This window comes from Salvia splendens, chromosome 12 (genome assembly GCF_004379255.2).
Source record: "Salvia splendens isolate huo1 chromosome 12, SspV2, whole genome shotgun sequence".
In the NCBI taxonomy this organism is placed as follows: Eukaryota; Viridiplantae; Streptophyta; class Magnoliopsida; order Lamiales; family Lamiaceae; genus Salvia; species Salvia splendens.
The window spans coordinates 21,640,071-21,708,030 of record NC_056043.1 but is presented as its reverse complement, the minus strand read 5'-3'; the positions used below and the strand labels follow the sequence as shown (position 1 = coordinate 21,708,030).

At 39.9% G+C, this 67,960-nt stretch overlaps 3 protein-coding genes and 1 pseudogene across 11 annotated transcripts; 2 read left to right on the top strand and 2 right to left on the bottom strand.

The window, feature by feature from the left end:
* The first annotated feature begins 18,499 nt into the window (after window positions 1-18,499).
* Window positions 18,500-20,901, top strand: LOC121757055 (ubiquinol oxidase 2, mitochondrial-like). Its single transcript, XM_042152529.1, has 3 exons — window positions 18,500-18,929; window positions 19,482-19,970; window positions 20,638-20,901. Exons 1-3 carry the CDS (start codon window positions 18,549-18,551, stop codon window positions 20,695-20,697), a joined length of 930 nt encoding a protein of 309 aa, XP_042008463.1. The 5' UTR covers window positions 18,500-18,548; the 3' UTR covers window positions 20,698-20,901.
* A 5,668-nt stretch (window positions 20,902-26,569) lies between these two features.
* On the top strand, window positions 26,570-31,176 carry LOC121758947 (protein GET4-like). Of its 9 annotated transcripts, XM_042154399.1 has the most exons (12): window positions 26,573-26,749; window positions 27,171-27,270; window positions 27,468-27,548; window positions 27,731-27,779; window positions 28,415-28,496; window positions 28,734-29,565; window positions 29,773-29,856; window positions 30,101-30,147; window positions 30,366-30,494; window positions 30,581-30,665; window positions 30,765-30,848; window positions 30,947-31,176. In XM_042154399.1, exons 6-12 carry the CDS (start codon window positions 29,527-29,529, stop codon window positions 30,962-30,964), a joined length of 486 nt encoding a protein of 161 aa, XP_042010333.1. In that variant the 5' UTR covers window positions 26,573-26,749; window positions 27,171-27,270; window positions 27,468-27,548; window positions 27,731-27,779; window positions 28,415-28,496; window positions 28,734-29,526; the 3' UTR covers window positions 30,965-31,176. The 9 variants fall into 9 exon arrangements, with proteins under 9 accessions (XP_042010336.1, XP_042010337.1, XP_042010330.1 ...); XM_042154402.1 differs by having other exon boundaries at window positions 26,570-27,548; window positions 28,734-28,859; window positions 29,475-29,565; XM_042154396.1 differs by having other exon boundaries at window positions 26,572-27,548; window positions 28,734-29,027; window positions 29,475-29,565.
* Window positions 31,177-32,174: 998 nt separating this feature from the next.
* LOC121757707 (probable carotenoid cleavage dioxygenase 4, chloroplastic) lies at window positions 32,175-33,237 on the bottom strand. The gene is made up of 3 exons (XM_042153210.1): window positions 32,986-33,237; window positions 32,585-32,700; window positions 32,175-32,385 (listed from the first exon to the last, which is right to left on the bottom strand). Exons 1-3 carry the CDS (start codon window positions 33,235-33,237, stop codon window positions 32,175-32,177), a joined length of 579 nt encoding a protein of 192 aa, XP_042009144.1.
* A 4,856-nt stretch (window positions 33,238-38,093) lies between these two features.
* Window positions 38,094-46,697, bottom strand: LOC121757706 (annotated as a pseudogene).
* Between the last annotated feature and the right edge of the window lie 21,263 nt (window positions 46,698-67,960).

Sequence of the window (67,960 nt, the reverse complement as noted above, 5' to 3'; positions counted from 1 at the left end):
GGATAATTTGGGCATACACAAAACTAGTACAAAAAATGATATTATAATATCTTCTCTCATTCTACTCACTGCTTATAGTATTATTATTATTAATCAATATTAATATTACTCCCTTCGTCCCAGCTCAAGTGATTGATTTCTTTTTTGCCGTTGTTTTGCGAAGATGATAATAAAGTAGTTGAAGTGGAGAGAAAGTAAAGTAAGAAAGAGAATAATATAGAAGAGAGTCGTATCTACATTATTCTCTTACTTACTGTACATTCTCTTCACTCTAACTATTTATTATCATTTTTCCAAAACACGTTCCGAAAAGCAGTCAATCACATGAGATGAGACAGAGGGAGTATTATTTTGATGTTATAATTAATAATTAATTTAATTTTTTAATATCATTCCAATATACTTAATTATAATTATATTTAATTATTATAATATTATTATTGTTATAATACAAAACTAGTAATTAATAAATAATTATAGTATAATTATTTAAATTGTGAATCATATAATATTATATGATAATAATAATATTATTATTCTTATTTTATATTAAATTAATAACTAATCAATATAGTCTTGATAAAAAATTAAAATTGTGAATTGTATTCATAATGATATAAAGAGTTGAATATTTTTAGTTAGGTGTTTCAACCTTAAAATGAGTATAAAATAATTTAATAAAAAATATTCAATTGATTTAATTATTTTAAATAATTAATTTAATTAGGTGTTCTGTTCTTGATTTATATTATGAATGCAATTAGATGTATGTATAAAACATTAAAAAGAAAGAAGAAAACGAAGAGAAAAGAAAAAAGAGGAAACATAAACTAAGGAGAAAAAAGAAAGAAGAAAGGAAGATAAAATACTAAAAAGAAAGAAGAAATGAAGAAAAAAGAAAGAAGAAGAAGAAACTTTGAAATTTACAAAATATCCTCGTAACCAAAAAATTACATGTTAGGTACCTAGAGTTATTTTTGTCACGTTGTACCAAAAACGATATAAAATAAAGATCAGATACCATTTATGTGCGAAAATAAAAGATCAGGTACCATTTATGTAGTTCACTCTAAAAATGAATGCAAGGATAACCTAAGTGCTAAGAGCATTCACAATAGCTGGCTACATGTGGCGGAATTTCTAGCGCTATTGCAAGTCGCCAAAGGAGGGTGCGTTGGGCGGTCGCTCCCAAGCGATACGACAGTTTCGGCCACCTGGAATTATTTTATATTTTAACACATTATTCTATATTTAAACACTTCCATTCTTTTTTCAATCAAATTATTTTTATCTATGTTTCTACTCCCTCCGCCCCGCATAAGATGACACGTTTTCCTTTTTAGTTTGTCTCAACTAAGATGACACATTTCCTTTTTTGGATACTTTCTCTCTCCAATTAATACACCCAACCATTTTTTCTCACACTTATTAAAATATCCATCTTTGCTTCTTTCTCTATTTTAATACTTAGGGTATCCACTATGGGGAGCCCGCGGCTATAGCCGCGGGTTGGGGCGGAGGGCGGGTGGGCTATAGTGGAGAGGTTGTCCACCCGCGGGGCGGATACCGAAATGGGGGCGGTAGGGGGCGGACGGGCTTCAGCCGACTCCGGGGCGAGGACGCGGCGAAATGGGGGCGGACGCGGCTATAGGCGCGGCGCCTATAGTGGCGGCACCGACCGCCGCGGCTATAGCCGATTTTAAATTTTTTTAAAATTTTAATTTTAATTTTAATTCTACTACGTATAGTCGTGTTCTTCTAATTACGTATAGCCCGATAAATTTGTTCATAATTACTTGAAACATTATAAAATGAAAGTTGATTATAAAATTTGGGGGCTATTGGAGGTGTCCACTATAGTGGCGGACACAAAATTTTGGGGCTATGGAAAAAAACTGGGGCGGGGCTATTGGGCGTGTTCGCCTTATAGTGGACACTCTTACACCCACATTTTCTCTCTCCAATTAAACACTTTAACCAACAATTCTTAAAACCCTGTGTCGGCCAAGAAATGTGTCATCTTAGCCGGGACGAATAGAGTATTTGTTTTCTAAATAAAAAATTTTTAAAAATAAAATATACTTACTACTTCTGTTACGTGGTAGTGGAGGCGTTTCTTTTCGGCATGCGACTTTTGAAAAATTATGTTAAGTAAGTTAAATAAAGGAAGAATAAATAGGAAATGAAGCACAATTAGACGTCACCACGGTTCCGGAACCGGCGGTTCACGGTTCGGAACCGCCAGTTCCGGTTCAATAAATTGATGAACCTGAACCGGCCCGGCCAAGGTGTGGCGGTTCCGGTTCGTGAACCGTGGAACCGCCGGTTCAAGTGAACCGTGGAACCGCCGGTGATTGGCCGGTTCCGGGCCGGTTCCGGGCCGGTTCGGCCGGTTCGGCGGTTCGTTTTGATTTTTTTTTTTTTTTTTTTGCATTTTATAAATTGTAATTCAAGTTTAAAATGTAAAAAACTTGCGTAAATAACATTAGAATGAAGCGATGTACAAATGTAATTTTATTGATACAAATTACAACTTCAAAATTACAAATTACAACTTTAAAATTACAAATTACAAGTTAAAATTTACAAATTACAACATAAAAATTAGAAATTACAACTTCAAAATTATAAATTACAAAAGACTTAAAGTCTTCATTACAATTTACAAAATTACATATTCGAAATAAAGGGGAGAAAAAAGAAATAAAGGAAAAGGACTTGAGCTCAACTTAAATTTAAACTTAAATTTAAAATTTAAGTTGAAATATAAGTTAAGATGCCTACGTATCCTCAATGCTCAATTGCATTTTGGAATCAAAGTCCACGTAGTTCTCTTACCTTGCTTACCTATTTGGCTTGATCGGAAGTATTGGCGCCTACTCTTCTTCGTCGGGGAAGTAGTCTTGGTCGGGTTGTACTACTAGTTTGTCCCAATCCGGTTCTTGGTCTCTAATTTCGGCGGAGCACCAATCATCAAGTAACATGGTGGCTTCCATGTTTTGTCCGGTGAGCCTACTTCTTCGGTCGTCCAAGACGTTGCCTCCAACACTAAAGGCGGACTCGACGGCGACAGTGGAAGCCGGAACCGAAAAGATCTCCTTGGCCATTGATGCAAGGATGGGAAAATCTTTCTCGTGTGAAGACCACCAATCTAGGACGTCGATTTGTTGGGGAACGGGACCTCCTTCTTCCTCATTGAATGAAAAGTGTGAGTCTAAATATAAATCTAACTCACTTACCGAATGTGCCGTCCTTCCTCCGCTGCTGAAGGCGTATAGGTCCGCCAATTGGGATTGGGTGTCGGGGTCATCAACTTGGAAGAAGCCAAAGTTCTGTGTTTGACGGGGGGGTCTAGGTCGAACTTGGTGGGTAGTGTTGTACTTGACTTCGTAATCGTGAAAGAGAGACCGCAAGTCGAACTCAAAATTTCTTTGGAGGCTTGGGAGGTGGGGGAGGTTTATTTGGAATGTTTTGGCAAGGTTTATGTAGTTGTCGTCGTCGTCAGTTTGCAAAGCTCGGAGTGGTTCAAGATCAATAGAAGCTAAACTGTTGTAATAAAATTCTAAAATTTTGAAAGTACCAACTAGTTTCCACTTTGGATCCAAAACTTTGGCAAGCAAAAACACTGTTGGGATCTCATTGAAATACTTGAGCCATTTTTCAACCATGTAATATAAAACACACATAAGCTCAAGATTATTTGCGGAATTTTTCATTGCAGTTTTAAAACCAAGTGATATGATCATGCAATGTTCTAAAACACGAACGGATGTGCAATAATACACACCCGATAACTCCATAGTAGCACTTCGAAATTTTTTGAATAATTTAAATAAACTCAGGCTTTGTTCCCAACAAGAAGATGTTAGATATAAATCATCAACAGGGTAAGTTCTATAAAAATCAACTAAATAGTCTATATGCTCCATTGTAGATTGCAACATGTCATATGTAGAGTTCCATCTAGTAGAAACGTCTAAAGTAAACTTTGTGTACCTTATTTTCTTCGAGTGGCAATACTTCTTCCACGCCTTGCCAATTTGAGGCTTCCAGTGGATCAAGGATACAGCTGTAGTAATAGGTTGAATATGTCTTTGCCATAAAGACAAAGCATCTTGTACACATAAGTTTAAAATATGACAAATACATCGTTGATGAAAATACTTACCACTTATCACCGGGGAGCAAGCCGCAATTAAATCGGATATACTTGCGGTGTTGGCGGTTGCGTTATCAAAACCAACCGAAAATATCTTGTTGCATAACTCATACTCATTCAAAACTTGAATAATTAAAGAAGCAATTGCTTGTGCGGTGTGTGGGGAAGGAAATTGTCTAAAACCAATCAAACGTTTATTTAAAGACCAACTATTGTCTATAAAATGACAAGAAATACCCATGTAAGAATTTCGTTGGAAAGAATCCGTCCACACATCGGAGCAAATATTAACTTTGTGCCCCAAGGTGGATAGACTCTTTGCAATTTCCATTTTTTTTTCAAAATACTGCCGGTTGTTAGATCTTTGAGCAGTAGAGGGGGGAATTCTTTTTGCAGCAACATTAAAAGCTTGTTGCATAGTCATTTCATATTTTCTGTCATTAAAAAAATTGAACGGCAAATGTTTCATTGCCGCCCATCTTACCATGGTATCGGTAGTATTTTTGGGATCGTATTTAAATAGTGGCGTACCTGTTTGAGACGATGAGCCGGCGGGGAAGTTGATTTGGGTTTGGGATCTAGAATGCCCAAATTCCACGGGGTGTTTTGCCTTCAAATGGCGTGTGAGAGTACCATATCCCCCACCGATTACAAATGGATAGACTTTATCGCAATAGTTGCAATAAGCTTTGAACTCGCCTGTCTCCACGGTAGTGGTCGAATCATCAGGATTAGAAATTACCACCGGGACCTTCTTGTAATGTTTGGTGAAGATGTCGGATTTCAACTTTGGAGGCATCTTCTTCTTTTGTCTCCCGGAAGGAGGAGGAGCTTCGGCCTCCTCGTCATTTTCGCCAACTTGGCCGGCGCTAGAAGGTGGGAATTGATGCGATCCATCGTCGCCTTCGTCCGATGATAGATTCACATCGTATTCGAAACGCGAATCCGAATGTGGCTCTTCGTCGCCGAGGGTGGCAAGTAACAAGGCCGCATTTCGATCTTCTTCCTCCTACGAGAATTATACACATTAAAACATATCATATAACATATTAAAACATATTAAAACTTACTAAAACATATTAAAACATATAAAACTTACTAAAACATATTAAAACTTACTAAAACATATTAAAACATATTAACATATTAAAACTTACTAAAACATATTAAAACTTATAACATATAAATCAAAGGAAGGACCACGCTGAGGCATTCCACAATAGGCCATCTTGCACAAGGATATAAGAAAAGGCGGTAGTCCGCACATAATCTTTTTCCGAGCAAGTATACCAAATGGTGCTCTCAAATTAAAGACTTATCATATAACATATTAAAACATATTAAAACTTACTAAAACATATTAAAACATATAAAACTTACTAAAACATATTAAAACATATTAAAACATATTAACATATTAAAACTTACTAAAACATATTAAAACTTATAACATATAAATCAAAGGAAGGACGACGCTGAGGCATTCCACAATAGGCCATCTTGCACAAGGATATAAGAAAAGGCGGTAGTCCGCACATAATCTTTTTCCGAGCAAGTATACCAAATGGTGCTCTCAAATTAAAGACGTATCATATAACATATTAAAACATATTAAAACTTACTAACATATTAAAACTTATATCATATAACATAATAAAACATATTAAAAAACTACTAACATATTAAAACTTATTATAACATATTAACATAGTAAAACATTTAATTTAGAAGTTTAGAACTTACTTGTAATCGAAGAGCGGCTCGCCTTCCCACCTCCTCCGCAACTTGTGCTCTAGAAGGGGCACGACGACGACGAGAGTCACTTTGATCTTGGGCAATTCCCTTGCCCCGATCACCACCACGACGAGATGAAGACATGATATTATGGAAATTGGAAGTAGAGAATAGAGAGTAGTGTTTATGTGATATTAACGTAAACAAGAACAACGTGAGTAAATTATGAGCGCAAATAACGTAAACAACTTGAGAGAAAGAGGATGGAGAATAGAGAAATTGAGATTGAGAGAGAAATTCTTATCAACACAAGAATGGGGTAAGTAGAAAATGAAGATGAGGGGGTATTTATAGGGGAAAAATGTGATTAAAAAAAGAAAAAAAAAGAAAAAATTTCAAAATTTTGAAATCCGGCGGAACCGCCGGTTTACCGCCGGAACCGCCGGTTTACTCGTTGAACCGCCGGTTTTTGGTCAGAAACCGCCGGTTTCGTCAACGGTTTTCTGACAAAAACCGGCGGTTTCTGACCCGGTTTCTGAAAAGGCTACGTCTAGGCCGGTGGTAGCCTGAAAAGGTGTCGGAACCGGCGAACCGCCGGTTCGGAACCGCCGGTTCCGGTGAAAACCGGCGGTTCGGAACCGCCGGTTACGGTTCGCAAATTTCATGAACCTGAACCGGCCCGTCGGAACCGCCGGTTCCGGTCACGGTTCGGAACCGCCGCCGACGGTTCCGGTTCCGGTTCGGAACCGCCGGTGACGGTTCCGGGCCGGTTCAGCCGGGCCGGTTCGGTTTGGTGATGTCTAAGCACAATCTTGTTTCTTATTCCCTAGATAACCCACAAGATAACATAGAACATGAAAATCCAAATTTTCTTATCAAATCCTCTAAAGGGAGATGAAGAGAGAGTAAAGTAAATGAGAAAAAATGTGTTGTCTTTTACTAAAAAGGGAATAACAAATTGCATGTAAAGTCATGAACTTTTAAAATAGTTTAATTTTTCCCGTAAACTTTAAATGTTGCATGAAAAGTCATGAACTTAGTTCATGACTTTTCATGCAATATTTAAAGTTCACGGGAAAAAAGTTCACAGTTCTCTAAAGTTCACATGAAAAAAGTTCACAGTTCATGACTTTTCATGCAACATTTAAAGTTCACGGAAAAAACCAAACTATTTTGAAAGTTCATAACCTTACAACAAATTTGCCCAAAAGGGAAATGACTTCACTACTATGGAACGTACCAAAATGACAAAATGACTCTACTACTATTGAACGGAGGAAGTAAAATACAATGAAATAAGTTAGAGCATCCACTACGCGTCCCGCGAGCGGCTCGCGTTCCGTCCCGGAGGGACGGTTCCACCGCGGGACGCGTTGCAACGTTCGTCCCGTCCCGTAGCCCGCCCCCAACCTGTCCCGTAGCCCGTATCCGTGAGACAAGGGACGCGCCGGCCCGTCACGCGCCCGGGAGACGTGTCGCGCCCCCGATGCATGCGTGACGCCCACTCGCTGGCCCGCGAGTGGGCGCCGTCACGGATGACGCAATAATTCATTTTTTAAAAAAATTTGAATTTTTATAAAAAAAAATTATTTTTCAAACGGTAATGTTACCGTTAATTTTTTATTTTCTTTTTATTTATTTATTTTTATTTATTTACTCTATAAATAATCCTATTTCATACTCATTTCACACACAAACACACATCTATTCCTCTCAAATCCTCTCTATAACCACTCCAATTTCATCTTAAATCAACTCAAACAAATGGATCCTTTTGAGCAAATGCGTCAACTAATGGAACAATCACTTGAAGAAGATCGACGCCGAGAGGCGGAGGAAGCCGCGCCGCCTCCACGATGCTCCCGGACATACATCCATCGCCGCAAATGGATCCTTTTTATTTTTTTAGGATTTTAATTATGTCCATTTTCTATTTTTTGAATTTTAATGTTGTTTTAATTTTAATAAAGTGTGTTTGTTTTAATTGAATTGGGTTGGAAAAAAAATAAAAAAATGAAATTGAATGAATAGTAATTTAAGGGACGGTTAAGGGACGGAGCGTTGCAGGTTCCGTCCCTTAGTTAAGGGATGGAGGAATAAAGTACAGTGGGGCCCTCTAATAGTAGTTTAAGAGACGGTGGGGGGACGATGAGGGACAGCGTAGTGGATGCTCTTATGGCAGATTTTGAGGTTGGCATTATTGAAGGTGTTGGAGCTATTTTATAAAATGCTGATATGACAATTGAGAGGGAAAGAATGGGTTGTAGTGGATTTTGAGGGTTTTTAGGGTGTCCACTATAAGGCGGACACGCCCAATAGCCCCGCTCCAGTTTTTGTCCATAGCCCCAATTTTGTTGTCCATAGCCCCAAAATTTTGTGTCCGCCACTATGGTGGACACCTCCAATAGCCCCCAAATTTTATAATAAACTTTCATTTTATGTTTCAAGTAATTATGAACAAATTTATCGGGCTATACGTAATTAGAAGAAGCCGACTATACGAATTTAAAATAAAAATAAAAATAAAAATAAAATACGAGGGGTTATCCATGAAGTAATCATCCATTAGACGTTGGTGAGCACCGACGTGGTCTCGTGGGATTGTCCGCCGATGAGTAATGGTGCGAGGGCGGCCTGGTGTTGCACCTGTTGAATCAGAGCATTCCAGTTGTCTCTCCACAAATTGTTCATTTCCGACCCCAAATTGTAGTGAGAGAAATTTGTATAGATGTTGTGTTGGAATGGTGTGAAAATAATGAATGGAGTGGGGTGTATTTATAGGGGAATTGAAATGTAAAAAAAAAAAATTGAAAATCGGCATAGCCGCGGCGGTTGGCGCCGCCACTATAGGCGGCGCGCCTGTAGCCGCGTCCACCCCCCCCCATAGCCGCGTCCTCGCCCCGGAGTCGGCGAACGCGCGTCCGCCGCATACCGCCCCCGAAATGGTGTCCGCCCGTGGGGCGGACAACTCCGCCACTATAATGCGCCCGCCTACTGCCCCAACCCGCGGCTATAGCCGCGGGCATCCCATAGTGGACACCCTTATATCCAGCACTATGGATGCCCTAAACTCTTGCATGATAAATCTAAATATATTATTCCATCAGTCTTATAAAAGTACTCCCTCCGTCCCATGTTACTTGCACTATTTCATTTCGGCTCGTCCTAAACTACTTACACTATTTATAGTTTAAGTTAGAATTAATATATTTAATTAATATGTTAGATTAAGTTTAGAGCTCCTTTATTAAGTGATGTCTCATTACACTTAAAATTTTAATTTAATTACACAAAAAAATCAATCTCAAATTTACGGTCTAAAATGAAAAGTGCGAGTAACATGAGACAGATGGAGTATTTATTTTTGATTGTGCATAAGTTTTAATAAATAATTGGTAAAGTGTGAAAGAAGTAAAAAGAAAAAGTAATTAAAGTATTGCTAGTGGAGAAGAGTCTCACCTCTTTAGAGTAAAAATAGTTTCCAAAATTGAAAAATAATACTCTTATCTTATGAGACGGATTAAAAAATAAACAGTGCATTATCTTGTGGAAGGAGAATATTAATTGAGTTTGTATTCAAAAGAGAAATAATACTAGTACTGATAATGAATAAAATAGCGGAAAGATGTAAAGAATCATTTCTTGTTTCCAAATGCTTCCAGCAGCCAAATAACAAATAAATACTAATAATTATAAATAAGTCAAGGCTAAGGATATTATTTAATGTTATTAAGGACGTTAATATGTGTGACTAATTATACCACGAAAATTTTATAAAATGTCTTTATTGTTGGTGTCTCAACTAAAATTAAGGGATACAAATAGAAGCGTTTTAAAAAAGCAAAAGATGAAGATAATTTGCCCACAACTTAGGAACACTTTCTTTTACATCCAAAATAATGATTATTTTTAAGAATTTTAAAACGTTATTAATGGTGTCTCAATTTTTGTGTCATTAATAGTGATATATATGTATTTAGTTAGTAAGATTGGATCATTTGTGCAACAGTGCAAGTATGTTGATAGAAAGCTAGAGGTGTATGGTTGATAATTTCATAGAATTTGTGATTTTATAATATTGTATAAATAAATGCTTTAAATATCTAAAATTGGGAGAGAAGCTTACGAGAAAGATTAAGAAATATTAATTGAGTACGGTGGTGTTCGATGCTTCAGAATAGCAAGCTCCATTTTCTGGTCAAACAACAATGTTTGATACTTAAAAATAAATTACCAAGGGAACTCTGTAAAATTAGGGTTGGATAAATGGTTCTTGGTTATTCAATTATTTGAGAATCGAAGTGAGAAAATCGGTTCTTGGGTAACCGATAACCGACCCAATCGGGTTCCGGTTCGGTCCCAGAACCTATTTCAAGGATGAGATTGGTTATAACCGATAACTGATCGGCATACCGATTTAATAATATACTTATTATTTTACTATAATTAATATTGTAATTTTTCCTTTTATTTCTTTTTATAATTCGAGATATACATAATTATTATTCTACACATAACAAAAACAAAGAAAACTGTAGCGCAAATGGTTTGCAAGGAATTTTCCTTGTTAATTGGCATGTGGTCGAATCCTTGCAACAATATGTTCCACTCTTTTTGTGCTATTAAGTTCCTAGCCGGGTAATTGAGAACTAAACTTATTCGGTCGGTTAAGAACCAAATCAAACCTTATTCGGCGTCAGTTCCGGTTCTTGGTTTTGTCAATTTTGGGAGTCGGTTAACCGATCAAATTCCCAGTCTTACATGAAACTGATTGAGGCCTATCTCTAGCCTAAGTATCTATTGTAATATTTCGGTTACTTTTTCAGCCAATTTTCTTGCGATTCTATTTCTGCACTAGAAAAATGAATTGAGAAAATAACTTAATTTCTAAAATTGACGCAACTTTAAATCAATTTTGCTCTCTTTGAAAAATTAATGTGGAGATTTCATAACACAACTTCCATCGACTTGTAGTACTAGTGAGGTCATAGGAACAAGTGAGTAACTAAGATAATGTTGAAATCGTATAGCCAAGCGATCGAAAGAATAAGCAAGCAGGAACAAGAATGGGAACTAGGATTTTAAATTGAAGATGGAAATTGTAAACTAAAACCTTTTTGAGAGAGAATCAAGAAGTGATTATGAGCTCATGTTATCTCACAACCGTAAACAGCAAACTACTTATACTAGCTATGAGTGAGCCTTACTTCACTCTTCAATCAGTTACAACAAAACAAGAAACAACTCAAGAAATCACAACGGCTAGTAGCCGTTACTAACCAACTAACTTTCAAAACCTTATTTCTTGATTTGTTGCGATGGAGTCCAAGATTAACTCCATGCATATGCATGCTTCGTCGTCCACCACTTATAACAATCTCCACCTTGGACTATGAAGCAATGCATCAGAAATCTGTTGTACACAAGCCTGCGAGTCTGCAGCAGTATTGGAACTTCTCCTTGCTCAAGGGCTTTGTGAGCATGTCGGCTGGATTATGAGCTGTGTCGATCTTCACCAGCTTCCCTCTCCCACTCTCCACCTCGTCTCTGATAAAGTGCAATCTCACGTCGATGTGTTTGCTACGCTCGTGAAACGTTTGGTGCTTAGCAAGACACAACGCTCCATTATTATCACAATGCACCGAGACACTGTGTTGCTCCACCCCGAACTCACTCACCAGTCCAAGCAGCCACTTTCCCTCCTTCACAGCCGAAGTTAGTGACATATATTCAGCTTCGGTTGTTGACAAAGCAACCACGCTTTGCAAACTTGATTTCCAACAAATGACTGAACCGAATAATGTGAAAATGTACCCGGTTTGTGACCTCCTTGTGTCAACATTTGCTGCATAGTCTGAGTCACAATAGCCTACTAGAGGCTCCTCCTCAACTCCACCTGCACCAGTGAATATTATGCCTAGCTTGTCTGCTCCCACAATATATCTCAGTGTCCACTTGAGCGCACTCCAATGTTGTCTGCCGAAGTCACCCATATATCGGCTAGTTGTACTTATAGCATGAGCTATATCCGGTCTAGTACATATCATAAGATACATTAAGCTACCCACAACGTTAGAGTAGGGTACTAACTTCATTTCCCCATTTCTCTTCATCTGTGATAGCCATTTGATTCTTAGACAGCTTGAAGTGCATGGCTAAGGGCGTTGTTGTGCTTCTTATGCTCTCTAATCTGAATTTCTTCAAGATCTTATAGATATAGTCTGTCTGAAATAGCCATAGCTTCCCTTCTCTTCTGTCTCTCACTATATCCATGCCTAGAATTCTGCTTGCACAACCAAGGTCCTTCATTTCAAAGTCAGCCTTGAGTTGCTGCTTCACCTTCCTTATCTCTTCCATATCTGGACCTGAGATGAGCATATCATCAACATACAATAGGAGGTAGATAGGTGACTTGTTCTTCTGCCTTTTAACAAACACACATCTATCATAGAGAGACCTCACAAACCCCAGTCTTGCCAAACTCCCTCCAAACTTCAGGTACCACTGCCTGCTGGATTGTTTCAATCCGTAGATGCTCTTCTTGAGCATACACACTTTGTGCTCAGAACCAGGGAACCTCGAACCCTTGTGGCTGATCCATGTATATGGTTTCATCAAGTTCTCCATTAAGAAAGACCGTCTTGACATCAAGCTGCTCTACTTCCCAGCCTTTCTTTGCAGCAACTGCAAGTAGTACTCTGATTGAATGATGTTTCACCACAGGAGAATATACTTCATTGAAGTCCACTCCCTCCACCTGGTTGAAGCCTTTAGCAACCAACCTTGCTTTAAACCTGACCCTCTGTGCATTTGCAACTTCCATTTTCTTCTTGAAAACCCATTTGCACCCAACAACCTTTCTGTGCTCAGCCTTCTCCACCAAGATCCAGGTCTTGATGCTTATGAGGGAATCAATTTCCTCTCTCATGGCTTGAAGCCACTGCTCTCTCTCAGGGCCATTCACTGCCTCAGTATATGTGGCAGGCTCCGAGGCTTCCAACTGCTCAGCAACATGCAAGGCATAATAGAGCATTTCATAGTCATCAAACCTCGCTGGTGGCCTCACATTCCTTCTTGGCCTATCCCTCGCCATCTGATGTTGCTGGGGGCTTTCATACTGATCCATCAAGACTTCATTCTGATCATCTTGATTTCCCTGTACTTCACTAGTACTCTCAGCTTCAACATCAAACCTGCTGCAAGAAGGACTTAGCACATCCTCTGACTGAGAATCAGTTTTGTCAGCAGATTCTTACCAGCCTTACTATCCAACAAAGGCATTGAGTCCTCTATAAAGACAATATCCCTGCTGACTATCACCTTCTTATTTCCAGGTTCTATGCACCATAACCGATACCCCTTAACACCCTTTTGATGACCGAGCATAATACATTGCAATGCTCTAGCTTGTAGTTTTCCTTGCTTTAGGTATGCAAAAGCCTTGCAACCAAACGGCTTGAGCCTTGAGTAGTTAGGTATTGATCCATACCACTTCTCATCCGGTATTGCTCCCTTTATAGCAGAGGATGGACATTTATTTAAGCAATAAGCCGATGTGCTCACTGCCTCTGCCCAGAATTCCCTTCCAGCTCCAGATGATGACAAGAGGCATCTGACTCTCTCTAATAGTGTTCGGTTCATCCTCTCTGTCACCCCATTTTGTTGGGGGTTGGCTGGAACTGTTCTGTGGTGTTTTATCCCTTTGCTCTTGCAGAAATTTTCAAACTCCCTAGACAAGTATTCAAGCCCATTATCTGTTCTCAATGTCTTTGGAGGCCTTCCCTTTTCATTCTCCATCTCAATACACCAATTCTTGAAAGTTATAAAAGCCTCAGACTTCTCTTTGAGAATAAAGACCCAAACCTTTCTTGAGAAATCATCTATAATACTCATGTAGTATCTACCCCCACCAAGACTTCTGACTTGAGATGGCCCCGACAAGTCTGATTGTATGTAATCTAATGGTGGGGTTGAGGAATGAATACCTGTAGGGAATGATTGCTTCTTTGCCTTTCCAAGCAAGCAGTCTTCACACTTGCTCATCTTCTCTACTTTCACTGCATCAATGAGCTTTCTCTGGAGCAATGCTTTAAGAGTGCCTTCTGCCGGATGTGCCAGCCTGAGGTGCCACTGATGTATATCAGATTTGGTGGACACATTAGCTTCACCAATAATGGCAGTAGCCTGCAAGTAGTACAGACTTCCACCTCTTCGAGCCACCATCTTGACATCATGCCCTTTAGAGATTTTCATGATTCCATTTTCAGATATAAAGGAATATCCCTTCTTCTCTAGAGTTCCGAGTGAGATGAGATTCCTCTTCACCTCTGGTATATATCTCACCTCAGTGAGAATCCTTGTCTCTCCATCAGCCAGCTTCAATTTGACATTACCAATTCCTTTGATATTACAAGAGTTGTTGTTGCCTAGCAAGACTGATCCGCGGCATTGGACAAGATCATAGAACCATTCAATATGTGGGCAGATATGAAAAGAACAGCCGGAGTCCATGATCCAAGACCCCTCTTCAATCTTGTCCACCACATTCATCACCTCTGAGTTTTCTTCACCATCACTGCTTATCAAGTTTGAGTGAGGCTTAAATCCAGATGCCAGCTTCTTCTTCCAGCCATGACAATCCTTCTTCAAATGCCCCGGCTTCTTGCACCAGTAGCAACTTCTTGTTTCTTTCACACCAGAGACATTCGGCTTGAACTCATCAACCTTTTTCTTGAATTTTCCCTTGCTCCACTTCTTGATATTAAGAGATTCTGGTTGATGATCTTGGGCTCTGTGACTTCCTTTCTGCAGCTCCTTTGCCATAAGAGCCGAATGGACCTCACTATAGGTAACCGCCTTGTCCCTTCCATACGAATTGCATCCCTCAACTGATCATATGAGTTGGGGAGTGCATTGAGAACCAAGATCGTCTTATCCTCGTCAGAGATCTTTACATCCACAGCCTCAAGATTTTCCACACTCTTGCAAAAATCTTCTAGTTGCTCCATGATGGATTTATCCTCAGAGAAAGCATACGAGTACAACCTTCTGTTCATATAAAGACGGTTGGCGAGCGATTTCGCCAAATAGACACCATCCAACCTCTTCAATATTCCAGATGCAGTCTCCCCATCCTGGACTTCGCGCAGAACCTTATCACCAAGGCACAATATCACCGCGCTATGCCCCTTGAGCTGCATCTCCTCCATCTTCGCGCGAGTCTTCTCATCAGGCGCAGGAGCCTTTCCTTTCTCATCAGATTCAACAGGTGCAAGAACCGCAGCCAGACCCTGCTGCACCAACATCGCCTTCATTTTCATCTTCCATAGGCCGTAGTCATTCTTCCCATTCAATTTCTCCACATCCAATCCAGCTGCCATTTCAGAGATGTTGATCGATCACTTTGCCGGTTCCCACAGACGGCGCCAATTGTTGAAATCGTATAGCCAAGCGATCGAAAGAATAAGCAAGCAAGAACAAGAATAGGAACTAGGATTTTAACTTGAAGATGGAAATTGTAAACTAAAACCTTTTTTAGAGAGAATCAAGAAGTGATTATGAGCTCATGTTATCTCACAACCGTAAACAACAAACTACTTATACTAGCTATGAGTGATCTTTACTTCACTCTTCAATCGGTTACAACAAAACAAGAAACAACTCAAGAAATCACAACGGCTAGTAGTCGTTACTAACTAACGAACTTTCAAAACCTCCTTTCTTGATTTTCTGCGATGGAGTCCAAGATTAACTCCATGCATATGCATGCTTCGTCGTCCACCACTTATAACAGATAAGTTTGTCACTTTGTCTCCCTTATTCAAGAGTCGACGAACTTGACAAACTTAGATGTATCAGCTTGTTTTCTAGGTTACCCTGGGTTATAATGGTAAACCAAAATCAAAGGTGAGGTCACTATAATCACTTCACTAAGTAAGTGTCTTGACTTTCCTTATTTAATAAAAACACCGCATCAGTTATCAATGATTTAAGAATTTGAAAATATAAAATATTATAATATTATAGATAATAAATATGTTAAATATATATAATTATTAACGGTATATACCGCAAAATTACGGTATATATCATAATTTTGCGGTATATACCGTAATTGCGGTATAATGCGGTATAGCGCTGTATATACAAAATTCATACCTTTACCGTATCAATGCAAAAATACGAGAAATGAAATTTACGATGAATACAAATGATGTTCAAATGAAAAATATGTTTACAAATTTGTTGGAATGCATTAAACTAAAAATGATTCCTTTTAAAAATAGACCATTCAATATTTTGTAAATAATACTACAAATACATATTAATTTTCTGATTGTAATGCAAAATTTTAAATAATACTACAAATATTTAAATAATTTATTTTTAGATAATATACAAGATTTAATAATACCACAAAGAGTTTTGGTCCTTAAAAAATCACAAAAGAAGTACATAAACATTCAAAATTCACAAGTTTGGTCTTCAAATCAAACTAAATTGATAAATACACCCCTCAAGGGCTAAAGGGTAGAATATTAAAAATCGGGACTGAATTTGGAATTTATGGAACTTTTTGACTGAAAATATAATTTTGTAAATGTTGGGTACTAAAAAGGTGCAAACCTCATTTTCTGGGTACTAGTTTTGTAGTTAACTCTTAATTATAAAACTAACATATACAAGTAAGACTCATGTAATTTTTTTTAACTCTCTTTTCTTCAAATTTTGTTAGAGTGAACTACACTAATAGTCTCTGATCTTGTCGAAAAATGCACCAATGGTCCCTAAAATTTTTTATATCATTTTTGGTACGATAAGACTAAAGTAACCCTAGGCACCACTAATGTGAATATTTAAAGTTTTGGGGCATTTTGGACCTTTCTACTCTCCTTTAAAAAAATTTCATTTTTTCTTCCATCACCATTTTCTTTTGTAAACTCAATTATACTTTCATTTAAATAATATTTGATGCTTTATGATTTCAAAATTTTAAATATGAAACCATATGTTTTAATTATGCTTTATTTATTTTTAAAATTAAATATTATTTTTTATACAGATTCATCTATATATTGGTGAAGAAAATATTATATTTAATAGTAATATTTTTAAATATAAATATTAAAGTGAATTATAGAAAATTCTTTGTGCGATTTATTTTTTCTTAAAAATTTTACTAATTTTTTTAAAATTTGAGAAGAAAAAATATTATAGTGAATTATAGTAATTTTTTCTTTAAAAAATGTTACTTAAATATTTAAATTTTACTTTAGTGAAAAATAAATATTTTAATTACGTTACTTAAAATATAGTATAGTGAAGAATATTTTTTAAATATAATAATTAAAATTTAAGTGAATTATATCTAACATAAATTAAAGCAAACTCTTGCAAGGAACATTTTTTTACTAAAAATATTAAACTGAACTATAGTAATTTTTTCATTATAAAGCTTAATCTATACATTATTCAAGTAATTATTTAAAAAATTCAAGTGAATTAATTCAAAAGAAAATATTTTTGTTGTAAAAGGTGCTTTTATGTATGTCCAAAATAATTGCATGATTGAAGAGGTGCAAAAAATGTAATTTCCAGATACCGAAAATGCCCTACATGGCATTTAGGAGATTTTTCAAATGCAGAGGGGTATAAAAGACCAAAATGTACCAAAAATGTAATTTTTAGGCATCATTGGTGCATTTTTCGATAAGATCAGGGACTAGTAGTGTAGTTCACTCAATTTTTTAAAACCCGCTCCGAATTAAATCCAGACAATGTTTGATGGACGGATGGAGGAAAATACGAGTGCACAGAAAATTCACTCCCAATATACACTTTGTACATGCTTTCACTCTTGCAAAAGTGATGCTTTCACAAATATATTATGTGTGGATATGGATACTATTCACATACTATTATTCTACATACCCGAGGTTTACCAAAAATACAACCTCGCATAATTGATGCATACTTTCGTCGTCATCCAAAACGATATTGATAATAAAGTTGAAAATTCAAAATTCATGATGTGCTAAATTTCCTTGTCAATCAAGTAATGTCCAGATATTATTGCAAGAATTCCCGGCTGCGCCTATTTGCGACCGTTTATTATTCAAACTAGTCATGCTTCAACTTGAAAGAAAGTTCATTTATTTCTGTCAATCATTTTCTATTATCATTAATAATCTATATTATGATTAGTAACTACTATCAAACAAAACAAATGACTCGTTCATTACGTTATTTATTATTACCAAAAAATAAAAAATACACTCGCAAAATAATGTTTGTTAACTTACCAATCGATTGCTTTTTAATTAATTAGTACGTTCTTGAAACAACTAAAAAAGAAACTGAAAATTTTATTTTTGAAAAGGTGGCATGTCCATGTGCCTAACTAAAAAAAGCAACAGTGACTAATGTGAAACTGAAAATGTAAAATTACAAGAGAAATCGTGTCAAATTTGGGTCACAGGCATAATAAAAATATCTAAGCAAAATATCAAGATAACATAACAAAAAATAGAAGTAGTTATTTCTAAGCACCTTCCTACAAATAGAAATCCGCACTATATAAGCATCGCTCCAAATTTCAATCATCAATCAAACAAGACCAAACTTCATAGTATCTCATTTGCCTTCAATTTCTACAATGAGCCGTCGCGCTGCAATGCAAGTCTCAAGGCTATTCAATAGCACTTCCACAATTTCACAAGGCTCTACATTCCTAAAGTCTACCCCGATGCTCGGGAACAGGCATCGGAGTAGCATGGCTTCGCAAGACAAGGCTAAATCAGGAGCCGATGGTAAGGATGATCGAGGCATCGTTAGCAGCTATTGGGGCGTGACTCCTCCCAAAGTACGCAAGGACGATGGGTCGCCATGGCCGTGGAACAGTTTCCGGCCGTGGGAGACGTACACGGCGGACACGAGTATCGATGTAAAGAAGCACCATGAGGCTAAGACTCTCATGGACAAGATTGCTTATGGAACGGTCCAAGCTCTCAAATACCCAACCCACTTATTTTTTCAGGTAATTTTTTTTTTCTCAATCTACTTTTATTTTAAGATACTCTCTCCGTTTCCTAATAATAGAAATTCTTTTCAATCTCGTTTCCTAAAAATAGAAACTCTTCATTTTAAGAAATGATCCACTATCCACCGACATTAACCCACTACTTTTTTCTACTATTTTCTCTTACCTTGTCAATTTTGCATTAAAACTCATAAAGTTCATACTTTTAGGAATACGAGGGAGTATATAGTTAATTCCATATGACTCCGATCTATGAACGCTCCTCACTAATTATCTAATACTGTAAAAAGTTTAGAACTAATACTATAAGAATGAGGGCTGAGAAATGGTGAGAAATGGGTTAGGGTTAGGTCAGGTCAACCAGATATAACCCAACAACAAATGATCGGAGTACTCTTATTTGATCAACCGGATAAGAACTCAGCAAACCAATCAACTCCGTGCTTGTTTGTGTCTGATTTTCTCGAAAAATTCCAGCCATATCGATGGTAACCGATGTCGTACACTATAACAACCAAAACTTAAGATTACACTAATAAAATTTGACAGAGGCGGCACATTTGCCACGCGATGCTGCTGGAGACGGTGGCGGCGGTGCCGGGGATGGTGGGCGGGATGATGCTGCACCTGAAATCGCTGCGACGGTTCGAGCAAAGCGGGGGATGGATCAAGGCGCTGCTGGAAGAGGCGGAAAACGAGCGGATGCATCTGATGACATTCCTGGAAGTATCGCAGCCGAAATGGTCGGAGCGAGCCCTTGTTATCGCGGTGCAGGGCGTCTTCTTCAACGCCTACTTCGCCGCCTATCTGATTTCGCCCAAATTAGCGCATCGTATCGTCGGATACCTAGAGGAGGAGGCCGTCAATTCCTACACCGAATTCCTCCAAGATTTGGAGAAGGGGTTGGTCGAGAATCAGCCCGCGCCGGCTATCGCCATTGATTACTGGCGGCTTCCCGCGGATTCGACGCTCAAGCACGTCGTCACCGTTATTAGAGCTGATGAGGCGCATCACCGTGATCTCAACCACTATGCATCGGTACTACCTTTTTTTCCCGATCTTTCTTTCAATCCATTTTGCCTTTATCCTAGTATTTCCCAATTTCACTTCTTTTTCATTATTTTATCTTTAAATTTACTATTTCAAATTATGTCAATTTAATCAGATTTCAGATTTGTTCTCTCTAAAATGATATTAGCACATTTTAGGTCTCTAAATCGGAAATAATTTAAACATGTCTATGAAAAAATATAATATGAATCATTTTGCTATTTTAGATTGTCACGATTTATACAACTATTTATTTAATTTCATTTTTATTATACTAACCTTTTACTCACAATCCATTATAAAACTAATAGGAGTATTATAAATGAGTCTCACATTTAACTAACTTTCTTCTTTACTTTTTTTTATAAAATCAAACAAATTTTTAAAATAAATGGTGGATAGAGATGGTATAATTTTAGATCTTTAGAGATGAGGGGTGAAAACGGAAAGATGTTTATGCCCACTTAGCATTGAGGCGTAGAAAAGGGAAATAAAGACTTCAAATGATATTTTATATTTTAGTATAGTTTTCTCGAATTTAGAAATTTAAAGGTGCAAACACTATCGCCCAAAGACCAATTTTGAAGTTTACTTTTTTTTTTATTAATTTCTTTGTGTCTTTAGTAATGACATTATTTTTGGATTTTTATTGCAGGACATACAATGCCAAGGACATGAACTGAAGGAATATCCAGCTCCGTTGGGATACCACTGAAAGCCTATTCAACTAAATTAATCGATTATTAGTAATTTATAACTTGATTTTATTGTTTGTTTGTGAGATTTGCTTAGAGTAAAGTGAATCACTGCGCTTGTAAGTATTGAGATTTGTTGAATTAAAGATTAGCACTTGTGAAAACGTGTTGTAAACAGAGCTAAAAAATAATCAAAATTGTTAGTAGTATTATTTTACATATAACTAGTGTCTAACTCGTACTATCAAATTTCGACTACTATAAAATTTCGACTAGAAAATTATGTCTCTAAAGACACGAACCTTAAATCGTTCATATTTTTACATGGATGTCAATCGCCCTAAAATTATTGTTGGTATGAATGCTTGAAATAATTAATGATTTAAATAGTCAATATACATATATAGTATTGTAGTTTAGATGTATACGTAATTTCAGATGTCGATGATTTCATTCTTGGACTTAATCATGATGAAATTCGTTTAATAAGACAATAGTGTGCAATAAAGAAAAAAAAAATCGTGTTAAAAGAATGTTTAATTCTCGCATAATTTCAAAGTTGGGTTAAAGTTCCTATATAGGCGAAATTGCCTTTTTATGTTATTCTTGTTATTGAAAATGTTTGCACATATTTGATCATCTTTAAATATAGATTATCTGTAGAGTTTGATTAGAGTCAATAATCGTACAAAATTAATTCAAAAGTAGCCGAATAAAATAAATATACCCAAACTATTCACCTATTTGGTAATTAAAGCTGGTTTTGAAAGTAGATTAGGGAGATGAAATCTTAGGTGCTGTATCGTCAACCACCATGCATCACTTCTCAAAGAAAAAATAATCTAGCGATAAATGTTTTTATATTAAAAAGGCAACAACCAATTCCTTCACGAAATTGTCATTGCAGATCACCTTCTCACGACAATCGACATATATAATTGTAACGATTCACGACTACCTGCATAAAATGATAGTATTATTAATTGTCTAAATTGTGACTTGATCGTATTAGATATGCGTAAAGTTATACTACTATTTAATCTAGAGGGGACAGCCTCTTGATTTTTTAAGAAAGGAAAATTGAAAAAAGAAAAAACCATAAATTTTAAGTCATATTCTAGTCAATCCTGTGATTTTTAAAAATATCTAATTATGTAGTATATTATAATTTTATCATTTTTTTTAATTGACCTATTGATTTAGAATATTTTAGCTTCTAAGTCATACATAAATTTTCTTCAAATCTAAATCAATGGGACAATTGATAAAAAATGCCAAAATTAAAATATAACTAACCTTTTTTAAATAATAAATTTAACTAGAATTTAATCAAATTTCTTGTTTTAGCAATTTGCCATTTTAAAAATGTTCAATTATTTTTGACGTAATAAGAGAAAATTTGGAACCACACAAACACTAGTCTGATTAATCATGGTTACATTTATGACCTACTTTGATGGCAGTACTCGAATGAAATGATTACTTACTCAATAATTTCAATAATGAAATTGCTCTACGATTAATTAATTGGGATCAGATTAACAACTATTTCAGGAGATTCAGAAAAGTAACAGACTAACAGCATACCATCCATTTTTTGGGGTTTACACTACCAAATAAGTAAATCATTTAACTACTACTACAATTTAAAAAAATTGAAAATTAAATATACTAATGATTTCTTTGTTTCGTTTCATCAAACTATACCAACAATATTGTTATTATTCAAGTCAATGAAACAGATCCAACATATATACACACAAACTCAGCCAGTTTGATCAAGGCCGGAGGCTATAGCAGATGAGGGCAACGACGGCGAGGAGCAGCGCCCCCGACTGGCGGCCCTCCTCGGAGAGAATCCACTGCAACAACATAAATGAGAGGATCAAGAGGCACCCCCATCCGAGGTCCTCGCCATTGCACTTGAAGGCGGGCAAATAGGAGCTGGCGAGGTAGACGACGAGGATGAGCATGAGGGGCCCGAGGAGCATGGTGGTGACCGTGTAGGCGGTGAGGATGAGGGCGAGGGGGAGCACCACGGTGTGGGTGGCCGAGTAGAGGGCGAGGACGAGGAGGAAAGGGATCATCACAATGCACATGAACACCGCGTGCTCTGCGTCTGAGGCGAGAGGGAGGTGGAGGTCGAGGGCAAGGAGGGGGAAGGACGCGCCGCGGAGGAGGAGGCCTAGTAACACCACTAGGGCCAGGGGTATGAGAGGGGATGGCCCCTTTGCCATGTAGAGAGACAAGGGGTTGGTGTTATTGGATATGCATGGATTAATTAGTAAGTGTGTTTGGATTACTAATTTATACTTATATAGTATATTAGTAGTATATTAATGGTGATTTAATTTTATAAAATAAAGTGATTAGTTTAGGGGGGGCTTGATTCTAGTTGTTGTTTTGGTGAACCAATTTGATAGGTTGGTGTCACTACTTAGTTCACATTACTTGTAGGAGTACAATATATGGGGGGAGAGAGAAGAACACAGTATAATTAGTGCATCGGTTGAGTTTATTTCAACTATAAATGTTTTTCACTATGCAACTGAAAATGTGAGAATCTAAGCGATATTGCTCACTCATTGTATATACAAAATCAAGTAAAAGAACCCCACAAATTCATATTGAATTTTGGGCCCATTTCATAACCCGTTTATAAAATTGAGTGAAGTGCGCCATTAGTCTCTAACCTGGTTTTTGCACTACGAATCCCTAACAAAAAAAAATATCAAATAATCCTAAAGTTTTATAAAATCACGAATAATTTTTTAGCTTTTTTGGACAAAAATGCCCAAATCACTTGAATGACATTTTTGGCCGTCGCTGACATATGAGTTATGTCACATTTTTGTCAACAACTTCTTATATTATTTCATAATAAATTCTGGTACTTATAAGTGGTTAAAGTTTTGTCATTATTTGCACAGAAAAAAAACTTATTATATCCTCTATTTCTAGCTAGTGGTACAATATACTTCCTCCGTCCGCGAATAGGAGTCCCGTTTTTCCATTTTAGTCCGTCCACGAATAGGAGTCCCGGTTCACTTTTACCATAAATGGTAATAGGGTCCCACCTTCCACTAACTCATTTCACTCACATTTCATTTATAACTAATATATACAAATGAGACCCCTATTCCACTAACTTTTTTCCACCCATTTTTCTTAGCATTTCTTAACTCAAGAAATGAGACTTCTAATGGTGGACAGAGAGAATATTGTATTAGTTATATCATGCATTGAGAAACAACAAAAAATGATGGAAAAGTAGAGTTATTTATGCAATAACATCTGAATCAATAGTACACAGAATAAAAAATATTTCACATTTAATTAAATGATACAATAATTATTTTCTTAATACACTGACATTTAAAATATTACTTCATTATATATCATCGAACTAATTTTTTAATCTAAACCTAACTTTCAGACGATTATTATGATAGATGTTTTATTAAGAAGTTTAATTTAGCCTTTTGTTCGAAACCAACACACATGATGTTGATGACTTTGAATTGAATTTATTGAGTTCATATCCTTCTTTTTATTACTTAGGTTCATATAAATCAGGTTTAATCGTGTAATATGAAGATTCGTATCGTTATTGTGTTGTGTTAATTCGAATTATATTGTGTTATTAACAAGTCATTCTCGCGTGGGTCGTGTTTGGGTTTGAAGATAGTAGACCGAGTTCATGTTCGAGTTGAAAGTTTCCATAACAAGTCAGGTTCAGATTATACTTTATTGGATTAGGTCGTTATCAAGTCAACGCTTACGATCTATCAGCTCGATCAATATTTATAGCTCTTTTTTTTGCATTTACACTTCAAAAAAAATTGAAAAATAGTAATACAATTATTTAAAGATAACGTGATCAATATAGGGTATTAAAACGAAACGCGCCATGTAATATAAGGATGGGGGAGTATGATTTTGGACCCAAATAGTAGTAAAATAGTTTTAATTAGATTATACTTTAGGTATCGCATAACATACTCGATTTAAAAGTAGGTTCCGTTTCGGATTAGAGGTTCACGTTTTGGGGTGAACAAAACTTCCGACAAAACTAAATCGAACACATCACTTCATTCGATTTTCAATTCTTGATTAGATTCAATAAATTTCAAGCGTAAATTCAAAAACTCGATGTTCGGTAATTTTTGTCCAAACAGATCAAAGAGATCGCACCAGTATGGAGTAAAATTTAATGATTAATTTTGTTGGTAAAGTTTCTTTGAAAAAGAAAAAGAAAAGTCAACAGTTTTAATAACATCAACTTATAAGTTACTCCCTCCATTTTATGTTGATAGAGTCATTTTTTTATTTTGAAAAGTTCCAAACATAATTGAATCATTACGATTTTTTGGCAAAATTAATCATTTCTCATACTTTATTATCTCTTTATCTCTCTTACTTTATTCTCTTATATTTTATTAATTATCCGTTTAACACATTATTCTTAAATTCGGTACCAAACAGAAATATCTCAATTAATTAAGAAACGCAGGAAGTATAAGATTTTTTCGAAGAAAGCCAAAAGACTATAAGAATAAGACCAGTTAGTGGATGGAGGTTTTCTAATGTTTGCTTTCATATTTACCATTTCTTGAAAGCCCAAGCTATGGGCATGTGTTAATCTAATGATGTATTCCCTTTGTCCATAGCTAAAAGACATTTCTTTTTTTACACTAGATTTAAAAAATGAGATTTTATTAGTAAAGTGAAAAGTGAATAAAGTAAAATGTTATACATATAGTAGAGAGAATGTCAAAAAAGAAAATGACTCACTTATTTTGAGATGTCCCAAAAAAAATATGAAAATGACCAAAAATTAGTTTGAGTTTACTTTTAACATAATCTATAAAACTTCTCTTTATTTAATAAAAATACATAGTGTATCTCAATGCCTTGTTCGAATTACCTTCAAACAACAAAACAACAATTAACATTGCATAAGCATGATCTTCTTCCTCTTGGGAATTTATGCAGATTAACATGGTAAGAACATATATAGAAATGAAATGAATGTACACAACTCTTCACTACACAATCCTTCAATATGACTCTTGAATGATGCATTGCATAGAACCTTCCATGTAAGATTCTTCCTTGCTACAAGACTCATCATCATTTCCCCCTTCAAAAGCCAACTTGACATCAACTGCGGAAATCGACTCTGAAGTTCATCAACAATCTCCCACGTTGCATCTTCTACATTTACATATTCATGGGTCGAACAACTTTATTTTCTATTTTAAATTATTAATTATGGAATCTATTTAAATTATTTTTTTAATTTAATTAAAATATGAGATTCATTAAACTAAAATATTCACAAACAAATTAATATTCAAATTAAATTTATATTAAATCATAAATATAAACATTATTCAAATTAAATGCACATGACAATAAAAATATATACAAGCTATTAGAAAAAGAGTCTCCCAAAAGAAAAAAAATACAATAAAATAGATCAAAACTATAAAAATAAAAAATATGAAATTAGGTTGTCAATTAACAATTTTTTTGTTTTAAACATAAATAAATAAAAATAAATTATATATATTTTTATAATTAAATCTATTTATAAATATATACGACGAAGCCCACTCACCCGAGGTGAGTGGGCTTCACGGAAGAACCAGGAACAGTCACGTTAGGAGAAGAGGAGGGACAGCCCGCGACCCCTCCCCCTTTTGTGACGCCCGCCGCTAGGGAGTGCTTGCACGTATCCCTGCCATCTCGTCACACCGAGACGGGGCTGAACATGTGTGTTAGAGATGCTCTAAACCTCTATTTCACTTGTCGACATCCCATTTCAAACCCCACTATTATTTTTTCATAACATTTTTTAACTTTCAATTTTATACTTTCTATGCTAGTACTATATGGTTTCAAAATTATTTATTACTAGAATTTATTGGTTTAATGTTCTAATTATTTTTTTCTAACTAAAAGATGACAAAAGGTAGCAGAATTTCAATCCTTCGTTGTCCCGTCTTGTTCGCCGTTTCAGCACTGCGCCTTCTATTCCTCCAATTCGAATCCCTAGCTCCAAATCAGGTAATTACTACTACCTGATTCTGTCTGTTCTCTTCTTTCCATAGAGAATCAAGGAAATTCTTCTTTGCGGAGAATAATCGTGTGTAGTTATGTCGTAAATGCTTCCAAATTTCGATATATGCATCATTGCAGGTTGCTAGTTCTTGGTGTTTGTAAAGTGAGCTACGGAAAATTTTGATTTTCGCATTTTCTTTTAAGTATCTTTTGCCAATTGATTCCAATGTACATTAAGATCTTCTCGTCCAATCAGCACTAACGCTGGGAATGACTGAGATTGGTAGAGGATGAGAGGTGTAAAATTTTTCCTTCGTTGTTAATTTGAATGAAGTTTTTACTGTTCCTACTTCTGAATTGATATCAGATTGATTATCTATGGTTCGCGCGTTCCGTATATGTTAATCACAATTTTGCAATGCCTCAGGGCTTACTTCGAAGTAAACAGAATTGTTCCTTTCCTTTCCTCTACTCTATTTTTTTTTCTGGAAAAGTTCTTAGAAGAGCATGTCACGTGAAAGGGCCAGGTTTGTCTCACTTGCACCAGCTGAAGAGGTGTGCCTCTCAAAATTACTCCTCCTATCTGATTATCTTTATATCAACAAAAGAGTAGTGCTTATGCAACCTGTAATGTGATGTGCATCTGAATTATCTTGTAAATGTCTTATTACTTTGCTTTGTTCCATTCTTTCCGGCTGTTATATTTCGTAGCTCTCAATTGCAGACAATTGAGAAGATTAAGAAAGTTGCAGAGGAAGGAAAACTTCTATGGCGCTCAGCAAATGTATAGGTCTTTTGGTTCTAGGTATGATAGTTACATTTCTACTGGGAAAATAAATAATATGGTTTCCAACAGATGTGGTGATGTTCGGGAACTTAGGGGGATATTCTTATGTTTGTGACTTATAATTATAGCCAAGTCTTGCCAATGTCAAGACACTTTTTCCCCTGATAAAACTTAATCTTATTTCTTTTAATTGACTGCAGGTATGCTTCAGCCTACAGGTACTAGAAGCCTTGGATATTTTTCACACAGGTGCTTGCTTACAATTAGCAAATGGACATGTCCGACTTATGTTTTTTGTGATATTATTCTCATATTCTGTAGCATTTAGCTGAGGGTACCCATTTAATACATTATATCCACTGATTTCTTTCTAGTGTTGCAATATGCGTCTGTGTCAAGCCCTTGTAAAATCCCCTCAAAGAAAATTTATTTATAAAAATGGTTTTAAGTTTTAACACAAGATACTACAAATGGGTGTTTACTTTTGAGGATTAGCATATATACTCTATACATAAATATAGTATAGACTAGTAACTAATCCAATGTCCATAAGGATATATTGGAACTTATTTTTGTCATTTGAGCTTATTTTTGATTGATTAATATCCATTGAAATGGTAAGATTGGATGAATCCTATTAACGAGGATAAAAATACTCAATCGTGAAAAGTAAATCCCCCTAAGTGATAATAATTTATGCTGAAAACTATTCAGTAGCATAAGAAACTTCCAGATGTTAAGTTAAATTTTATTAAGCTTCGAGACCTCAAGCTCCATGCCTTCTTTATTTTTCAAAAGAGAAATGAAATGATATAATCTTCCTACATTACCTCAAGCTGGAAGTTGGAACTCTTGATGAACTATACAGTATACACTCAATTCAGGTTACATGCGGTGCTGAGCTTGCCGTCTGTTTTGTGGAACATCTTGTTAAAGGAAACATCCCTTATGGAGATGACACTCTTGGTCAGTTCCATCTTTTTGGTTTCTTATTTTTTCCATCACCAATGCTTTTTACTACTTATCCAATGACTGTTGGAGATCTATCCTGATGTTCCCTTCTCTACTTTGATGAATTAGATGACTTACTCCCCTTTGTGTTTGGTATATAGTTCTTATCAGATTAAGTGATAAACATTTGTGATTCTTCTGTTCTTTTTTTGGCTTTATCTTACATTACATAGAATCTAAGAGTTTGTGCAGATCGTATCAGGAAAATTTACAAGAAGTTTCCACGAATATCCGTACCACAAAATTTGGATCTGGGAGATGATGTTGATATGCAGCACTTGCTGAAGCTCTAGGAGCTGCAAAAAACACGTGCTGAGGGTTGTTCAGCATTCTTAAGAGCAGCTGCTATCAAGCGAGATTTAAATTCTTTTCCATTTTCCATCACTTGAATTAGTCTTTAAAAACAATAGAGGAAATTTGCCGAGTTTCTAGAAGCAACAGACGATAAGTTTGAACACTAGTTGACAAAGGGGTCAAGCTGTGTAGGTAATCTGTATTTGAATTTGGAGTGAATTTTATTCTATGTATTTATTAACAGTATCAGTAACGACTGTCATGAATGGTGGGTTTCTAAGCTGTCAATTTTAAAGTTGTATTACAGCCTGCAAGGACAGATGTGTTGCCATTGAACAATATTTAAATGTTATGGAGGAAGTTTTTCCTATTCCTCCAACACCAGATGATAAAAAATTGTAAATTTGCCTCTCTATGCATCCTATAAAGGGGTTCTTAGTTCTTAGGTCTCCTTAAGAACTGATGAACTGAACTGTAATTGGTTGTTTATGCTAAGCCATTGTTATGGCTTGGAACAACAAATTTGTGGTTATGCTTTGGTTGTATCAAGGCATATAATATCAAGATTTCTGGTGTTTTTTGCTTATTATATTTGTCCTTGATCAGGATGTCCTGATAAATTTATTATCTTCTGAACAGGTGGTCTACAGAATTTGGAGGGCAGAGGAACGGATCTCCTGAAATTCATGACATGCTATCTGATTACCTATATACTGAATCTCCTGAGTTGGTAACTCTTATTTCAATATTTATGCTATTAGAGAATAAAACAGTACTGACCATTTTCTTAAGCCCCCCCCCCCCCCCCCCCCCCCGGTCTCTTCCTACTTTGTAATGATTTTTTATGGTACATGATTGATTACTGATAATATTAGACTGGAAGCAAATACTTCCTGGGAACTGTATGAATTATGTAAAATATTGTTATTTGATGCAGGATATGTCCAGAGTGACGTATCATTTTGTTCGAGGGAGGAACCCGAAGAAGTTTGCTTCAACTCTAGTCAATTTCATGGGCAAGGTCTATCAATCTTGTTCTGAATTTTGACCTCTCTTGCCTTTTTAATAAAATTCACAAATTTTATTTACTTTGTGAGTTACAACAGGAGTCAATGGAGCATAGGCACTATGAGATGAAAGTACAACTTGTTTCTGTTTTATATGTTACAGATTTTGTTGTCACAAAATTTTATATAATATGAAGTGTTACGATCAGATTATCTATATCTCTTGTTACTTATTTATCTGAAAACTTCTGAATGTAGTGTTATCCAGGTGAAGACGATCTTGCTGTTGCACGTGCAGTTCTTATGTAAGTATGCTTCGAATGAAAATATAAATTTATAGTTGTTAAACAATTGCTATTAGTAGTTGTATTTGTTGAAATTCTTTTTTGAAGAAATATCTGATGTGCATATTCGCCTATAATTTATATAACTGATGACCTTGTAGAATCTAGTTATCAATTCTCCCATTGAGGTTCACGGTACTTCTAATTTGTGTACATTAACTGATCGCCTTTTCTTTTAGGCACTTAGCTCAAGGTAATCTCAGAGATGCTATCGTCCTTATGGATGAGATTAAGAAACAAGTGCAATCTCAAGGAGTCAATTTACCTCGGTCCGACCTAATGCAGTTCACCAATTTTCTTCTAGAAACGTAAGCTGGATTGATCTGTCTCTCATTCTTGTGTGAGTATGACCAAACTGATAAAGCTATGCCTTCTTTCTAAATTTGCAATGCAGGTTGCAGAGAGATGCTTTGCCTCTTTTCAGTATGTTGCTTGATCGTTACAGGCAAAGTATAAATAGGGAACGTCTCTTTAACGAAGTATGGTATTTCCAGTCGCAGTAATTTAACTATCCATATATCCTCGTAAATTTGTCCTAATGGGTAATCATACTTTTTGCTGTTGACATAACGTATCAGTTGCTTGATGAAATTGCGGAGAAGTTTTATGGAGTACGACGTAGAAATTCCATGCCAGGAGGAATGTTTGGGAAAATTTTCAAGGTAATACCAATTCTTATCACTGTTCCCATTGATCTGCATTGGATGATATATTCTTGTTTCTCGACTTTATGTATTTATAACTTTGCTATTATTTGCAGATGATGGCAGGAAAATAGTAACTTATGGTAGAAATTGGTGTAAGTCAATATCATTCTAAAGTCTAATTTTGATATGATATTTTTTCTCGTTATTGTTATAGTGTTCGTTCGGTTTGAAATATTATATCTCGTGATTGAATAGGTATTATGTTGGGTTCACGAGATTGGATCTCACAACTTAATCTTAGATGGATAATCATATGATAATAAGTCATAACAACTTAACAATACATAGTGTACTTTTTTTATGGGCAAGGAAGATCAAACATGTTTATTAGTCCAAAAACCGGTTTGCTGTTTTTTTAATTATAAATGAATAGAAATTTAAAGGCTGGGTTATGGTGGATTCGAATCCAATTCTTTTAGCCTCATACATCAATCACTTTATCACTATACCAACACGCATTTGATGTTTTTTTTTATTGTTAACCTTGTCTGCTTCATATCCGCAAATTATGCCCAAGTTTGTAAAGTGAATATCTTTTCAGCGTAAGCATGAATGAAGTCGTTCAAGCATCAAATAAATGTAAAATTTTACTTGGAGTTGATTTAGGGTGTGGGTTCTTTGGTTGTAAATTTATGACATACGAAGATAAGTGAAGAAAGATGATATTTTGATTACTTTTTCGTACCTAATATGTATTGATTTTTCCTGGGTTATTTTTGTTGAAATATAAGGGAAAATGTTATCGCAACTATATTTCATGGTAAAATTATTATAAATTGGAGTGAAAATGGCATTTGTAATTTTTTTTATAAGAATTTTGAAAAACTATCCAATCTTACAAAACACCAGAAATAGTAAAAATATTTATTTTCCATCAATGAGAATTCTCTCTATTAGTTAAGGATATATTTTATTCTCTATATTATTCTTAATTTTTTTTACTATTTATCCATTTTAACTATTAAGATTTTTTCAAAATGAGTGAAAAAGAACTACTCAACTTTTTTTGAGACATGGGAAGAATATCGTTATTCAAGAGACTTGTAACACAGAGTAGCATTTATACAACATTTAGCAACGTCCGACATTGTTTACTTTCAAATATAATAATCAAAACTTTTGAACAACTAAAAACTACTAACAATATAAACACTACTTACAATATAGAAACACCATTTTCACTATTTCTTGTCTACATTTAATTTGTTTCAAGCTGTATTACTATTATTTTACTCCAAAACTTCTCACCACATTTTAGCAACATGAACACCACCGAGATTTTTAGGATGATGCCATCCGGAGTTCGAGTTCCGACAGGAAGAGGCAGTGGAAGGCACCAGGCACCCGTTGTGGCAGCTTGACGGCTGCGACAATGTCTAGGGTAGACGACTTTGCATCCATTACCAAAAACATTGATTCTTGAGCATTATCATCATGAACGTATGTCACCAAATAACCATCATCCTCGGCTGCTGTCAAATTGTCCGGATCCCTTGCCACAAAAAAATGGTTCCGTACAGACGGCTAGCCACCGTGCAATCCTCGCCACCCTCCATGCTTAGGTCTAGCTTCACAACCCCAATCCCCGTCCGCTTCCCTAGTATTACCGCATAGTGAATTTTCTTTTGAAAGAAAACATTTCATTTTCCGTTAATTCCATTAATTGAGTATTGATGACTTGACTTGGTTACCTATTTTCCTTAGCCGCATAAGCCGGATTGATGACTGCGAAATCAAGAGCTTTCTCCGACAGCTGTCGTCTCTCCACCGTCTCCGTGAAGATGGTAATCGAGAGAGGCAACGGTTGCTAGGGTTAATGGAATAGACATTGTATTGAAGAGAAGAGTATATACGTTCTCTTTATTTCTTGTGTATTTGATATGTGTACAATTCTCCTTTTATAGGAGAGGAACATAGCTATCTAAGGAAGATGATCAATCTATTCTAGGATCCTTATTACAAGGTAATCAATTACAAATCAATCACAAATCTTCTTCTCTAATTGATCTTTTCCTTTTATAGTTTGACACTCCCCCTCAAGTTGAGCAACGGTATCCCTGATGTTCAACTTGTCCAAGACTTCGTGAAATACCTTATGATGTACTGCCTTAGTAAGAATATCTGCAAGTTGATCTTCAGACTTCACGAATGGAAATTCGATGACCCCAGCTTCAAGATTTTCTTTGATGGAGTGTCGATCTACTTCCACATGCTTGGTCCTATCGTGATGCACTGGGTTTTCTGAGATGCTAATCGCCGCCTTATTGTCACAGAACAATTGACTTTTCCGCTTTGGGGAAAAACCTATCTCGGTTAACAACCTTCGCAGCCATATGATCTCCATTAGTCCACTCTTGATTCCTCGGAATTCCGCTTCAGCACTCGACAATGCTACCACTTTCTACTTCTTACTCCTCCAAGTAACTAGGTTACCTCCTACAAAGGTGAAGTACCCTCCTGTTGACCTTCTATCAATCGGATTACTTGCCCAATCAGCATCGGTGTACCCATCAACTTCTAAGTCTTTCTTCTTCTCTAGGAACACTCCATACCCTGTAGTTCCTTTGAGATACCTCACTATCCTCAAAGCAGCTTCCATATGGTCTTCTTGAGGCTTATGCATGAATTGACTTACAACACCGACTGCATAGGTAATGTCGGGCCTTGTATGCGATAGGTAGATCAGCTTTCCCACTAGTCTCTGGTATTTTCCACGATCAGCCAACTTCGCTCCCTCTTCGATCTTCAATCCGTGGTTCTGGACCATTGGACTTTCTGCAGGTTTACACTCCAATAGCCCAGTTTCCGCCAGTAGATCCATTACATACTTCTTCTGTCTTAGGAAAATCCCACGCTGTGATCTTAGGACCTCGATTCCCAAGAAGTACTTTAGGGCTCCGAGGTTCTTCATCTCAAATTCTTTGCACAAATTCTTCTTAAGATTCTGGATTTCTTCTACATCATCTCCAGTAATGATCATGTCATCCACATAGAGATTAAACATGTCATCTTATCCCCCATTCTCTTCAGAAAGAGCGTATGATCAGATTGGCTTTGTGAGAAGCCATGTTTGACCATTGCTTGGCAGAATCTTCCGAACCATATCCTCGGAGACTGTTTGAGTCCGTATAGAGTCTTCCTTAATCTGCATACCTCTCCTGCCCAAATTCCTCCGAACATCCTGGAGGGACTTCCATGTACACTTCCTTGTCCTTCTCGAGTTCTCCATGTAGAAAGGCGTTGGTTACATCAAACTGGTGCAACGGCCAATCCTTACAGGCAGCTACAGACAACAATGTTCTCACTGTATTTAACTTGGCCACTGGAGAGAAAGTCTCTTCATAGTCTACTCCATATACTTGAGTATATCCCTTAGCTACCAATCGTGCTTTGTATCTCTCGATTGAACCATATGCTCGTCTCTTGATAGTAAAGACCCATCTGCATCCAACTGGTTTCTTCCCTTTCGGTAGAGTACAGTTTTCCCACGTGCCATTTTTATTCAAGGCATCTATCTCCTTCTTCATTGCATCTCTCCAATGTTTGTGCCTCGTTGCGTCCTCAAAAGACTGTGGAATCTCCTCCTCCTCATATAGAGCAGCTTCAAATGCTCTTGCCATCTCCGTGAGTTGTCCCCGAGCAGTATTCACCAAAGAATATCTGGATTTTCGTCCTCCCCAATTTGGGGAGTATCTACGTGGAGGGACACCTCTAGTACTCATTTTGGGTAATTCATATTGCCCGGTATCTCCATCTATGCCCGCCGGTTCTGCCTCTTCTTCCCTGTCATTATTAGTGTTGTCTTTAACATGCAAAGGTACATTGCTATTGTCAGAACTGTTTACCTCAGGATCCGAGATCGGGGTTGAAGGTTCGGCAGTGTCACTCAATTCTACGTTCTGTATGTCAGAGTTTGGCTGCCCGGTGGTACTGCTAACCGTCTCGGGTGGACCGACATCTGTAACAGACGATGACTGTGGAGACTGGTTACTCTCCCCCTGGGGTTCGGTCATGGGTATAGGTATAATGGGAGTTGGTGCCGAAGAAGGCTGCCAATCGAGAGAGTCGTTGCCCTGTTTCTCCCCCTGACTCCTAGTTTGGCAGTAGAAGTATTCGTCTTCCACAAAGTCACAATTCATGGTGGTGTACAAGGTCCGAGAGGTTGGGTCATAACATCGATACCCTTTTTGGGATTTACCGTATCCTAGGAAGACGCACTTGATTGCTCTCGGGGCAAATTTAGATCTGTCTGGCTTCGGGATATGGACAAAGACGGTGCACCCAAAACTTTTGGGTCAAGGCTAAGGGAGGACATAATAGAGTGGTTCTGGGAGAAGGTATCAAGGGGTGTTTTGAAGTTGAGGATATATGTTGGGAGACGATTAATAAGGTAAACGGAGGTCGCGACAGCTTCTGGCTAGAAGGATTTGGGTATGTTTGAGTCGATGAGAAAGGCTCTGGTCATCTCTAGGATATATCTATTTTTCCTCTCTGCTACCCCATTTTGTTCCGGAGTATGTGGGCAAGTGGTTTGATGTACTAACCCCTTTTCGTCGAAAAAATGTCGCATTTTAGAATTAACAAACTCCCCCCATTATCGGATCTAAGGATTTGGATAGACTATTTATACTGAGTTTGCACGAGAGTATAGAATTGAGTAAATTTTTCAAAGACTTCAGATTTTGTTTTTAAAAAATAAACCCAAGTCATGCGTGTAAAATCATCTACAAACAGTAAAAAATAGTGAAACCCTTGTCCCCCAGTAACGGGTGCAGGACCCCAAACATTAGAATGAATTAAGGCAAAAAGAGTCTTTTCACGAGTATTATTTTGATGATACGAATGTCTATGGCTTTTGGCCAAAAAACAAGTTTCACAATTCAAGGTAAAAGAAGAGTCAACTAGTTTTGGAAAAAGTAAACGAAGATATCCTATAGAAGGGTGCCCAAACCGGCGATGCCAAAGCCATGTCTGTTTGTCAGTCAGTCCGTGAGACAGCAACGCAGTACTCTGTTGGGCTGCCTTATCCACGTAGTACAGTCCGTATTGTTCAGCGCCATGCACAACTATCTCCCCCGTCTGGGTATCCTGTAATAAGCAGAAATGAGGTTGCATTAGTAACTTGCAATTAAGTTCCTTGGTCGCGTGACTCACATACAGAAGTTTATGAGATAGGGATGGAACATATAAACAATTCGAGAGGCGTAAGGTTGGTGAAATATGGATAGTGCCCGCCCCCTTAACTGGTGCTAAATCCCCACTCGCTGTTTGGACATAGGTTTTCCTTGATTTTGAGATGTCTAAAAAATCATTTGCATCATATGACATGGTATCGGTGGCCCCACAATCGAAAATCCAATGGCTATTTTTCCCCCCCGTTGTTGAGGTTGACGAGTTTGCTAGTGCCTTAAAAGGATTATGACATTTAACACTAGGGTGAATTTCCAAAAATTTATATTCTGAACCATAAGAAATATAATTTTCGGATTTTTGGGGTAGGTTTCGGGAATTAGTAAACTCGGAGGGTCTAAAACATAAGCTATTATAAGTTCCAGGGTCGAAAAGCAAGGTTTTGGGATTTCTGAGGGTGCAAACGGGAATAAAGTCGGAACGGGGTAAAATTCGAGAATAAGGCAAGATTGAGGGATTCATTTGTGAATGAACTCCCTCTTTACCTTCTGCCCATAACCTAGCCGCCGCGACGGATTGCTCCCCCTCCTTCCCTGTGCTCCACGCATTAGCCGCCGCAACCGTGGCGACGGCGGCCTGTTCTCCGGTTCCACGACTCCCGGTGGTTGAGGGACCGTTGTTGCCCGTCCGATACTCGGCGTAGGTAACTCGTTCCTCGGTCGCCGTCGCCACTGATGCCGCCGCTCTCCCTCCTCCGCTGCGATTCGCTCTCGCCTGCCGCTTCTGCTTCATTTCCTCCCATCAATCGGGATATCCGTGAAGGAGAAAACAAGTTTCCTTTGTATGTTTCTTCCCTCCACAGTGATGGCAAGTTAGCTGGCTTTTATCTTCTTCTCCTCTCCGATTGGTCGGGAATCTCGACGGTGGATGGGGGTTGTTGACGGCTCTGTTTCGGTCGACGGTAATCAGACCGGCTCCGACTTCGGAGTTTGGTTCTTTCTGTTTAATTAGGCCTGCGTTGACATCTTCACGCCTCACCATTGCGTATGCCTGTCCTGGATTCGGTAGTGGATCCTTGTTGATGATCTCCCTTTTAATCCCCTCATATCCTTCATCCAATGCAGTGAGGAATTGGTACACTCTCATCCTCTGTGTTGTCTGGTTATTCTTCTCGATCGACGGTGGGTGGTCGATTGTGCTCGGGTCTCGGGCATCAATAGATATCCATAAATCTTGGAATTTGACCCACAAGGATTCTGGGGTCATTCCTCCCTGTTTCATCGTCATACATTGTCTTTGCAGGTCATACACTTGGAACGGAACTCTGCCGCTTCCGTAAGTGATTGCCAGGCCTTCCCAGAGCTCCTTGGCGGTCGCATATTGGTAGACCTCTGTCACGAGATCTGCTTCGATATTGTTGATGATCCAATTGAAGGTGCAATGGTCCCTTTGTTGCCACTTCGGGTAGTTCGGATCGGTCCGTGGTGGAGGGTTTGAAACTCCGAGAACGTGAGATGTCAACCCTTTACCACCAATCGCGCGTTCCATCAGGTTCAACCACAAGGGGTAATTGTCCCCGTTTAGTTTGGTCTTGACGGTGACATCGCCGAAAGATTCGATCTGGGATGGCATTGTATACCTGATGCTGGTTTTGAGAAATTCGGCGAATTGCGCCGCAAGATCAGTGGGAATACTTATGGTATTTGAGGCTGTATCAGTTGTGTTTGAGCTATTGGATTCTGACATGTTTGTTTGCTCGCAGGTTCAAGGTCGATGGGTCGGGAAAGGTACGGGACAGTGATGAACTCTCTCTGAGTCCCCCACTCTAACAACCTGCTCTGATACCATCTTGAAGATGGTAATCGAGAGAGGCAACGGTTGCTAGGATTAATGGAATAGACATTGTATTGAAGAGAAGAGTATATACGTTCTCTTTATTTCTTGTATATTTGATATGTGTACAATTCTCCTTCTTTTATAGGAGAGGAACATAGCTATCTAAGGAAGAGGATCAATCTATTCTAGGACCCTTATTACAAGGTAATCAATTACAAATCAATTACAAATCAATCACAAATCTTCTTCTCTAATTGATCTTTTCCTTTTATAGTTTGACAGCTCGAGCACATTCTCCACCACCGCCGCATTCGACACCACCATAGTTATGGCTGCGGCGTCATCGTCGTCTTCCTCCCAGGCATTCACACAGTGCAGCACATTTAGCCCCGGCGCCTCAATCCACCGCATATCCCTCTCGTCCTCCGCGTATCTCGGAATAATCCCCAGCCGCGCCACCTTCGCCGCGTCCGCCCCCATCGGCGGCCTCCCCCGCAAAATCCACCACAGATTCGCCGTGATCTGGATGTCGAAGAAGACGGCGTAATTCGGCGTCACGGCGAAATCTTGAGCGCATGAAAAGCTCTCCATGGAGAAAATTAGCACATTCATTCGCTTTCTACGGCCGGAGTCTATCCGAAAAAAAGTCAGGAATGGCGGCGCGACGTTGTAAGCGAACGCGAAGGCTTCTAAGGTGATCCGGTCGATCTTTGGATGCACCGTCATCGTCGAAACTGTAAAAATCATGGATTAAATATGCCCGGTCAATGGATTTTGACCAAATAATAAATGTGACGAGACATTTAATTTTATGAAATTAAATGACATAGCGTCGATCTACATTTTACGTAGATAAATGTAGTATATTCACTTTCTCAAATCCGATTTCCGGTGAGTGAGAAATAGTGGATTAAAGTTGCGCATAATTAGCTTTTAATTAAAGCTTGGAGTTGGAGCTTAGGGAATAATTAACTAGTGTTAATTGTCCCACATTGGAGGATTAACACATCTTTTAATGTGTATAAATTAAGTGACTTTATGTTACTTAATAATTATAGTGGACCAAGATGGGTGAAAGAGCCCACACGCGCGCACATGCGCGCGCCGCCGCCGCCGCCCGCCCGCCTGAGCCCGAGCCAGAGCCCGAGCCCGTGCCCGTGCTCGTGCCCGTGCACGTGCCCGCGCTCGCGGTCGCGGGCCGCGGGCTTTGGGCCCGATCCCCATCCCGATCTTGGACTTGGATCTTGGCAATTGGTCTTTGGGTGGTCTTTGGGCTTGGGGCTTGGCCCAAACTATTCTTTTTGGACCACCGCCGAATCAGCAATCCAAGTGGCTTGACACGTCGTCAAGCGAGGCACAGTCACGGCTGCCACGTGAGAAATCCACACGCTCCACACACGGGTGGCACACTCCAGCCACACGCCTGTAACCGACGTCGGTTACGAATTGCCATGATGAGCCTTCAATGGCTGGTTGACGCTGCATGGTGGCTTGGCCTATAAATAGGCTAGCCATACCACTGCATTAGGAGACACACATACAAGCATTTTGCATCATAAGCTCTCTCCCTCTCTCTGCATTGTTTTCTGTCGAAGCTCTACCCTCTCCTCCATCCCGTTCGCCGGAGCTCTACTGATTGCGGTGCTGCATCAATAGAGACGTAGCCGTTTTACCTTTGGGGACGACACGCCAAACCGAAGAGCACTACCGGGGCGTATCTCGTCTTGCGGGAAGAGGCCTCCTCGACTCGGCTAATCATACTGGTTTAGTAGTTTCGATTCTACGTTGTAATTTCTAAAGTTCAGTTCCTTCTTTTCCTTTCTTTTGGGTTGTATTACGCCCGGTTCTGTTATCTCTTGTAATCCCCAGAAACCAACAATCGCATGACGAGATAACTTGGTTTTGAAGGGATTTGGACCCTTTAAACTGAACTTAATAATTTCGAAACTTAAAACACATTTCCTGGAGATGTCGACGGAATCTAACACCACTGCTGCCGCCACCACCGCCGCCATTCCTTCCACCATGGCGACCTCTGGACCGGTCAATACGTCGTCAATTCCGACGATGATGCCCACTCCCGGGCGCTATCCCTCTTCATCAACAACCCCTTGGGAGTTCGTTAACCCCCTTGGGCTCACTGGTGGATCCACCTCGAGTGGATCGGTTGGTTCCACTTTTAGTGGTTCCTTCGGATCCTTTAATGGATCGAGTGTTGGGGCCTTCGGGCCTCACAAGAATGCTGGGGCCTTCGGGTCTCATGCGAGTGCTAGTCCTTTCGGGGATAGTACGTTCATGGCGGGCTCTATGCCTAACATGAATGGTGGGGGCCCTATACCCAACCATGTTGTTGGCTCCTTCGGGGGCAACGGAATTGGTTCCTTCCAAGGACCAACTGCGGCAACTTTGGCACCAAGAATGATGCCACCTGCCGAGAAACCACCCAAGTTTGGAGGATCAGACTTCAAGAGGTGGTATCAAAAGATGTTGTTCTACTTGACAACATTGGGCGTCGCCAACTTCCTCACGGAGAACGAGCCGCCCGCGCCAAGCGACCAAGAGACTAGGCTCGAAGTCATGGCGGACTATGAGGCTTGGAGAAAAGGGGATTATCTATGTAAAAACTTTATTTTAAGTGCATTAGATGATAGCCTCTATAATGTATACTCCAATGTAACCACATCTAAACAAATGTGGGAGAGCCTAGAGAAGAAATATAGCATAGACAATGCTGCAGGGACTGAACAGGTTGTAGCATCCAAGTTTATGGACTACAAGATGGTCGACTCTCGACCCATCATGGAGCAAGTCCAAGAGCTCCAAATGATCATCCACTCCTTAGTGGCTGAAGGGATGACCTTGCCCGATAAGTTCCTAAGGTGCACGATCATTGACAAGCTCCCTCCAAGTTGGAAGGACTTCAAGAGTTATCTCAAGCACAAGCGAAAGCAGATGACCCTTGAAGACTTGATCGTGAAGTTGCGCATTGAGGCAGATGTGCGCAAGAGCGACCAAAAGGCTAAGGGATTCACCCCAAATGAAGCCAAAGCCAATCTGTTGGAGCGGGGCGGTCCCTCCAACATACGCCCTCGCCCAAACCGTCCAATTGACAAAGGGAAGGGAAAGCAGCATTCAAAGAAGTTTGAAGGCGACTGCTACAAATGTGGCAAACAAGGCCACTTTGCAAAAGACTGCCGCAGCAAAAAGAAGAAGCCGGCTGCCCACGTTGTTGAGAAGGAGTTCAAGGACTGGGATGAAAACGACCTCATTGCTGTGGTCACTGAAGAGGTCAACCTTGTTAACAACAACAAGGGTGGCTGGTATATTGATACCGGCGCTACTGCACATGTTTGCGCAGATAGAAGTATGTTCTCCACCTACAACAACGTTGAAGGGAGGAAGATAAACATGGGGAATCAAGCCTCGTTTGAAATCCTCGGAGTTGGTGATGTAATCCTCAAGATGACGTCTGGCGTCGCAATCACCTTGAAGGATGCGCTGCACATTCCAGACATCCGGAAGAACCTAGTTTCAGGATCAATACTAGTGAATAAGGGTTTTAAACTTGTATTTGAATCCGATAGGTTTGCACTGTATAAGTTTGGGAAGTCCCTCGGAAAAGGTTATGTAACCGACGGACTTTTCAAGCTTAGTGTAGCAACACTGCGTGTTCCAAAGCCATTGGCTAATAAGAATAAAGCATCTACTTCCTCTTATTTGACCGAGTCTTCAAATTTGTGGCATTGTAGATTGGGACATGTAAATTCAAAAGCCATTAAAAGATTAGTAAATTTAGATTTACTAAAGGCTAATGAATTGGATATCCAAGATAAATGTGAAATTTGTCTTGAAGCAAAAATGACTAAGTTGCCGTTTCATTCGGTTGAACGAAGCACAAAACCCCTTGAATTAATTCACACGGATGTATGTGATTTAAAGATGGTGCAAACAAGAGGTGGTAAAAAGTACTTTATCACTTTCATAGATGATTGCACAAGATATTGCTACATTTATCTTTTAAGAAGTAAAGATGAAGCAATAGAGGCGTTCAAAAATTATAAGAACGAAGTTGAGAATCAACTTGGTTGTAAAATCAAAATGATTCGAAGCGATAGAGGAGGAGAATATGTAGCCCCGTTTGAGGAGTTATGCAACGCAAGTGGTATAATTCATCAAACAACTGCTCCATATTCACCCCAATCTAATGGTGTTGCAGAACGCAAAAATCGAACTCTAAAAGAGATGATGAATGCATTGCTTCTAACTTCAGGATTACCACATAACATGTAGGGGGAAGCTGTTTTGACAGCCAACTATATCTTGAATAAGATCCATCTCAAAGGAAAAGATGCCACTCCTTATGAGTTGTGGAAGGGAAGGAAGCCATCCTACAAATACCTCAAAGTGTGGGGGTGTTTGGCAAAGGTGATGGTTCCTCCGCCCAAAGAAGTTACAATCGGACCTAAGACGGTTGATTGCATCTTCATTGGATATGCACTTAACAGTAGTGCATATCGATTTGTTGTTCACAAGTCTGAAATATCGACTATCACAGTAGGAACAACAATTGAGTCGAGGAATGCTGTATTTCTCGAAAATACATTTCCTTGCAAAGACAAGGAAAAAGTCTCAACCAATTCTGAGACAAGAATTGAAGAAGCCACTAGTTCTAAACCAGTGGAAGAAGAAGCCACTAGTTCTAAATCAGCGGATGCGGAACCTGAATCGCACAAGCGTGCAAGGCCCGATCCAAAAGATACAGTACTAAGACGTGATAATAGAGTCAGAACACCAAAAACCTTTGGTCCTGACTACATTGCTTTCATGTTGGATGAAGAACCAACATCGATAAAAGTAGCCTTTGCTGGCCCAGACGGGCTGCATTGGAGAGAAGCTGTTCAAAGCGGAATTGATTCAATTTTGCTAAACCACACATGGGTATTGGTTGATTTGCCCGAAGGTGCTAAACCTTTAGGATGCAAATGAGTTCTTAAAAGAAAGTTTAAGGCCGATGGAACAGTTGATAAGTATAAAGCCCGATTAGTAGTAAAGGGTTTTAAACAAAAGGAAGGACATGACTTCTTCGATACATATTCACCTGTAACAAGGATTACATCTATTCGAGTGCTTCTCGCTATTGCTGCATTGCACAATCTTGAGATTCATCAAATGGATGTAAAGACCGCGTTTCTAAATGGTGAATTAGAAGATGAAATATATATGGAGCAACCCGAAGGGTTTGTAGTACCTGGACAAGAGAAAAAGGTATGCAAGCTCGTAAAGTCTCTATATGGATTAAAACAAGCGCCATTGCAATGGCACTTGAAGTTTGATAATGTGATGTTATCAAATGGGTTTAAAATCAACGAGTGCGACAAATGTGTCTACATCAAGAGCACTAATAACGGTCATGTTATAGTGTGTCTATACGTTGATGATATGTTAAATTGGGTAGCAACACTCAAGTAATTAACGACACAAAGGCCATGTTAAAGAGAAACTTTGACATGAAAGACATGGGTCTAGCCGATGTAATTCTTGGAATGAAGATTCTAAGGACGAATGATGGAATCATCTTAACACAATCACATTATGTTGAGAAGATATTGAATAAATTCAAAGCCTATGATGGCGCGCCGGTTAAGACTCCAATTGAACTCGACGTTCACTTGAGCAAAAACAAAGGCGAGCCCGTTGCACAAGAAGAGTATGCACGGGTCATCGGGTGCATTATGTATTTAACTAATTGCACTCGACCCGACATTGCTTGTGCCGTGAACAAGTTGAGTCGTTACACGAGCAATCCAAACAAAGAGCATTGGAGAGCTCTTGTGAGGGTTTTGAGATATTTAAAACATACTCAAAATCTTGGGCTACACTTCTCGAGATACCCCCCGGTACTTGAAGGGTACTGTGATGCCAATTGGATATCCGATAATAGACTCACTTTTAACAAGTGGATACGTCTTTACTATTGGGGGAGATGCTGTATCGTGGAAATCCACAAAACAGACATGTATAGCCCGATCAACAATGGAATCGGAGTTCATTGCCTTAGATAAGGCGGGTGAGGAAGCCGAGTGGCCTAAGAACTTCCTTGAAGATATTCCATGTTGGTCTAAGCCAGTGCCACCATGCTGATCCACTGCGATAGCCAAGCAGCTATTGGAAGGGCAAACAATGGCTTCTATAACGGTAAGTCTCGACATATACGTCGACGACATAACACCGTGAGACATTTGATCACAACATGGGTGATTACAATTGACTATGTGAAGTCAATAGATAATCTAGCGGATCCGCTAACCAAAGGGTTAAACCGTGATCAAATGAACAAGTTGCTAGAGGGAATGGGTTTGAAATCCACAAACTAAAGAACTATTATAGTGGTACCATGATGACTGGAGATCCCAAGAACTTGGTTCAAAGGGACAACTAAGCTATGAGAGTTCATGAGAAACACTCAACTATATCTATTTCCTAGAGAGCAATAGAGTGTTAGAGAACTTGCCTAGTGGTAAAGGCTAAGTCTATGACTTTTAATGGTTCTTAAGGAAGTCAAAGAGATGGAGTTCTCAAAGAGACCAAGTATGGCAAGGTACTTGACTAAGAATCACCTATGTAAGTGCGAAGTGTGGTCGCTTCATAAAACACACTTATGAATCCAAAGTGGTGTCCAAGACCGCAATGGACACAAAACGTGAGAACAGATGAGGTTGAGGTGTTTAAGCGTTAACACCATTGTCTCAGTGCACGCCGTGGGGGATTAGTTCAAAGCATCGCGCTACTAAACCACCTGTGTATCCGATGGTGTCGACTATGGAAGGTTCAAGGCCAACAACTATCTATCCTTATGCTTATATACCTCTCGAGGGTTGAGCTTGTGTCTGCATGCATATGCATTTGGCTATTTCCACTCATGTGGGGGATTGGTAAAATCATGGATTAAATATGCCCGGTCAATGGATTTTGACCAAATAATAAATGTGACGAGACATTTAATTTTATGAAATTAAATGACATAGTGTCGATCTACATTTTACGTAGATAAATGTAGTATATTCACTTTCTCAAATCCGATTTCCGGTGAGTGAGAAATAGTGGATTAAAGTTGGGCATAATTAGCTTTTAATTAAAGCTTGGAGTTGGAGCTTAGGGAATAATTAACTAGTGTTAATTGTCCCATATTGGAGGATTAACACATCTTTTAATGTGTATAAATTAAGTGACTTTATGTTACTTAATAATTATAGTGGACCAAGATGGGTGAAAGAGCCCACACGCGCGCACACGCGCGCACCGCCGCCGCCGCCCGCCGGCCCGAGCCCGAGCCCATGCCCGTGCTCGCGGTCGCGGGCCGCAGGCCGCGGGCCTCGGGCCCGGGCCCGATCCCGATCTCTATCTTGGACTTGGACTTGGACTTGGATCTTGGCAATTGGTCTTTGGGTGGTCTTTTGGCTTGGAGCTTAGCCCAAACTATTCTTTTTGGACCACCGCCGAGTCAGCAATCCAAGTGGCTTGACACGTCGTCAAGCGAGGCACAGTCACGGCTGGCACGTGAGAAATCCACATGCTCCACACACGGGTGGCACACTCCAGCCACACGCCTGTAACCGACGTCGGTTACGAATTGCCATGATGAGCCTTCAATGGCTGGTTGACCCTACATGGTGGCTTGGCCTATAAATAGGCTAGCCATACCACTGCATTAGGAGACACACATACAAGCATTCTGCATCATAAGCTCTCTCCCTCTCTCTGCATTGTTTTCTGTCGAAGCTCTGCCCTCTCCTCCATCCCGTTCGACGGAGCTCTACTGATTGCGGTGCTGCATCAATAGAGACGTAGCCGTTTTACCTTTGGGGACGACATGCCAAACCGAAGAGCACTACCGGGGCGTATCTCGTCTTGCGGGAAGAGGCCTCCTCGACTCGGCTAATCATATTGGTTTAGTAGTTTCGATTTTACGTTGTAATTTCTAAAGTTCAGTTCCTTCTTTTCCTTTCTTTTGGGTTGTATTACGCCCGGTTCTGTTATCTCTTGTAATCCCCAGAAACCAACAGAAACCTGATCGGCAGCAGCGGATCCGAAGCCGTGGCGGCCTAGTGTTTTCAAATCCCCGTTCGCCGTCAATTCGACGGCGTAGGGGAGATCGGACTCGCAGAGGGCGAAGAGGCGGCCGGAAATTATGGCTAGGCTCGTGTTTGCGGCGCCGAATCCGTGATTGGCCGGAGATCACGCGAGCCGCGAGGAGCGCGGCGCGGGCAGTGGAGGCCGCGGCGCAGGTGAAGGAAGAGAAGACGCTCGGGACGAAGGGGTAGCCGGCGTCACGCTCGGCTGCGTGCTGACACAGCGGTAGCAGAAGGTGGGTGGTTTGCCTTGAGATATTTTGATGACGTGGAGCATGCCGTCGCGGTCGAGGAAGTGGTAGGGCCGGCCCTTCGGGGTGAAGTGAGGGTTTGGGCCGTTGCGGATGTAGGCGCCGTCGAGGCAGGACGGGAGGGAGCCCTCCGTTACGGTCCATGGGGTGGGTGAGAGCTCCGACACGGGAGCTAGGCTGCCGGAGAGGACGTTTTTCGGGTCGATGGCCGGTCGGAGGGGTGGGCCTAGGAAGGTGCATATCAAGTGGTCTAGGTTGTTGAAGATGGTTGCAAGGCAGGATTGGTTTCTTCTATTTTTGGTGGGTGGACTTTTGAGAGTTTCAGGGTATTTTATGGGATGAGAAGTTGTAAAACAAGAGTTTGCTTTGATGATCTTGGATTTTTGGTTGATATTTTGGTGGATTTTAAATGATGGAATGGTTTGTTTTGGGAGGAAACTGGAATTTAGGGTTTCCATTCTTAGGTTTGAATTTGATGCATTAAGTGAATTACAAGACTCTGCTTTAAATAAACTAGCTTGCTTCATTAAAGGAGAGCATTATAATAATAATATTAATAAGGTTTGCATTTTGATTTGTATCCTATAATTGTTTACCTATGGACTTGTACTTTTACCAACCTTGTTTGAAATTATTAAATTAGATAATTCGGACGATACTCTATAGCATGAAAGATTACAAATTAATAATTATAGGGTAGTTTGATTATTCCAAAGTAATTTGACCTAAAATTAGTCAAGATTAACTCTATTATGGGAGAAGTTTAAAACTCATAAACCAAGATTATTTTTAGATGACATTGTCCCAAAATTAAATATCATACTGAATCCATTGAATCACGCAGGACTCATAAAAATTAAAGGAGTTGTGATTTTGAGATATTTTTAGGATTGATTATTAATTGTGTTATATTTTCGAAATATCTAAAAGTACATTAGTTGAAATATAAAATAGTTATAGAAAAAACAAATATTATTAAATATAGATATTATGTAAAAAATCATTTCTCAAAACTAAAATATCTTTATCTATTTAACTGAGCAACTCACATGACATGGACTTGGATCCCCTGCTATGGCAAAATGCACAGCAGGGCTGTTGTGCATATCATATCCCTCCATTGATTTTTATTAAGTTAGATTATTTTCTTTTATTCATAAATGAGTGGCTTTGATCTACACAGTAGTCCCTGCTGCTGTGCATTTTGCCACAGCAGGGGATCCAAGTCCCACATGACATACCTGCATTATTACAGGCAGCATTTCGTCCTGGGATTCGTTGACATGACCGTCGAGGAAAAAGTCAACTTAAATAAAATGAAAGCAAGTGGGTGGCCATTGAAAGCTTGCTTTTATAGAATATGTGTGTGCTTTTGTGCTAGGTCAAGCTTCTCAAATCCAGAGAATCCGCTAGATCACAAGGTCTAGGAACTCAGAGGATCCTGGAAGTCTCGGTCGTCGGACACACAAATTCTGCATTCAAAACCCTCAACCCTCTTTACTATGAATTAGCACAGGGAAGTAGGGATCGATCCCACGAAGATGGATGCGTAAGAAGGCATTTAAGAGACTTTGGAAAGGGGTTGACTGCTACCACGCAATTTTTGGGTTGAGAAGAAAATTATAACTAGGCTGGGGAATAAAAACTAACACTAGACCTACGAAACTGAAAATATCATGCGGACATGAGACATCATCTTAACTTCAATATCTCAAACAAAATTCCTCGACCTAGTAAATGACTTCCTAAACTAACTAAACAGAGATCAAACATGCAGTGGGGACCATTTCCCGAAACGGTAAAGTACGGATGAAAAGCTGCAAATAACAAACTATGAATTTAACCGACAACGACCTGCATCTCGTTACCCGATTCAAACACGAACATAGAGAAAACAGAGTAATGATCCAGATTCAAACAAAATATAATAATTCGGACGTCGGAAACTGGCGATTAATCGGAAACAGAATAGATCTACATATACTAGACGAAGCGAAACAAAAACACAGAAACGAGTCATCAACTTCATGCACAATCAACCAACTCAGCTTCAGATCCACACGTCGGACGCTTAATCCACTCCGGATCCAAGCAATCCGAACCTAACTACTATCAGAAACAACTCCATAAACTCCGATTCAACAAATCCACTCCGATCAACGACCATTCAACCACGATTCAACTCCAATTCAACAGATCAAGTGCGAAAAACATCCATTCAAGTAAACAACCACAACTCAGAATCAAACATCATCCAACTCGAAATCAACATCATCATGACAGAAAATAGAAATTGCATAGAAAGCTAAACGGGTTTCAACAGTTAACGAAAGCCGAGCTTCGAACAACGAAGACTCGGTGGAAAAAATCCGAACAGAGAACTAAATTGAATGCAGTAAATTGTTTCTTCACCCTATATAAGGACGATGATACTCAACAACCAACGAAAATGAACCATAAACCCCCAAATTTTCGATCCCTCCAAGTGTGTGTAGAAGTGTGTGTGAGTGAGCTCAGAGCCAAAAAGGTTTTTCTTTCTTCCTTTCTCTCTCCCCCCTTCAGGGTGTGTTGCATGCTCTCTCTTTTATAGATGTGGAGGCGATCTTCTAGAAGCCTTCTCTTGAAATCTCTGTTCTGCCCTGCGGCTAGCGATCTCCTCCGTCTGACAATTTTTCCTTCATTATGCTCACTTTCTCGCCAAATCTTTCGCCAGGCGATTATCTACCTTCATTCCTGGACCTGGCTATTTCTTCTACACACCTGGCTTAAAAGATGTGTTAGACCCCGTAAATTGTTGAATTTAACCACATAACCGATGCATGAAATTAACCTTATCAGCTATTCAAACAAGAGAGTGGAAATAACTAATTAAAACATTATTTGAATAACTATTGAGTTTCTGTCGGAATAGTATGTATGCATTTATGTCACTCTCTATTATTGTTACTATTTGCCAGGGAAGTTGAAGAGTCAATGGCCAACGCATGGATATGGAGTAAGTTTTTACTTTGAATTTGCTATTATTCGCTATGCAAGTTGAAGAGGCGATTTTGAGGGCCAAAGTCTTGATAATTATTGGGACAGAAGATCCAATAAAATGGTGGTCTCGTGAGAGCATCCACATCCGTGCTCTTGTCAGCGAGCATGGATGTGGGCCCGACCCCACTTTTTTTGCCTGATTTTAGGCAAGAGTACAACACCCACATCCGTACTCTTCCGCAAGGACGAGCACAAGGGTCCCACCATTCTATTATTCAATTTAAATAAAAACATTTCTACAAAATTAAAATTCATTAAAAATACCTGGAATAATATTACAAATTACAATAAAATTAAAAATTACATAATTAAATTCCTAAAAAATAAAAATTACATAATTAAAATCCTAGAAAATAAAAAAATTACATAATTAAAATCCTTAAAAAATGAAAATTACATAATTAAACTACTAAAAAAATAAAAACTACACAATTTAAGCATAAAAATGCCCCCGGTGAAGACTAATCATCATCCGGCAATACCCCCAACGTTCTTTGGAGACCCCGTATCATCACCACATGCGATCGAAGTTGCTCGGGGGGTTATATTTGACCTATCGGCTAAATTGAGTTGGGCCAAAACCCCCCACAACGAGTTGGTGGAGGGTTGAGGTGGCACATAGGGAGTGGGAGCGGGAGCGGGTTCGGGATCGGGGGCGGATGGAGTCTCGGCGCGACGGTAGTTGGCCGCCTCCTTCTTCCTTCCTTGCGGTCGGCGTTGGGAACCGCTCAGGCCAGCGTCGGGGCTACCCAAGTTAGCTTCCGCAAGTTGGCTAGCCACGTCTTCGGAGACGGCATCGGGTACGGATACCGACCTTGACCGTTTGGAGGAGCCGCTAGAGGAGGATTCTACGCCTCCCCTATACTTCGGATGCGACCGCGTCTCCTGCCAAATATTGAGGTACTTGAACAGCTTGTAGTTCATGGATTGGTAGGTCGACAAGGCGGAACTGATGATGTCGACCTCGCTCCGGCCGTTCCCCGCCGACCGCTCTTCCTGGAGGTAATACCCCTGGAACTTTTGGATTTCTTCGTTGGCTCTGTATATGGCGTTGCGCACCATAATCTCATTGCGCTCGATTGTTCCAGCCGGCCGGTTTTCATTGTACCGGCGACAGATGCGCCACCAATAATGATCGCCGGATTGGTTCGTGCCAATCTCCGGATCTTCGGAGATTGACAAGAACGCTTTGAACAATTGCTCCATCTCCGCCGGAGTGAACGGTGTGCGGACACCGCGAGTAGGAATAGTCGGAGTTTGGGAGGGGCCGCTCGACCTCGCTCTAGGCTCAGGTGTCCACCCGTATTACCCTTCGGGGGCATCTTGGTCGTCGATAGGGTAAGCCAGTAGCCACCCGAAACTTCCATACCTTGGGTTTGAGGAGGGGCCGAATATTTCGTTTGCCGGACTAGGAAACGGTTGTGAACCGAACCAATCGGGGTTCCAACCGTGGGAGCCCGGGGGATGGTCGCCGTGGCCGGACATTGTTTTGTTGTAAGAGTAAGAGTGAATGAAAGATTGGATGAGAATTGAGAATGGAAATGAGAGAATTTGGATGATAATTGTGTAGTGTGGTGTGAATTTTTGGTGTGGAAGTGAGGGTATTTATAGATGAAAATGTGTATTTTTGGGGAAAAAAATTGAAAAATAAATTAAAAGTGGGTAGAAAACGGATATAATTTTTTGGGAAGTGGGAAAATATTTTTTTATTTTTAATCGGATTTTTTTAATTGAAATCTGATTTTTTTTTTAAAAAAAATTTAAATTGCCAACGGCTATGCCATTGGCCAATCACACGCTGCCACGTCGCCTGCTCGCTGGCACGGACGTGCTCGATGCATCGAGCAGCGCTGTGCCAGCGGCGCGAGCGCAGCGGTGGACAGCGTGTCCGTGCCGCTGGCACGGACGGACGGACGCCGTCCTGCTCGCTATTGTGGATGCTCTGACACGTTTTAAGACAATTATTTTAAATTGCATTTGAACGTAAGTGTTACTACTAAAATTGAAAATCCTTGATGGAATAAAGGCGTGCGAAATAAATACTCCTAATATTGCTAAGAACCATGAGTAAAATGCAAAATGGCTTTGATCCGGAGCATGACAACTTAGCGACATGTTCGATTCTCACATATCTACAGAAGAGAAATCGGGCTGCTGATTTTCTGGCAGGTAGGGGGGTTCAGACCCCTGCCCTTACATATTTTGATCCAATCTCTGCGCCTCGGTACCTGAAGGCGCTAGTTAGGATGGACCAGCTGGGATATCCTAACTTCCATTTTCGACGTAGAGATGTGGGCTGATCTAGCTCTTCTAGTGGTTGATTTTGGTCCCTTTTCATTTCTCCCTTTAGTGTATTTAGTCATCTTCTTTCCACTTGATAGAATGGAGGATCCCGGCTTGTGGGACCTCTACTTTGCATCTTTATGTTCTTGTTTAGATCTTAGTCACTTTTGGGCTAAGGTCATGCTTTTGGAACATTACATTTTGATCTTATTTACGGGTTGGGGGTCTGCCTAAACCCATGCCCACAAAGGGCGTTTTTTGTAAAAAAAAAAATGCAAAAAATAATTAAGTAAATCTAACCAAAAATTTGTTTGACATGCTATAATTATTTATAGCATCCACGAACCAGAAATCTGGATATACCGACTCCAGAGAGGTTTATAAACAGAGACTTTAATTTCCAAAACTATTTTTGTTTTTCTAATTGCAACCTCCTAGCCATCACAACCACCAAATTTATAAATAAGTCATGAATCCACAAACATTTCACTGTAAAAAGTTGTGTTTATAGACTAAAAAGGAAGGCGGTAATCATGGTCAATGACAATTGACAGGTATGCGGCGTCATTGCTTATGACATTGGTGGAAAAATTACCGACAGATTTTTCGTCAATAACAATTACCGATAAGTTACCACCACCTTGTTGCCTTCAGGGATTTGCCGTCCGGGACGTGTATGAAAATAAGGTTCATCGTCACTAACGACGATGTGCATCTATCGCTAAATATGCTACATCGCATACCTTTAAAGCCGAGGAATTGCGATCCTTTGGTGACAACGACAGACTATTAGTCGGTAATAATGATTACTTTCTAAATTTTTATTCAACGATAATCCGTTGGTATTTCTATATTTTATATTTAGTCTGTTTTGATTGTTGTTTTCCTAGGTAAAACTAGAGGTGCCCACAGTTTACGGTTCCAGCGGTTAACCGAGAAACTGTAAGAATTTACCCGAACTGAAAACGTTGATTTTAGAATCGTGGTTTGGTTCAGGTTCAAAAATTTTTGAACTGAAACCGTGCCGGAACCACTGATTCTAAACTGGAACTGTGAAAAACGAACGAAAAACCTTGAAACCGAGCCGGAACCGTAAAAAACCACCGAAAAGTGGCGGTTCAGAACCGTGAAATATCGTAAAAAACCGACAGTTCGGAACCGAAACCGGCGGTTTTGAAACTGGAACCGTAACCGCGAAATACCTTCGCGGTTCAGTTTCGGTTCGGAAATTTCCAAAACCGGAATCACCGGTTCCGGAACCGTGGAAACCTCTAGTTAAAACAATCAAATTTTAATGAACCAACATACTTATAAATTTACATAAAAAGAATAAAAAAATAACAATAGATATACAAATAGACCAACAAGTAAAATAACAATAAATCAAAAAAAAATCATTGGTTTAGAGAAGATCAAGTTTAATTTTGTTAGCAGTTGTAATTCCACTAGTTATTAAGAGTATGAGCAACAATACTTTTCCCTAAGAGCTTGCTCTTTACTATTCATAGGTCTCACTATTCTATTATTCAATTTAAAAATTATAATTATTCTTAACGTTTTATTAATAATAAATCTTCATAAAAAAACACGAAAATGACATTACAAATTTCTAAATATTTAAAATTGAAGAATTTAAAAAAAATTAAAAATAAAAGCGATAAAATTACAATTTATCGAACCGACTACTCTAGCCGAATTTTGCCCAAATATGTTTGATTGTGTCTTATTGTAGTTAGACATGGGCTTTGGTGTCGCGCATCAATGTTCTCTTTTCTAACATCTCGCGCAATGATGGTGGCAAACCTTGGCGTGGGGGACTGCTTGAGGTTGAACTTTCGGGGTTACCTTTGTTGAACTAGTTTGCCGCATTCGGTACTTCGTCTTCTATTATCATGTTGTGCATGATAATACACGCATGCATGATGTCCGCCAGATTGTTTACATACCAAATCCGAGCTAGGCCCTTCACAATGTTGAATCAGACTTGAAGAACCCAGATGCTCTTTCGACATCTTTTTGAGCTGCCTCTTAACGTTGCACAAAAGAATTCGTTTGGGATCTTGTGGTATGTTGAACGTCTTCACGAACGTCGGCCACTTCAGTTAGTTACCATCGGCGAGATAGTACCCCATGTGGTATTCACGCCCGTTGGCCATGAAGTTGATCGTCGGTGCTTTACCTTTTAAAACATCGTTGAAGAGGCCCTTAGGAGTTGAACACGTTCAAGTTGTTGTTCGATCCGGCCGCACCGAAATATGTATGCCAAATACATAGCGGTAGTCGGCGACCGCCTCCAGGATGAGCGTCGGGTGGGTGCCTTTTTGGCCGCTTACGTATTGCCCTCTCCATGTCGTGGGCAATTCTTCTTTCCAATGCATGCAGTCAATGCTGCCAAGCATGCCGAGAAAGCCGTGACGTCCTTCGTGAAGAAGAAGCAACTATTGGCAATCTTCAGTGTTGCGTTGCTGAAGGTATTCCTCACCGAAAGCTTCACGACTGCCGACGCAAAACTTTTTCAAGCATTCGAGTCTAGTTGTTTCCCCACTTGAAAATACTTGTCCAACATATCCTATGTCTGCACAGTAGCAAGCTTTCGGATGGCGGACGTACACTTCTGCAAAGACGTGAGACTCTGTCGACCGATTATTTCTGGTCGTTCTCGGAAGAACTCGTCACAGGCCGCCAATGCATTAACGATGTGTAAAAATAAGTTTTGTGCATGCGGAAACGACGTTGGAAGTAATCCGTAGGGAATCTTGGTTTGTCGCAGAAATAATCGCGAACGAGTCTTACATCGGCTTCGTCCCGATCACAATGGTAGTAGCGTCGGGTTCTTTGCGGAGGGTTCGCAACGAGAGATGATGATGTTTTTGCCAAAAACAAAAATGATTCAACTACCTTGGAAAAACCCAAAAAGGAATACGACTCAACTACTTTTGGACGGAGGGAGTATGAAGTATGAGAGAATTATGAGCGAGAGATAGTTTGGTTTGATGTAAAAAAATAGGTGATGAATAAAGGTATTTATAGATGATTCGGATGAATTGGGGATATAACAAAAATTGAAATTAATTTTTTTTGAAAAAAATGGTCACTAGGATGTGAGATTTTTTTTTGAATCACTCCCTCTGTCCCACAATAAGAGTAATACTTTGATATTTTGGTCCGTCCCATAATAAGAGTCACACTTCATTTTTACCATAAATTAGTGTTATCACCCGTGCTATGTACGGGACATAAGATTTTTCAAATAATAAAAATAAATTCTAATATAAGTAGATTAAAATTAAAAAAAAGGATAAAGAGAATATAATGATGTTTATATTTAATAAGGGTTAATTAAAAAGAGAAACATTTTTCTCTTAACCGATTCTAAATGAAACATTTCATATTCGACAAACAATTTTATACAATTTTAATTTATGATATGAGTAGAGTAAAATAAAGTAAAACAAATGACATAGAGAAGATTTGCAACTAAGGAATAAAGAGTAATAGTTAGTTACAATAAGATATACTATAAATAAAGGATGTGATTAAGGATCAAAGAGGAAAAACGCATATAATTTGAATAAATAAATAATTCAATAGTTTTGATGAACAAACATACTCATAAATGAAAAACAAAAAAACTTAGAAAAATAACAACAAACCAATAGTAAATTAAATATAGATTAAATTATAAATTATATAACATGAATAGTAAATATATATGAAAATTTATACTAAAATATAAACTTTAGATAATTTTAATATACTAAATAGTACCGTAATAAAAAAGATTAAAGTTGAATATACATTTTAAATAGTTAATTGAAAATAATTATTATACGAAGTCCAAAAAAATATATACCTGGATTATCTTACATAAGACAAAACAGACGAACTCGCCTCTATAGAAGAACTGGAAATATTATCATTTAACTCGATTTCATCTATAATAATAGATAAACTAAAAGTTCCAGGAATATCACCTACAACTGAAATTTATAATTTATAATTAACATAATAGTAATATAAATTTTATATCACTAACTAAAACTATTTATATAAAATTGACAAAAAATAAATAAACAAATCATGAAATGTGTCTTGAGTGGACAGATACAAGTTAAAATAGTATTATATCATATCTAAAAATATTTTAATAAGGACTTACATAGAAAACGTACTCCATAATATCAATAATAGTCATGTGTATTTGTATTCAATTAATACCACATTTAAAACAAATAATTCAATTACTGAATTAAACTCATTATGTAATTACCTTAATCAAGTAAAAAAATGGGATTGGATGGAAAACAAAAAAAATGAGATTAGATTGAGAGCATCCACAATAGTGGACTAGCGCACGGACTAGCGATCGGCGAGCCGCTAGTCCGTCGCGCTAGTCCACTACTGCGACCGGCTAGCGGATGACACACGAGCGCGACGGACAACCTCTTGTCTGTCGGATAAGGCGCTAGTCCGTCCGCTAGTCCACTATTGTGGGTTTCCGACGGACGAGCGGATGAATTAGCGGTTTTATCGATTTTTTTTAAAACTCTATATATAGGGCACATTGCATTTCATTTTCATTTGCACCACTTGTATTAACGAGTTTATCTTCTTTCTCTCTACATCTCTCTCTACATCCCGAAATGGCTGATGCGGGTGGTAGTGGTGGGGATGCTGATGACGTACGCCGACGAATTAACGAAGAGGTGGGGGCCTATACGTCCGCGGAGATAAATGGCCTGATACAAGCAGCCTTGTAGCAGTAGCAGCCGGTGGTACCTTGACCCATCCATCATAAAGCTATAGTTCCCCAGGACCACGTCGCTGCACACCAATTGTCACGGCCGCACTTCCTAAGGATAGGAAGCCCGGGAAAATCGTGACTAGTGGGGGAATTAAGAAGCGAGGAAGAAGGGGGAAACAATTCAAGGCAATACAACTCATCAATCGAAAATGAAATTCCATTTACTTAAACCAACGTTTCAAAACCCAAGTTGCATAATGAAGGATAACAGAGTTCGACAATAAAGAAAACAACAGAGTTCTAAGGACTTGAATAGCGGAAGCAATTTGAGAGTGTAGCTACTACTACGTATGAAGACATAGTAGTAACCGAACAAATTCTCGAAATCATCACTCAACGTCCTCCGCCTCCCGACCTCGCTCAACCTGCACATAGGGAAAACATATGCAGGGGCTGAGTACTTGATGCACCCAGTGAACTCATGCCCGAAAACATTCATCGTTAAGATATGTCAAGCCATCATCGTGTAAATCCCGGGTTTTTCTTTAAAAAGAACCGAGAAGCACAAAAATTCATTTCCATAAAAATAGTGTCCGCGCGGACTAACATCATCCTCCATCATATACCATATCTGAACCATCATGTGAAACGAGACTGTGCCCACAATCTCGATCACTGGACCGGCCGACCTAGGGGACGGCTCACGATCCCTATCAGTGCACTAGTCCGAGTAGGGACTCACTCCCTAGTCAGACCCGAATTCGTTAACTATCAAAGTCTAGTAGGATATTATCCTAGTAGACAATCAGATGGGCAATTCAAAACATAAAAACGGCATGACATACTATTTTAAACCACCCTTATTTCACCATAAACATATCATTTCAAAATAAAAGAATTTAGTAGTAAAGCCCAGCTCAAAAGCTTAGGATTTCCGTAAAATTCCTCGTTCCGACTTTTAGCGTGCGTGCGGACCACCTTTTCGGAAAATACATAAAATTCATATAAATTCTCGGTAACGATGATATTCAGAATGCATGCACTTTAATTAACATCTTTTAATTCTTTTTCTCAGTTTTCGTGCATTTTTGGTTATTCGGCGGCCGCCCAAGGCGTCGCGTGCGACGCCGGTCGGCCGCTTACGCTGGTCGGCCGCTTACGCTGGTTTTTTTTTCCTCCGTTGGCCCCTCGTATTTTCCATAACGTCGTAAATAATTTCTATAAACTATTTACGCGCATACTTTAATTTTCGTAATTATTTACCGTTGAAAAAGTATTATTTCATACTTAGGATAAAATAATTCATCCTTCAAAATATTCCAGGATTTAATTAATTAATTCCCCATAATTAATTAAAATTATTCTTTGCGATTAAGTTATCGGCCCACACCTTAATTATCTTTCTCACCTCCTTCTTCCAATTAAATCTTAAGCCCCAAATCAACTTATATGGAGCCCAACAAAATACTCAAAATAATTGATAAAGCCCAAATTTCTTTAAGCAAAGGCCCATTTTTACTCAAAACAAAAAGGCCCAAGAACACACACACACCCACACCCACGCCCATCTCTCTTTCTTCTTCTCTCCCTCTTTTCTTTCTCTTCCCTAATCTTCTCTCTCGACGGAAACCAGTCACCGCAACCACAACGGAACCCTCTCTCAAATTCCATCGCCTCTCCGTCGCCTTCACCACCCTCACGACGCCGCCGCACCGTTGTCACTACGGTCAGCCTTTTCTAGGCTCCGTCGCCCGCCGTCGGTGTGAGGAAGTCCAGCCGTCGCTGCTCGCCGCTGCTGTCGTTGTCCAGCCACCTTTCCGGCGGCCTGAAGTCAGCCGCTGCTGCTATCGCCGGCTGCCTCCAATTTCACCGTCAGCCAGCCGGCGCTGCTGTCGCAGAGAGGTCCAGCCGCCGGTGGTCACCCCCTGCTGTCGCCGCCACCACGGGCAACTCCGAACAGCCCTGAAACGTCCCGAAAGCTATGTTCTCGTACTCAAATTAAGTTCTTTCCGCATAATTTTTATTTTGCCGAGGGAAAGTTCATTTGGAAAAAATTTTGATCCATTATTGATGGTGTATGATGTACACTATGCTAAACATGAGTTGTAAACTGGGAAAAGATTATACCTTCGTTGTTATGAACTCGGTCGAGGTATTTGATAGGCTGAGAGGAATGGCTCATTGACTAGGCGGTTGAATCTGTAAATGAATTGAGAAGTCGTTTTGAATTGGACTAGAATTGCTTTGTCTGAACTTTGATTTGGTGGAAGGAATTTACCTTGGCTTGTTATGATATTGAAGCAAAACAAAGCAGTGGCTTTTCCTCAAACTCTCGGCTCTCTCCCCCTCTCTCTCTTTGGTTGAATGATTTTGCTTAACAAAAAAGGAAGTGGAAGAGTAGGGAAAGATGAATGAACATAAATTGAATTTTGTGTGACCCTTTATTTTCTTGCAGACTTGAATGAGGAAGATGGAAGGTGAAAGAAAAATTTGAAGGGTCACCATATAGAGGATCGGCCGAGAAGAGGGAGAAAGAAAGAAAGAAAGAAAGAAAGAAAGGAAAGAAAAAGAAGAGTTGGGCTTGCTCCCACATTCATGGAAAGATTTGGGCTCTAAAGAAAATTAAAAGGTGTTGGGCTCAATTTGTTGTAAGCCCAACTTGGCAATTATTTATTGTTTAGTTAGATTTTTAAATAGTTAGGGCCCAAGCCATTTTTGTAAATAGTCATTTGGACTCTAATTAAATTTGAGGCCCAAATATACACATATACATACTTTATATTCTCGCATTCCTTTCGATCATTACAATTCACGGGACTTTATTAAATTTTGTTATCTTGTTCTTCACAAACAAAAATTAAAGTACGTTTAACGGCATCATTTATATTTGGTGTTGTCCCAAATATAATATCCCTTCGACCATTCCTCGATTTACGTGCATCGTTATCCATAGATAGAAAATATGTTCCTTTCCACGTATTTCATTCGTCTTGCTAAAAAAATAGCAATTTCGTCGTCATTCTTTCAACTGGACCTCCAACATGTCTCCCAACGTTCACAATTAAACAATTAAGCACGTTCCTTTTCACATTTAACACATAAACCATAATTTTTTTTCCATATCACATTCATCGAGAAGCACAGCATCTCGGAATAATTTTATCACTTATTTCGTTACATAAAAAAATTAATTCCATACTTAAGGCACGGGTGTTACATTCTACCCACCTTAACAGAAATTTCGTCCCGAAATTTACTCGTTCCTAACGAAAAGCTCTGGGTATTTCTCTTTCATTTTATCCTCGAGTTCCCAAGTAGCCTCCTCGTGACCATGATGTTTCCAAAGCACTTTCACGGAAACGATTGACTTATTCCTCAACTCTTGCACTTTCCTGTCCAGAATAGCTTCGGGCTTCTCCTCATAACTCAAGTCGGGATTCAAAATCATTTCCTCTTGATGAACCACGTGTTTGGGATCGAACACGTACCTTCGTAATTGTGACACATGGAAAACATTGTGCACAGTCCCAAAACTCGGTGGTAGTGCCAACCTATATGCTACGGGTCCCACCTTCTCAAGGATTTCATAAGGCCCTACGTATCGTGGCTTTAACTTCCCCTTTACACCGAACCTCGTTATCCCCTTCGACGAAGATACTTTCAAGAACACCTTATCTCCCGTGTTGAACTGTAAATCTGTACGCCGGACATCAGCATACGACTTCTGTCGGTCTTGTGCTTCTTTTATCCTTTGTCGGATTTGTCGCACAATCTCTATCATTTCTTCGACCGAATCTGGCCCGAGAATTCTTCTTTCACCAACCTCATCCCAGTAGAGGGGTGATTTACACTTCCTTCCATACAACGCTTCATATGGGGCCATATTTATAGTCGCCTGGAAACTGTTGTTATAGGCAAACTCGATCAAAGGTAGTACAACTTCCCAATTTTCTCCTCTGTCAAGAACCACGGCTCTCAACATGTCCTCGAGAGTTTGAATCGTTCTCTCGGACTGTCCATCGGTTTGTGGATGGAAAACAGTACTAAAATTCAGTCGCGTACCAAGCTCTCGTTGCAAACTTATCCAAAATCTTGAAGTGAACCTGGTGTCTCGGTCCGACGTGATTGTCACTGGCACCCCATGTAGCCGAATGATTTCTTTCACATAAATCTGAGCTAGCTTGTCGGATCCATGCGTTATAGGGATGGGTATAAAATGCGCACTCTTGGTGAGGCAGTCTATGATTACCCAAATGGCCGTTTTCCCTTGCTGGGTCTTTGGCAAACCCGTCACAAAATCCATAGCGATATGTTCCCACTTCCATTCTGGTATCTCCAGCGGTTGCAACTTTCCATAGGGTCGTTGATGTAAAGCTTTTACTTGTTGACATGCCAAACATATTTCCACAAACAAAGCTATGTCCCTCTTCATTCCATCCCACCAGAACGATCCCTTCAAGTCTTGGTACATTTTTGTACTTCCAGGATGAGCGGTGTATGGAGTTTCGTGTGCCTCGGTCAAGATTTCATTTCGGAGTCCTTCGTCACTTGGCACACACTGTCTCCCCCCGTAGGTGAGAGCATTATCAGTTTCTTCTCTAAACTTTCCTTGTTCGCCCTTTCTCACCTTCAGTCGAACTTTCTCTAGATTTTCATCATTTCGCTGCCCTTCTATTATCTTTGTCCGTAGATCGGATGCAATTACCAAGGTGGCAATCTTTCCCTTCACAGTCTCCGGGGCTCTCACTACCTCCAATCGCATCCTGCTAAAATCGCGAATCAATTCCGCTTCATGAGTGAGAAAGGTAGCCAACTGCGGTTGGGCTTTTCGGCTCAAAGCATCTGCCACTACGTTTGCTTTGCCCGGATGATAGTTAATGCCACAGTCATAATCCTTGACTAGCTCGAGCCATCTGCGTTGCCTCATGTTCAAATCTTTCTGTTCAAAGAAGTATTTCAAACTCTTGTGGTCGGTAAAAATCTCACACCGAACTCCATAGAGATGGTGCCTCCAAATCTTCAATGCGTGCACAACGGCTGCTAGTTCTAAGTCATGAGTAGGGTAGCTCAACTCGTGTGGCCTCAACTGCCGCGAAGCATAGGCAATCACCTTACCATTCTGCATCAAAACACACCCCAGTCCAACCTTCGACGCATCGGTGTAAACCACATAGTCTACTCCCGGTTCCGGCACGGCTAGAATAGGTGCGGTGGTCAACTTCTCTTTCAGCAATTGGAAACTAGCTTCACATTCCGGTGTCCAATTGACCTTGGTCCCCTTCTTCAGTTGTTGAGTCATTGGCCTGGCGATTTTCAAAAATCCTTCAATAAATCTCCGGTAGTATCCCGTCAGTCCAAGGAAACTCCGGATCTCGTTTGGGGTCTTCGGTGCCTTCCACTGTTGTACGGCCTCCACCTTTGCAGGGTCAACTCGAATCCCTTCGGCCGTCACAATATGCCCTAGAAAATTCACTTCCTTTAGCCAGAATTCACACTTACTGAACTTGGCGTACAACTTTTCCGTTCTGAGTGTTTCCAACGTGATCCTTAGGTGCTCCTCATGTTCTTTTTCATCCTTCGAGTAAACCAGCACATCATCTATGAACACCAGGACGAACTTGTCCAAGTATGGATGGAATACTCGATTCATTAAATCCATAAATACTGCCGGTGCATTTGTCAGTCTAAACGGTATTACTACAAACTCATAATGCCCATACCTCGTTCGGAATGCCGTCTTGGGTATGTGCTCCCTTCGTACCCTCAACTGGTGATATCCTGACCTTAAATCCATTTTCGAGAATACTCCTGCTCCCCTGAGTTGATCGAACAGGTCATCTATTCTCGGCAGAGGATACTTGTTCTTGAGAGTCAACTTGTTCAATTCCCGGTAGTCTATGCACATCCTCAGTGTCCCGTCTTTCTTCTTCACAAATAGCACCGGTGCTCCCCACGGCGACACACTCGGTCGGATAAAACCCAAGTCCAGTAATTCTTGTAGCTGGATTTTGAGTTCTTCCAACTCCTTCGGAGCCATCCTATAGGGTGCTTTCGACACTGGTGCGGCTCCTGGTTCCAGATCGATAGTAAACTCCAACTGTCGATCAGGCGGAGGGCCTGGCAACGCATCGGGAAATACGTCGGGAAACTCACGTACCACTGCCACATCTTCAACTTTCCTCTCTTTCTTGTCATGTCCCTGTAGATAAACGAGATAGGCCGGACGCCCCTTTCTAATCATCGTAGTTGCTTGAAGTGCCGATATCACACAAGTTCGCTGATTCATCGAAATTCCGTGGAAGGTAGAGGGCTCCTTCCCCGGGGTTTGTAATGAGATTTGTCTCTCTTGGCATCGGATAGTGGCATAGTTTTCAGCTAGCCAGTCCATCCCCAGAATAATGTCGACGTTAACCATCGGCATAACATGCAAGTTGTGAGCCACTAAGCTAAGTTCTCCCACCGTGAGTTCTATGTTCGAGCAAGATTGTGAAATTTCTACAAGGCCTCCTACCGGTGAGTTCACATTCATCTTACGTTCAAGTTCAACAACAGGCAGTCTTAAAGCAGTCACGCAAGTGTGCGATATAAAGGAGTGCGACGCACCCGTATCAAACAGAACAGCAACAGGCATGTCAAGTAGTGTTCCCATACCTGCCAGATTTTCCTGTTTTGGCTCCCCCTGTGGGGCTTTAGCTTGCTTGCGTCCCAAGGCATAGGCTCTAGCTTGAGTTGGGTATGGTTGGCGACGTTGCTGCTGCTGCTGAGGTGGTGTAGGATTCCCTCGAGGTCCATTCGGTGTTCCCCTACCTCCAGTGTTATTGTTGCTGCTCGGGCACTCTTTGGCGATGTGTCCAACCCCACCACACTTGTAGCACACGTTGGTCCCGACTCTGCATTCTCCCATGTGGTTCCTCTGACATTTGGCACAAAGCAGTGCTCTCTGGCGGAAATCTCCACTTTGGAATGGAGCCGCTTGCTTTCCTTTTCCCTGGGAAGAGTTTGGGATACTCTGGAACCTCTTGTTGTCAAAGGGTGCGCGGTTCCCGTCCTATTTCCTCTTGTCCCGGAAATTCTGCTGTGGGGTCGGCGGTGTCGGAGTAGTGGGTGTAACTGTCTTTTCCCGTGGCATCGCTTCCTCCACATCCAGTGCACGGGACAATGACTCGGCATACGAGAGTCTTCCACGGCATGCCAAAGCCATCCTGATTTCGTGCCTTTAAACCGGCACAAAACTTTTTCGCCATCTTCTCATTTGTGTTTACCTGCTCCGGTGCATACCGAGACATGTCGCATAGGGCACGGTCATATTCTGTCACAGTCATCCGCCCCTGTTTCAAGTTGTAGAACTCGGCCTCCTTTGCCTTGCGATAGCTCCTTGGAATGTACTTATCATACAGTTCCTCGTTAAAGTCTTCCCACGTCAGGGTGTCTAACTGTTCTTGCGTCATTGTCCGCTGCTTAGTCTCCCACCAAAACTCTGCTGACCCGGTGAGCTGGTAAGTCACGCACGAGAGGCGCTCCTGGTCGGTGCACCTTAAGAACTTAAAGATACGTTCTATGGCCCGAATCAAGGTCTCGGCCTTGGTTGGATCTCCCATTCCGTCAAACACGGGAGGACGTTCCTTTCGGAACTCCTTCTCGATGTTCCGTTCCGGCTGTGGCGGTGGTGGAGGTGGTGGTGGTGGAGGTTTTCCTTCAAGACCCACACTGCTTTGGGTCTCGTTGCTTGCCTCATTCTCGTGGTGAACGGCTGCACGTCGGGGAGGCATTCTGTTCAACACATGCGTTAGTACAAAAGTCCAATTTTACCATCACCACACCACACCACACAACTTTTCCAAAAGCGATAACACCAACTTTCCCAAACATAACAAGGTAAACGAACACCACGATAAAACAACGGGAAGCTTTATTAACTTAAAACCAAGCAAGTGCATGTTTCCACAAGGTCTTTGAAACAAGGAAAGAAAACAAACGTCAAGAGAAACTATTACATAGTTCGTCAAAACAAAACATTCAAAAGCTAACAAACGGTAAAGAAAACACTACTCCTCGGGAGCTCTCTCGTAATTCGCCCCTTCCTCGCTGTCAACCTCAACCTCCCTTTCAAGGGGCTCTTCTTCGGGGTCTTCCTCATCCTCCATGGGACCCTCCTCTTCTTCCTCATCATTCTCCCGCACATATGTAGCGACGTCGATATGCTTATCGACCACAAGAACTTCCGTCGCGGGAGGTGCTAAGGTACGCATCCCAAGTCTCCTCCTCTTGGGGAAGTTTGGCTGCGGCGTCTCAATCTCATACCGACCCCCGCTGTAGGGACTGCGGCTCGATGAGGGCGCCTCCTTCCTAGGAGGAGCATAGGGGGGTGGTCCATTACGAGCATCAACCAGTGCTTCCAAGAGAACCTTCACAAAACCATGCATGTCCCCTTGCATGCTGTAGTCGGGAAGCTTATGCCAGACGTATGACAGTGAAGCCTCGTCTGCCCACCTATTCCAAGGTGTCGGTAGTCCATCAATCAATCTCTTGATTCCCTCATAGTGCCTCACTCCACAGCCATGAGCATCCCGCCATAATGTCAAGTAATCGGCGACATAGGATATCAAAGGGGCCCTCTCGTCCCTCTCGAACCCGCGATACATTTCCACAGCCCGCAATCCATTCTCGACGTACCTTCCCCTTAACGGTGCGTGGATCATGATCGCCATCTACATAAAAGTGAGTCCCCTTAGCAACCAGTAGCAGAACAAGAAACAAAGCAAGGTAGAAAAGATAAAACGCGTAAAGAACGTCATACGTACTACCGTGCATACCTGTCAATTTCCAAAAGGAAAAGTCGTAACAATTCTTTTCTTTCTTTTTTTTTTGTTTATCATCTAAGGATAGATGTTTCGTCTTTTATAAACGTGGTACTTTTGCAACTTCGTCTATCCTTAAATCTATCACAATCGCGTTTCACAAGGTTATCCTTGCCTCGTCACCTTATCATTCTTTGGAAATCGCGCCCTTCTGCGCCCCGTTCGTTCTATCACTTCTAATATACTTCGTTTCAAACTTTTGCCTTCTTTCGCATTGAGTGCGGTGAGACGGAGTGTTGAGTGTTAAGCGAATACTTTTTTAGTCTAGCGAAACGAGTCTAGACTAGATAGAATAAATGACTCTCGGTCCAGAGCGGAAGGAAAGATTGCTCTGATACCATTCTGTCACGGCCGCACTTCCTAAGGATAGGAAGCCCGGGAAAATCGTGACTAGTGGGGGAATTAAGAAGCGAGGAAGAAGGGGGAAACAATTCAAGGCAATACAACTCATCAATCGAAAATGAAATTCCATTTACTTAAACCAACGTTTCAAAACCCAAGTTGCATAATGAAGGATAACAGAGTTCGACAATAAAGAAAATAACAGAGTTCTAAGGACTTGAATAGCGGAAGCAATTTGAGAGTGTAGCTACTACTACGTATGAAGACATAGTAGTAACCGAACAAATTCTCGAAATCATCACTCAACGTCCTCCGCCTCCCGACCTCGCTCAACCTGCACATAGGGAAAACATATGCAGGGGCTGAGTACTTGATACACCCAGTGAACTCATGCCCGAAAACATTCATCGTTAAGATATGTCAAGCCATCATCGTGTAAATCCCGAGTTTTTCTTTAAAAAGAATCGAGAAGCACAAAAATTCATTTCCATAAAAATAGTGTCCGCGCGGACTAACATCATCCTCCATCATATACAATATCTGAACCATCATGTGAAACGAGACTGTGGCCACAATCTCGATCACTGGACCGGCCGACCTAGGGGACGGCTCACGATCCCTATCAGTGCACTAGTCCGAGTAGGGACTCACTCCCTAGTCAGACCCGAATTCGTTAACTATCAAAGTCTAGTAGGATATTATCCCAGTAGACAATCAGATGGGCAATTCAAAACATAAAAACGTCATGACATACTATTTTAAACCACCCTTATTTCACCATAAACATATCATTTCAAAAAAAAAGAATTTAGTAGTAAAGCCCAGCTCAAAAGCTTAGAAGTTCCGTAAAATTCCTCGTTCCGACTTTTAGCTTGCGTGCGAACCACCTTTTCGGAAAATACATAAAATTCATATAAATTCTCGGTAACTACGATATTCAGAATGCATGCACTTTAATTAACATCTTTTAATTCTTTTTCTCGGTTTTCGTGCGTTTTTGGTTATTCGGTGGCCGCCCAAGGCGTCGCGTGCGACGCCGGTCGGCCGCTTACGCTCGTTTTTTTTTCCTCCGTTGGCCCCTCGTATTTTCCATAACATCGTAAATAATTTCTAAAAACTATTTACGCGCATACTTTAATTTTCGTAATTATTTACCGTTGAAAAAGTATTATTTCATACTTATGATAAAATAATTCATCCTTCAAAATATTCCGGGATTTAATTAAATAATTCCCCATAATTAATTTAAATTATTCTTTGCGATTAAGTTATCGGCCCACACCTTAATTATCTTTCTCACCTCCTTCTTCCAATTAAATCTTAAGCCCCAAATCAACTTATATGGAGCCCAACAAAACACTCAAAATAATTGATAAAGCCCAAATTTCTTTAGGCAAAGGCCCATTTTTACTCAAAACAAAAAGGCCCAAGAACACACACACACCCACACCCACGCCCATCTCTCTTTCTTCTTCTCTCCCTCTTTTCTTTCTCTTCCCTAATCTTCTCTCTCGACGGAAACCAGTCACCGCAACCACAACGGAACCCTCTCTCAAATTCCATCGCCTCTCCGTCGCCTTCACCACCCTCACGACGCCGCCGCACCGTTGTCACTACGGTCAGCCTTTTCTAGGCTCCGTCGCCCGCCGTCGGTGTGAGGAAGTCCAGCCGTCGCTGCTCGCCGCTGCTGTCGTTGTCCAGCCACCTTTCCGGCGGCCTGAAGTCAGCCGCTGCTGCTAGCCTCCAATTTCGCCGTCAGCCAGCCGGCACTGCTGTCGCAGAGAGGTCCAGCCGCCGGTGGTCACCCCCCTGCTGTCGCCGCCGCCACGGGCAACTCCGAACAGCCCCGAAACGTCCCGAAAGCTATGTTCTCGTACTCAAATTAAGTTCTTTCCGCATAAATTTTTATTTTGCCGAGGGGAAGTTCATTTGGAAAAACTTTTGATCCATTATTGATGGTGTATGATGTACACTATGCTAAACATGAGTTGTAAACTGGGAAAAGATTATACCTTCGTTGTTATGAACTCGGTCGAGGTATTTGATAGGCTGAGAGGAATGGCTCATTGACTAGGCGGTTGAATCTGTAAATGAATTGAGAAGTCGTTTTGAATTGGACTAGAATTGCTTTGTTTGAACTTTGATTTGGTGGAAGGAATTTACCTTGGCTTGTTATGATATTGAAGCAATACAAAGTAGTGGCTTTTCCTCAAACTCTCGGCTCTCTCCCCCTCTCTCTCTCTGGGTGAATGTTTTTGCTTAACAAAAAAGGAAGTGGAAGAGTAGGGAAAGATGAATGAACATAAATTGAATTTTGTGTGACCCTTTATTTTCTTGCAGACTTGAATGAGGAAGATGGAAGGTGAAAGAAAAATTTGAAGGGTCACCATATAGAGGATCGGCCGAGAAGAGGGAGAAAGAAAGAAAGAAAGAAAGAAAGGAAAGAAAAAGAAGA

Excerpts from the sequence above, each read along its gene's own strand:
- LOC121757055 (XM_042152529.1), top strand. The coding sequence starts at position 18,549 with ATGAGCCGTCGCGCTGCAATGCAAGTCTCAAGGCTATTCAATAGCACT. Across the intron at positions 18,930-19,481 it reads CAACCCACTTATTTTTTCAG|AGGCGGCACATTTGCCACGC; the intron begins GTAATTTTTTTT and ends AAAATTTGACAG. Across the intron at positions 19,971-20,637 it reads ATCTCAACCACTATGCATCG|GACATACAATGCCAAGGACA; the intron begins GTACTACCTTTT and ends TTTTTATTGCAG.
- LOC121758947 (XM_042154402.1), top strand. The coding sequence starts at position 29,527 with ATGCTATCTGATTACCTATATACTGAATCTCCTGAGTTG. Across the intron at positions 30,148-30,365 it reads GTTGCACGTGCAGTTCTTAT|GCACTTAGCTCAAGGTAATC; the intron begins GTAAGTATGCTT and ends CTTTTCTTTTAG. Across the intron at positions 30,666-30,764 it reads GGGAACGTCTCTTTAACGAA|TTGCTTGATGAAATTGCGGA; the intron begins GTATGGTATTTC and ends ATAACGTATCAG.
- LOC121757707 (XM_042153210.1), bottom strand. The coding sequence starts at position 33,237 with ATGGAGATCATATGGCTGCGAAGGTTGTTAACCGAGATAGGTTTTTCC. Across the intron at positions 32,701-32,985 it reads CTAAGGCAGTACATCATAAG|CAACCGTTGCCTCTCTCGAT; the intron begins GTATTTCACGAA and ends CATTAACCCTAG. Across the intron at positions 32,386-32,584 it reads TATGCGGCTAAGGAAAATAG|GGATCCGGACAATTTGACAG; the intron begins GTAACCAAGTCA and ends TTTTGTGGCAAG.